Raw genomic sequence first — 58877 nt, 5'->3', positions numbered from 1 at the left:
AAAAAATAAATTAAAATGAGGATCCCATCTCAGGAAAGGAGAGAGACAGAGAGGTACTGCCAAAAGGAGAGAAAAAAATAGTGGTAAAGCTTTCCATGCACTTATAATACAAACACCTGTTGCAGGAGGCTTTGCCCCAGATCTTGAAATGCCCTCAGAAGCAGATTAGCAATTGCTCTCCCTCCTACTCTGAGTTTTGGGAGAGAAAAGAACTCCTGGGCTACATTAGCACAGCAATACAAATTCCAGGCTTCTGTCTTCCCTATGCCACATGCACTAGGTTGTGCTGACAGGTCCAAGCCATCTCCACCTGTGTTTTGGCAGGAGTTCCCACCTTTACACCATGCACACACGGCCAGCAGGGCAGTAAATACATATATTGCCACTCTTCTCACCCAGTGCTGGTCCACAGCAAATGCTATCCCCTGCAAAACTGGAAATCTGCCTTTCCTGTTGTGATAAAATAAACCATTAACGTTGTTTTGAAAAAGAAGTGGAGCACAGCACAACAGGAGAGAGTGGCTTTGTGAGAGGACATGGGGCACGAGGGATTCTGGAGCTCTGAGCCAGTTTGCATATCTCTGCTGTTGAAGGTCAGGTGAGGCAGGGCTGACCTGTCCCAGGTGAGGGCCTTCGTTTTTCCTGGTTCCTGCCCAAGACTGCAGCAGGTTCTGCCAAGGAGTCACCTTCAGTACCACTCACAAACGGCACTGATGTGAAATTAGAAAATAAAATTACTTAACCTTCAAAAAGTAATTAGTGTTTCCCCATCCAACCATCATCCATCCATCTATCATCCATCCATCCATCCATCCATCCATCCATCATCCATCCATCCATCCATCATCCATCCATCCATCCATCATCCATCCATCCATCATCCATCCATCATCCATCCATCATCCATCCATCATCCATCCATCATCCATCCATCCATCCATCCATCATCCATCCATCATCCATCCATCCATCATCCATCATCCATCCATCATCCATCCATCATCCATCCATCCATCCATCCACCCATCATCCATCCATCATCCATCCATCCATCATCCATCCATCCATCTGTCCATCCATCCATCCATCATCCATCCATCCATCCATCCATCATCCATCCATCCATCCATCATCCATCCATCCATCCATCCATCCATCATCCATCCATCCATCATCCATCCATCATCCATCCATCCATCCATCCATCCATCATCCATCATCCATCCATCCATCCATCCATCCATCCATCCATCATCCATCCATCCATCCATCCATCATCCATCCATCCATCCATCCATCCATCCATCCATCCATCATCCATCCATCATCCATCATCCATCCCTTATCCATCCATCCATCCATCCATCATCCATCCATCATCCATCCATCCATCCATCCATCCATCCATCCATCATCCATCATCCATCCATCCATCCATCATCCATCATCCATCCATCCATCCATCCATCCATCCATCCATCATCCATCCATCCATCCATCATCCATCCATCCATCCATCCATCCATCCATCATCCATCATCCATCCCTTATCCATCCATCCATCCATCCATCCATCATCCATCCATCATCCATCCATCATCCATCCATCCATCCATCCATCCATGCATCATCCATCCATCATCCATCATCCATCCATCATCCATCCATCATCCATCCATCCATCCATCATCCATCCATCCATCATCCATCCATCATCCATCCATCCATCCATCCATCATCCATCATCCATCCATCCATCCATCCATCCATCCATCCATCCATCCATCCATCCATCCATCATCCATCATCCATCCCTTATCCATCCATCCATCCATCATCCATCCATCCATCCATCCATCCATCCATCCATCCATCCATCCATCATCCATCATCCATCCCTTATCCATCCATCCATCCATCATCCATCCATCATCCATCATCCATCCATCCATCCATCCATCCATCCATCCATCCATCATCCATCCATCCATCCATCATCCATCCATCCATCCATCCATCCATCCATCATCCATCATCCATCCCTTATCCATCCATCCATCCATCCATCCATCCATCCATCCATCATCCATCCATCATCCATCCATCATCCATCATCCATCCATCCATCCATCCATCCATCCATCCATCCATCCATCCATCCATCCATCATCCATCATCCATCCCTTATCCATCCATCCATCCATCATCCATGCATCATCCATCCATCATCCATCATCCATCCATCATCCATCCATCATCCATCCATCCATCCATCATCCATCCATCCATCCATCATCCATCATCCATCCATCCATCCATCCATCCATCCATCCATCCATCCATCCATCATCCATCATCCATCCATCTATCCTCCATCCATCCATCCATCCATCCATCCATCCATCCATCCATCCATCCATCATCCATCCATCCATCATCCATCATCCATCCATCCATCCATCCATCCATCCATCCATCATCCATCCATCATACATCCATCCATCATCCTCCACTGGGATGAAGAAACAAAGCCCTCAGCGTTGCATTGTCTCATCTCTTGCTCAGCAGACAGTAATTCCACAGCTTGTAATGCAGCAAATAATTTGGTTTGTGAAAACATGAGTTTCCAGAAGCTCAAGTCGTTCTACCCAAGATACGAATTAAGACAACAATATAATAATGAGAGCATAACATACACCACATAAACCAAATTCTAGTCCATAGGCTAGATAGTTATGAAAGGGGAAAGACTCCTGAACTGGAAAGGAGACAGCAGATTTGCTATGGGTTGAATCAGAGTGGGGAAAAATTTAAATGATAGATACTGCAAGTGGTAAAAGAGCAAGAGTAGCTCTTTCGTCAACAAAGAATTTGCAAGACCAAAGCAGACTGCCAGGAACACTCCAAATGTATTTCTCAGTCATTTGAAGTGCCACATTTAATAGTTTCTTATCAACAGAGGCTGAACCCCAGGAAAGACCAGATCAGCACGTGGATGTTAGAGCTGACTCAGGAGGTGATCCACTCTGAAAAGAGCCATTGTGCTGTGACTGAGCACAGAGACCTCGCTGCTGTCGAAGGAGACAGAAAAACCTGTCACCAAGGAAGAGCTGCACGTGCTGTGGAGAAAACATGATGCTAAACATACATTTTTGTATCGTACTCAAAGTCACCAAAGAACCCATTAGGACAGCCCTGCAGTCACTGACAAATTGCTTGAGCTGATTATTTATGTAGACCTGTATCCCCTAACTACTCCAGTAACAGGGTTCATGATTGCAGTGCCTGAAACTGAGGAAATACTGTCTGGGTATGGGAAATGTCAAAATATTTTCAACATCTCATGCCACAGGTAAAAGCTGCACAGCAAAGTTACAAGTTGCATAAGGTAGATCAAGTCACTTTGGATCCAGCTGCCCAGCCAAGATGAGTGATGATGCATTTTGTAACCAAACTCACAGCAGAATTGTTTCAGTGCCACCAGAGGAGATGTCACAGAGTTGTCACAGCCCACGGTGACTGAGATGGGGCAGTGGGGTAACTCAGCTTGCAGCAACTAAAACCTCACCCCAGCCTGCCTGCAGGACACAGGGCAGCAAGAAATGAAACACAAACAAGTCCATGTCACAAAACGTTGGTGGTGTAAAGGTAATCCAGCTTTGCTGCTCTGAGGAGGAGCACTCAGTTTTAGGTGTACCCTGCAGCTTTGGAAAAACAGGATAATAAAACCCACAAAATTTCCACACACAAGTGAGTGCAGCTGCCTGAGAAATGTGCTCTTTTCACCCTCAGAATAAGAGAAAGACATTCTTCTCTAGCTCTGAGGCTTCTTTCCCTTAAGTTCTGCTTCCTACTTCAGTGCAGGAATTTGCTTTACTCTTTTTTGGAGTGTTTCTTTATCCTAATGCCTGCAGGGAACCTCCAGCACACATGGGGACGTCCCCAGCTTCATGAATACAGCTGACAGTGAGCACCTAAAGGAACAGGAGGTGGTGAATATAAAAACTATTGTGCAGAAAAGCTTACTTTTAAGTGAATTGTTCCTGTTTCGCAAAAGAGAGTGACAATTCTCTCTTTCTTGGTAAATGGAGTGGAGAGGCTACTGAGAAAAAGCTCAAGATTAATTCAAAGTTTTGTCTTGAAAGCTAAAGCTGGAGTCTCAAACAAAATACATAACAAGATAAATATAAATGAATAGAGGGATGATTTCTTTTTTTTTTTTTCCTCCCTGCGGAAAAAAACCCCAAAAACCAAAACAACCCAAACAACAATAGCATCTCTTAATTAAACACTGATGTTTTTCCTCCCTTTTTATTTACTGTGGTTTCTTGAGATCCTGGGGTATTTTGACTGCAGACAAATCTCTGGTTTATAGCACAAGCTACATATCAGGGCTGCCATCGAAACACACCTACAGCCACTCTGTGCCCTGGATGTCTGCTGAAGGCCAGGTGTGTGGGGAGCAGCAGAGGAGCATCCCCCAAGGAATAAAATGCAGATGTGGGGATGTTTCCTGCAAGGCACGAGCTGATGAGACACAGCAAAGCCCCTCCAAACCCCAAATGCTCGGGGTTTTTTGGCTGCTGTGCAGGAGGCAGGTTTTCCCAGGTAGGGATCAGAGCAGACCTGCTTTGAGGAGTGTCCCCTGAGCCATGGTTTGACTGCTCCAGGGCTGGAGCTCTGCCACCCACCCCAGAGCACAAGGGTGGCAAGGGACGTGTGACACAGCCAGAGCCACCCACGGGCCCTCCTGCCCCAGCAGCTGACACAAACCACCCTGGCAAAACCCCAGCTCACAGCCACTCCCGTGGTTTTAGTCCCTTGGGGCTGACAGCTTGACACGAGGAGCCAAAACAAAGCAAGAAAAAAGCTTTTTTTTGGGGGGAAAGGCAGCATTAACTGTGCCACAGCCACTGAAGGAGCAGGGGGGAAGAAGAAAAGCAGAGAAATGAAGAGAGCAAGGTGGTTTCGCTGCCTCTGGTTCTGGCTGTGCTGCCAGTCCTGCCCATGGGCTCTGTCCAGGGCAAAAGTCACAAAGTCACAAAAAAAAAGCCATTTGAGATTGTTTTTACAAGGAAAAAAAACTCCATCCAACTGAACACGTGAAGAAATAAAAGAGTGACTCTCCCAACCTCTAATTCAAAACTCCAACCTCCATTATTAAAATTTCCATTATTAAAGAGGAAGCTCCTGCCCATCCAGGTGCTGGCAGGTGCAGGCTGAGCTGCTGCTGGTGACCTGTCCCCAGGCACAGCTCTGCTCTGACACCTGTCCATCAGTCTGGGACACCCCCAGACTGACTCAGCAGAGACAATTCCACCGTGCCTGCCAGCTCTGGCAATGGGGGATTTTATATGGATAGCTATTCATTAAAATCTGGACTAGGACCAGGCAGATACAGATGGAAATACCCTTTATTTTTTTCCTTTTTTCTTTCTTTTTTTTTTTTTTTTTTTTTCCTTTCCCCCTCATGGACTTGTTCCAAACCTGAGCCCTAGGTCCCAGTACACACCCTCTTACCAGCAGGTTCCCAAAGAGAAAGAATGGCTTACAACAGTTTTATAAATCCCAGCTGTTTAGAAAACTCAGATCACTCACCCCGCCCCCCAAAACCCATGGATAACAGCCCAAATAACATATGTTTTTTCACTAGTGACAATGCACAATAGCCAGAGATCACCAAGAACACTACACTGGGTAGCGGTTTATTAGTGAGTGAACTTTTAAACCCAATTCCCTGCTTTGTTGCACAAGCTAAACACAGCTATTACACTCCAGAATTACCTGATATCAAGTTATCCCGATGAGAATTGGCACAGAACAGCCAACAGACAGATGCTCTTCCCTGTGAAAGGCCTGACATGAAGCAAGAGTAAATGTTAACTCCTTGCTTGAATGCTGAACTTCTGTTTCCAGCTGTTGTAAGCAGAAATAGCAGCAACTGGAAACCAGGGGAAAAGTCATAATTTTATTTTTTTATTTCTTTCTTCTTTATTTTGGAGACCTTGTCTGCTTCTTTGGTTGGCTTCATGCGCTAGTTTAGGATTCGTAGTCCCTGCAGGATAATAAATACGTTCAAGGCAATAAATATCCAGAAAAGAGAAGGAGACACATGTTTTATAAGGAAACTTCACGCTTAATTGAGGTTTTTCTGTGTCAGTAGAAATCAGGATTGAGACTTTTACACGGCCCACCAAATAATGATCAGATTTAGGCAAGAAGGCAAGAAAATGATAGATTTGCCAGTCCCTGGAACAGTCAGGCATGAGGCTAAAAGGCTCATTAAACACATTTCTCCAGAGAAAGGTGCGAGTGCTTTAAAATCACCAGGGTTTCAAGATAATTAATGTGTCTTTTTTATGGTGGGGAAAAAAAAAAAATTAAAACAAAATCTCAGAACTATATTTAAATGCAGGAGGAACCCTCACCACAGTGTGCTGCCCTGGATCCTCATGCAGGGATGGGGAGCACCAGCCCTTAGCCAGCTGCTCTGAAAGGCTTTAATGAGCCTCAAAGTGTGTTTTGCTCTCTTCATGGATCACGGGAGCAGAAGTCCTGGGGGCAAAAACCGGCTTTTGTTGTTTCTGCCGCTGTGAACTCGGCCCTCAGGGGTACATTTTCACCGCAGCTCCCGTGGGTTTGGCTGCTTGAGTCCCACTGATGCTGATGGCACTCGTGCAGCTAAAACCCCACCAAGCGCTGGCCAACGTGTCCCTCGCTGTCTGTAAAGCATCCTTGTCTCTTCACATCAAATCCTCTGACCCAGCCTGGTGGTGGTTCCCATCCCCAGCCAGGTCTGAGGGTTAGAGGAGTGCACAGGAATTTGAGGAGTGCATTTGGGAATTCCTGCTGCTCCTCCCTGGCCCTGGTCTTCTGGGTCAAGGCAGCAATAAATGCTGTAAGAGATTATAAAAGATGATGCCAACTTTCTTCAAACAGGCCCAGTTCTAGTCTGGAAGTGTCACTCGTCCTGGCTTGCAGCACGAGTGCAATTCTGGAGGCCCACAGAAAATACAGAGACACGATGATGTCCCTACCCTCTCCTCCATGTCGTGGTGGGAAAAGGGAGAAGTTTGATATAATCTGTCTTTTTGCAGTGGATTGGCACATTGAAATGTCAGTGAGCAGCCTGAACTGGAGCAGTCCCATCCAGGCTTGCAAAAATCTTTTTTAAATCGTTATTGACATTGAACCAGGAATTAAAGCCCAGCTATTTGTCTGCTCTCCAGTTTGTCCTCATAGCCCATAATCAGGATATGAGACGGGTTAATAATGCTTCCAGTGCTGATTGTGGGCTACTCAAAAAGTCCATCTCAGGGCACAAACACTTGTGAACTGCTTCACATGGTCTCAGGTCTGCGAGTCCATCCTGTATTTTAGAGCAATTTAAGGTTCTCCTGCAGTGCTGAGACCTGAAATTGCTTGAAAACACACGAGTTCTCAGGAACAAAAAAAAAAAAAAAAAAAAAAAAAACCAAAACACATTTGAGGGAATACCGAGCAGGGCAGGGAAGGAAGAAAGACAGCAATGGGATACTAATACTAGGATAGTGGGGGTTTTTTTAATTGCCCATTTGTCAAAGTAATATGCATAGAAATGCCCACATGGGGTACACACAGTATGGAAATGTCTGCTTAAGCCTGCAGTGGAACAGCTCATTAGCACATGGTGAGTATCAGTCACTGCAACAAGGGGAGAATAATTGGATATTACAGCTGGAAGAGCACAGGCAAGGTCCTTTTCAAGGGGAAGGAGAGCACCCTAAAGGATCTTGAGCTGATGACAAGGAGCAGAAGAGGGGGACCCCAGTCCCCAGTGATGCTGGGATGGAGAGGCAGATGGGCTGAACCCCTGAGGGTCTCAGTTCAGCTGCACAGACTGCTCATGGGCATTTCCTACACCTCTATCCTCCCTTTTCCTTTTTGCTGTCTGTTTGAGCTTCCTTTCGTATCACACAAGAAGAGAGGTCAGGAGCTGAGGCCATGGTCAAGCTCAGAGCTGATGTGAGAGTCACCCAGGCTGAGTTTAAATGTATGGGTAAAGGAAAACCCACGACTTTCCCAGACAGCAAAGCAGGTTTGAGTCTTAGGATAATTTTGTTCACTTAAACAGGTGAACTGTATTTTAATTTGGTAATTGGAAGCAGGTCCCCAGTGTCTTTCCTCCTCTATAAGCACAGAAAATATAGTGGAACAGGAGATGCACTTCTAAACTCCAGACATTTCTGACAAGGAATTCCCAATTATCTGATAGATGCTTAATTAATTTGATATAAATTAATATTTATCCTTCAAACAGAGGATCTTTTTTTTTCAAATCTGGCAGTGGCTATAATAATCCTTTAGACATTTTCTGAAGAAAATTTGCCACTGTTGACCCTTTGTTGCAAACCTGAAGCCCAGAGCAGAGGGGCCAAAGGCTGGCTACGGGTCAAAAACCTTTGGAGGGCACTTGGGACAAATGTCTGGCTTATGTGGAGCCTGGATAAGTCAAATGATCTAGTGTGGCTTTTTTGACAGAAATTTGAAATATATTGAAAAATATAAAAAAATGAAATATATTTCTGCGTGAAATTTCCAACATTCTAAGTACTTTTTTTTTATTATTATTTTTTCATTTCCTTGAATCTTTTAGTGAAAAGAGTAAGGTTTGCTTTTGAAAAATGCCAAACAAAACCAACTTTTCAAAGACCCAGTGGGGATAGGTTGGGTCAGGAGCAGCAGTTCTGCTGCAGACAAGCTCGTGGCAGCTGGGTGGATGAAGATCCTGCTGTGCCAGTGAGGAAATTCCACTCTTCCTAAACTGGGGGATATCTCACCTGGGATGAACAGTGTAAGTTTTCCTCCCTTTCCCATGGAACCTGCACAGGGATGGTGCAGGAGGGACAACACATCCTCACATCCTCCCCAGAGTAACAACACCTGGTCTTCTCAAAGCCCTCACTTTTATTTTATTTTTTTTGCCTAATCTAGCCCCAAATAAATGCTGCAGCCACAAGGCCTGTGGTGTGCCATCTGCTTTGTAAACAGATCCTTTATTTGTGCTATACCCACCCACCACTGTGGCCAGAGAAGGGTTTCACCAAGCTGGCTTTCCTGGCTTGTTTTCCTCTTTCCCTCTGGCTCTTCCCAAGCTTTACAAGCTCTTGCAGAATGACCAAAGCACTTAGAAACTTTGTGAGACTCCTCTGGAAGAGGTAAAAGAGCATTATTGTTCTTGGGCTGGCACAATAGTCCTGAGGTTTGTTCTTCCTCCCCCAGAGTGATAGAATTAGTTTTGCATCCCAAAAAACTTACCTTATTTCCTGTTCCAGCCCAACCTGAGAATGCTGGAGATGGCAGATGCTGCAGCAATCTCACTCTCAGTATTTCCAGACAAAAAAAGACAGATGGGTCCTCCCAGTGCAGGTGAAGCATGGTCTGCTGTGTGATCTTTGCTGGAGGCAGAATGGCAAAAAATAAAATTTTTTTGGAAAATGTGGTTGAAGCAGATTTTCGGATCAAGATCATGAGCTGTTTGAGCATTTTTGTCTTCTTGTGAAAAGATATAAAACCCCTCACCTCCTATTAAAACATGATTGTCTTTTGGGAGAGAGAAACATTGTGTTTGTCAGCTTTCTTTATCATGGTGTTTATAAATCTAATCCTATCTTTTTCTTCATTAGTATTTTAAAAATTACTTAATGCTACTGAATAACTATTTCCTTCTATTCACTGCCATTTGTTTGCCCAGCTGCAGATGGTCATAGGAGTTCTCTCTGACCTTTCAAATCAGTCTCTGCTCCCCATTCAATCCAGATTTGTCAGAAAAAAACAGTAAATTTGAAAGTCTTGTCTCATGTTCTGTGTGTTTAACTAAATGAATAAACAGATAAACTCCACCCTGTGAGGGGTTTGATTAAACCTTCCGCATTTCCTGTCAAAAGTGGCCATCCAGGGATGGGTGAACAGGTTCTTCCAAGGCCCTGGTTATATTTATATTTATATTTATATTTATATTTATATTTATATTTATATTTATATTTATATTTATATTTATATTTATATTTATATTTATATTTATATTTATATTTATATTTATATTTATATTTATATTTTTTATATTTACATTATCCCTGTGCTCAGGAGCCTCACTGACAGAGCAGTCTGTGGTTGAATGCATAATTTCTCAATTCCTTTAAAAAACAGCAAAGACACATCTGAAAGGGATGACATCCAGAAGGTCATGATCACAAGTGAAGGAAAATAGTCATGGATCTCCTGCTGAAATGCCTTCAACAAGCTCTGTGCCACCACAAAAATATATGTGGTAAAGAGGGAGCCAAAATTTCCCCCTTCTTCCCACCCAATTCAAATAAAGAGCAAAAAAATTCAGAACCAGAAATTCATATATTCATCCAAAGGTCAAGAGGTAGAAATAAAAGTGTTCCTTCCTAATCATTGAGACTGAAATGTACATTGAAAATGGATTGTAATAAAATTATTAATTATATATATATATATATAATATATAATATATAATATATAATGTATAATATATAATGTATAATATATTATATATAATATATAATATATTATATATAATATATAATATATAATGTATAATATATAATGTATAATATATAATATATAATATATAATATATAATATATAATATATAATATATAATATATAATATATAATATATAATATATAATATATAATATATAATATATAATATATAATGTATAATATATAATATATAATGTATAATATATAATATATGATATATTATATATTATATAATATATATTATATATTATATATTATATGTTATGTATTATGTATTATGTATTATATATTATATATTATATATTATATATTATATATTATTATGTATTATATATCATATATTATGTATTATGTATTATGTATTATGTATTATGTATTATATATATAATGTAAATATAGTTGTGATAGGACACTTCTTGCCAGCTCTTCAGAATCTTTTTCAGTGAATAGTAAATTTATAAGAGGAAACTTTTTTCCTGAAGAATGTAATGAAAACAAGAAAGAGTGACAATGCTACAGTCTCTTCCAGATGTGTCACTGGAAATGATAAGTTTTTGGATCGCTTAATTGTTGTTTTCTAATTAGCTCCTTTCCTATTCTCACACTTCAGTGCCCAAAGCACCCAAGAGAACAGAACACCTGCACCTGGCTCACCCCTGGCATTATTCCCATGCTGAAATTCCTGGGTATGGATGAAAGGAACTGTGCAGCTCTGGAAGTGCCCAGGCTCCAGCTCTGCCTCTCCTCTTTGTTCTGACAAACCCATTGTGGTGCAGCTGGAGCTCTGGGCACTCCGCTCTCCAGCACATTGTGTGGCTCTGTCTGCACAAATCCCATGTGCTCCAAACACGAGGGGCAAAATTACGGTTGCAGGCTTTGTGGGGACGTGGAATGTGATCCATGAAAGCCTGATCAAGGATGCTCGAGGAGAGATGAGGGAGGCTTTTGTGTATGATAGGCTTTTTTGGTGGTGGTGTTTGATTTTGTGAATTGTTCCAAATCTGTGAAGGAAGGAGGCTGTAACGTGGCCAAATCCTACTGGATTCAGTGTCTGACATCCACAGGGACTTCTGGAGCAAGACAGAAGAAATGCTGGAGCTGATGCAGGTGTGTCAGTCAGGAAATACAGATAGCTGCATGTTAATACATAAAAAAGGCACAGCAGAAGCTTCACTTCCTTTCTGGCCTGAGGGGGGAGGAAAAAGTTCAGCAGGGATTACACGGGTCACTTCACACAGTCCATCAAACTTTCAGAGCAACTCCCTCTGAAACCCAAAACCCCCTGGGTTTGTTCAGTGTGGACAGCCCTCAGAGCCCATGCAGTGGGACAGTTCTCACTTCCCCTTCTGCAGAAAAACAACACCACCACCCAGCACAGCTTCACTGAATTTGGTGAATTTTAGTCCCTCCCAACCCTGGCTGGAGCAGCCAGGCTCACTGTGTGCTCCTCAGCCCACCCCGAGCCCTGGCCCTGTGCAGACAGGAAAAGGAGGCTCACAGGTGAGTTTATCACTCCCTGAAAGGAGGTTTCAGTCAGGTGGGGTCGGTCTCTTTCTCCAGGCAGCACTGACAGAATGAGAGGACACAGCCTGAAGCTGTGCCATGGAAATACAGGTTGGATGCCAGGAAAAAGCTTTTTTCCTAAAAAAAAAGGGTGATAAAGACCTGGGATGTTCTGCCTGGGGAGGTGGTGGAGTCCCCATCCCTGGGTGTGTTAAAAAAACATTGGATGTGGCAGTGGTCTGGTTGAGGTGTTAGGGCATGGGGTGGACTCGATGATCCTGCAGTTCTCTTCCAACCCAGTGATTCTGTTCTGCTCTAGACTCAGCTGCAGCTTCCCCTCCACTCCCCACCTCTGCACTCAGGTCTGGCCACGCTTTGATTCCTGCTAAACTGTCAGAAATGTCCAGAAATGGCACCTCTGGATCTGAGGGCAGTCATCCCTCTGGAGCTGCAGGACCAGGATTTAACCTTCACCAGGAGATTCCTCTGAGAGCATCCCCTGCTCTCAGCCCTGCTGAGGGGAAGGAGGAGCTCAGCACTCCTGGGACAGGGAAGGATTCAGGGAGAAATCTCCCACCAGTCCCTGTGGAGGGGGATGCAAGTTCAGCCTCCACCCTTGCAGGGAATCCAGCAGGGTGATGCCAAAATGTGCAGTCTCAGGATGTAAAAATGACCACTTCACACCAATGCTGGAAGCCAAAGTCCTCAAAGTCCTCACACCTGCCTAAAAATCTTTTTGGTTTTTGTTTTTTCTTTTGGTAGGTGAATCTTGGTCTCCTTGAGAGCACAAATACTGGTTATGGTGTCTCCATTCAAAAATTCTCACTCCTTATTTCCCTCCTTTCCTTCCCTTCAATGATTTATGTAAAAAGACAGAAAATATCAGCTGAGTCCCCTCTGTTGTTTCTTGGCTTTTTTGTCCCATCAATTTAAATTGTCTTGAGCAATGCCTCCTGTGAATGATTATTTTTCAGCCTATTTTACCTCATTAGGAAGCTTTTTTTTTCCCTTGACAAACATCCCAACCCCTCCATTTCTTATTTCCACCCCATTATGTCCACTTATCCCCTTACACAAACACTTCTTTGTTCCCCAACTGCATCTCAAATACCCATGATTCAGATACCAGTTTCATACAGAATATGACATATTCAATTAGCTCTTTTCTTGTTTTTCCCCTTCTTCTGTAAAAAACTTTTTAACCCCTTGACTCTGGTTGTATAACAGGAATAAGGGGATATAAAAATGTCCTCATCTCTAACCAAGCAAAAGGCCTGCAGCAGCAACTGCAAACAGAAGCAAGGTGAAAATAAGAACTCCTGGAGTGTGCAGTCACATGAATTTTGTGAGTAATTTACTTGGCAACTACTTGCAGTAGGTTTAATTCAGTTACTGATTTATTCAAGTGAGCAGCAATTTCTGAGAGCTGCAGCATTGTTACTCTGTCAAATTTCACACACAAGAGCATTTGCATGAGAAAAGGAAAATAGGTTTCCTCACCTCTGCTGCTGGCACAAATTCAATCAACAAACCCCAGCATTCCCTACATAAAACAAGGAAGTTTTCATCAGCTGATCTGTCCACACAGCTTTCAGCCTGGGCTCCCTCAAACACTTTTTGTTTGTGTCTCAGCTTCTCACTCACCTGTGACAGAAGGCATCACTAAAACTTCTCAAAGTGGCAGCTTTGATTCCAAAGTGGCACATGAGACCAAAATATCGACTTGTAAACCAAATTCACAACCCAGAATTTATAAACCAGGTGCTAAGCCTGAATGATTGTGGTCTGTAAGTGCATTGTCAAAAGGGTGATTCCCATTATTTTATCACTCTAATTTATAGATCTGATCTCAGTTCTGAACTCTTTAAATCTGCCCTTTCAAAATTAACTGTTTTAGAAAACAGGTTTTAAAAAACTGGTTTAGATAAACATGTTTTAGCAAAAGACCTCCAGAAAAATTGTCATACACTTTCTGTCACTTGAAGTAAACTATAAAGAAACCTTTTCATCTGTTCTGATGTTATTATTTAGTGTGTTGGCTCATCACTAATTATTTCCTTAGCATTAATCAAGATTATTCTTCATTTTCTTTAAAATAGCTCACCCAAACCTTAGGAGCAGTGAGCTTCTCTTCAGAGTTGCTTTTGGAAAGAATGAAAGCACTTGACACTTTGGAACTTTGACTCATTCAAAGGTTTGGTACAACACAATTTCACATTGATTCTTTTTTTCCCCCTCAAAAAAGCAAACTGACACTGATGTCACCTGTAATAACTCATCAGTTGACTTAAGACACAGTGTCCTCGAATTTGTAAATATTTTCAGCTGTGTCAGACAAGTGGCTTTTAGAGCAAGTGGAAAACACCCAGTGCTGCCCATCAGCGAGGTCCTGTCAGGGTAAAACACAGACAGGGGAGAAAGGAGACCTGATACCCTGTCCTTATGATTCAGGAGCTTGAGGGAGCTCAAAACACTTCATCTTCAAAACATCACCTGTCTCCCTACAGCTTTCCTGGCTTCTGAAAACCCTTTTACAGTCTGTCAGCTTCCCAGTCAGCAGAGCCAACACCACAATTAAGAAATTTAAGGGAAAAAAAATATTTTAAGCTTTTTTTTGTTTTGTTTTTTGGTGGGTTTTGGTTGTTTGTTTTTTTTTTTCCAGGGGTCTTTTCTTCTGTGGTTGCATGTGTCTTTAGCAAGGACAGCTCTGGATGCTGGGTGGACCCTGCTTGGATTAATGACAGATGGAGCAGCTGAGGTTGCAGTGTACACTCCCAATGAAGCACATCCACACTTCTCCTCCTTCCCTCCCTCCCAGCTTCACCCTCCTCTGTAAATCAAGCAAGAGACAAACCAGATCCCCTCTGCCTTTTGTTATCAGTGCCGTGGATAATCCCCCCCTGGTAACAATCCATGTGGCCAATAATCAATCCAAGGGAGGGGATTAGCAGCAGTGAGAAAATGCACCGTGACCAAACACTTCTCCTTGCACCCTTGCTGCTGCTCAGAAAATCGTCGGGACAAGCACCTTCTCAGGCTAATTGCTGACAAATGTGAGATAAACAGCCTGCTATCACAACCAGCTCCCCTCCCTCTTTAAGGGAAGGGGTGCAATTAAAGCCTTCAGCATTACACAGATCGTGACATCCGTTTATTGTTCTTGCTCCGCACAAATGGAGCTTTATCTCCATTTTTCATACACCAGATGCTATTACGAAACACTCACATTTGGGGAAGAGAGGCAGGCCTGGGAAATTCTGGGCCAAGAAGTTGCAGGAAGGGAAAGAAATGCCTCGATTCATCTGCAGGCTGGCAGGTTCTGTGGCAGAAGGTGTGGGACGAGTCCGGGTTGCTGGGCTTGGAGACACAACAACCCAAAGAACAAATACCCCTGTATTTCTCTCCATAACTTGCTGGAAGAGCTGTGCTGTGCTTGGAAATAAAACATGTGAGGAGAGAGAAAAAACCGTATTGAGTGCAACCAGAAGCTCGCTCAGACTCTCATCAGAGAATTTTTCTTCAGTGGGCATTGCCCATTGTGGTAAGAGGTGAATTCTCCAAGTTAGTAAGGATGAGTCAAAGGTGAAATCCTGATGTAAACGGTTTGAACAAAGACCAGGGGTATTCTCCCTGCCATCCAGCTGCTCCTGTGGCTGGCAGCCCTGGATTTGTCACTGTTTATTCTGCACTGAGAGGGTCTCAGCCCTTGGCCAAGCTCCCCTCAGCAGCCCTGGGCTGTGCAGAAACCCCTCCAGTGCCAGGATATCTCACAGATGGACCAGAACTCCAATCTTTAAGGTTCCTCCCAGCCCAAAGCTTTCTGTGATTCTGTGTCTCCTGTGGACAAGCCACCAGGCTGTGAAGAAGAGTGAAAAGTGGGATTCACCACTTCTTGGCTATGCTAGCAACAATTAAACCAAGCAGTTAATTCTTGCATCTCTGAACTACTCCATCAGGAATTATACCCTTATTTCACACAGCCTGACTCATCATTGCACTTAATTTCATGTGTTACTAATCATTTCATGTACTACTAATCTAAATTACTAATTTAGAAACCTGGTACCTCTAATTTCCCTCTATTTCCATAATTTCCGCTTTGTGATAGCAAGAAGAAAAGTGGATAAATATTATTGAGCAGACCCATGACAAAGGAAACAGAAACCTTGTAATGCCTTTTGCAGACTTCATGTTCTGCCTCCTGCCTTGCCTCCTCCACTCCCAGCACAGAGGAGCCCTCAGCAAAGCAGATGGGTTCATCATTTCTAAGTCTGGCAACCCATTTCAACCCCTTCTACATCAGTTTATTAAAATAATGCAACATATTTAGTATCTGAGTGTACTTTTTAATGTGCATATGCTCTGCTCATGCACCAAAAAATGCTGCCTTGTATCTGTACTTTACACCAACCCAGCAGGCTTATGTTTGCTAAGAGAAGGGCATTTAAAATTTAACCCTCGTTTGACTTCAGATGGGGATAAATCTCCTATTTTATAGCAACACTTGGAATACCCTTACAGTAAATTCTTACAACTAAAACCCTTATGATGCTGTGACTGATGGAGCCCAGAGCACAGACTCCCAAAATCAATTAAAAACACTTCTGAGGGGGTCGTAGGCAAAGAGGAGGTGTCCCCAAGAGATGCTTTAAGGTTCCCATGCCCTCTGAACACAACCATGATGCAGGGCTCACGATGGAAGATCCCACACGTGTCTCATGCCGCCCTTGTATCCAGTCAGGTCATGTATTTTCTATTGATCAACCCCAAAAACATGGTAGAAAGTCAGAGAGGTCTCTGGGAGGGACTTTTCTGCCTGTTCCAGTCAGAAGTCTTGCGATGAACAGTTCGGTTCTACTTAATTCCCCTTCTCAAAGTGACTCTGGCATGACTGATGGGAGAAAAACGGAGATTTTAGTAAAAACATCATCTTACCCCATCCCTGGCAGTGTCCAAGGCTGGTTTAGTGTAAGGTGTCCATGCCCAAGGCAGGGCTGGAATGGGATGTGTTTTAATGTTTCTCCCAACCTAAACCTTTCCATGCCTGTGATCTTCTCTAGGAAGAGGCAGACCATTAAAACACCTCTGTGTCTTCCAGCTGTCTGTGATTCCCTGGAGAATATTGTCTCTGGTTTGCCTTAAACACTCAGAGTGAAGACAAATCCACCATCTCTTGGGTAGTTGTTTCACATGTTTCAGTTGATTCAGTGAATTTTTTCTTTTGACTACCCCAAGATATGCTCAGGCCCTGTTTGGGGACAAGCCTAATTATGCTTTAGGGTTTTGCACAGCATCTATATTGCTCAGGGAATTTGCTTTTTTGGGGAATTACATCAAGCTTCACATCTCAGAGCACCAAGCACTCACTGGAGTTGACCAGGAATTAACCTACAGGCAGGTGGTTTGAACTCCTAATGAATTTTTCCTTCCTTTTCAAGCAGTGTGAACATCTGTCATGGTGGGAGTTGTCATCCCTCTCATCTCCTGGGCTCCTTTCCATGCACAAATTTCCTACAGCACCAGAGTTTTTCCTCCTGTTCAGGAGGAACTTTGGTGCCATGAGGTGCAGGGGGCCGTGGTAGCAGAACACAGCTGGACACCTGCAGATGTGGATCAAACCTGCAGCAAAACACTCCACTTTTATAAATGCAAATGGTTTTAAAGCTTTAACTTCTCGAGAGCCTTTCCCTATTCGCCTCAGCAGGTGCCACAGGATTATACACACCCTGAATTTAAAATCTCTCAGATCAGTGGGGTCATTTTTCTTCCACCGTTGTTTGCAACAGGGATTTTCATACCCATTCATGGATCATCTGACCCTGCCAATGCCAGACAGGAGCTGCTGTGCTGGAAAAGGCTTTATCTCACCCAGAAACAGCTCCATCTCTGTGGGCACAGCCAGCAGTGATTATCCTGGTGCTCACAGATCACTCTGTGTTTGGCAGGTGGGGTTCCTTCCTGCGGGCTGATCTCCCAGCAAAGAGTGGCTTGTGGTGATTAATGCTGTGGGATGATATTATGGATTAGGATTTGTCCTTCCTTCCCCCTCACCCTTGTCCAAGGCTTTCCTAAATGACAATCCCTCACCTGTTCGTGCTCAGGGCAAGAATCAGACTTGTGCTGATGTCCCTTGCCCGGGACCCAAAATGTAAGAAATTGTATTTAAGGGATAAGTGGTTTAATTAACGCTGCAAACTCCTTGGATGATGCTGTTTTCAATGTAAGGATAAAATTTCTTCCAGCTTTCAATTTTTTTTAGACAAAGACAATACTCCTCTTTGCACCTCCTGCTGCCAGCCTGTAGTTCCAGCTGTCCCAGACCATCCTGCTTTCTCATGTGCCATGTTCTTCATAAAACAGGCAGAGATGTCCCTCCACACATGTCTTTCTTTGGGAAAGAATGAAAAAAAAAGGGTCATTTGCTTCTTTAGGGGCAAAGGCTTTGGAAGCAAAATAATCTGAGCCAAGCTTTAGAAGGTTATTAAAAAAAAAAAAAATATAAAATAAAACAAACAAACAATCAAGCCAAGCTTGCTGCAGATGGCTGGGAGCAGCACCTCATTTTTCATTATGGGGGGTGGCTGGTGACTTTATTTTTCTTGGCCCTGAGAAAGACCAAGCATTCCTTGAGCCATGTAAATATCCAGCTACGCCTCACTCAGTGCAGGATGAGCACACACATCAGTGGCTTTTCATCAGACACATGCTGCCTGCTCTGGGGCCGAGCTCTCAGGGGGGTGGGCAGAGGAAGGGCCAGCAAAGTTCATGGGAACGTCTCCAGTCCCCTCCATTCCCAAAGCAGCCCCTGCAAAACCTTGTCAGCAAGGTATCTGTGATGCTTCCAGGGCAGAAACCTCGGGGGGGGGACCTGGGGAGCTGCGGTCTCGTGGGACACCTGGCCACCAAAGGTGGCCACTTCAAAGAGAGGTGTCCACTCCTCCAGGCCACCCATGGAGAAAGCTTATCCCCAGCTCTTGCTGGCCAGGGATGGGTCCAAGGTTTTGGGAATTCTCTCTGGGGGGGACACAAAGCCATTCACCTCGGTGGTGTCAGAGGAACCACCACGGGGAGGGCGGGATGTGGCTTTAAATGATGATCTGGTGGAGCGGCTGCACATCGGGCATTGGAAACACATGCTGCACCAGAGAGCTGTCATTGTTAAGTGATATCACAGCTGGCCAGGAGGAATTCTCCTCTGGTGGGCAGAAATGCCTCTCCTGACTGGTTTTGTGGATGCATTCCTCCTCCCCGTTGTTCATTGTCTGAGCCGAATGAAGCTGCCTCTCCAGCCTGTGCTGCCTCTTCCTTGTACCAAACACATAAAACAAATGAAGGAAACAAAATTAGCAGCACCAGACTCTTCCCTGATACTTTGAATATAGAAAAAGATGTTATTTTTGAATGGAGTGAAAACATTTTATCTGGTAATTCCAAGTTAATGGTCGCTTTTCTTGAAAAGAAGCATCTGGATCCACTAGGCACCTCTGCAAAAACCAGCCTCAGTCTAAACGTGGCTGTAAAAATCAGATTTGAGCGCTTGGCAGCCCTTTCTTCCTGGAATCCCAAGAAAAACTCTTATCTGAGTATGAGGGCAGGAGTCACAAGGCAGTAACAGAGCAACTGACTGAACATTTACAGCTAAATTTTGCAAAGTAGGGAAACTTCAATATTCTCCTCAACAACTTTCAGGATCTGTATCAAAATATCTCCCTAACATTTTTATTTTTATTTTTTTTCCTAAGCATTAGAAAGTTTAGCCCAACAAAGCAGCTGTTTTGCAATGGGTTCTCTTTTTAGTCTCTTGGCTTTGTGTTCAGGAAGATGTGAGACAAAGACAGCTTTTAGTGTGGATGAGAGCACAGGAGATCCTAATTACACCTGGGGAAAAACAATTCTTGTCTTTCCATGAACAGCTTTTTTTAAAAGAGGAAGAAGACATGCTTAGGTTGAAAAGACAGGTCTCCAGGCATTTTCTGTTTTTTAAAGATCACTCCAAAAACTTTACATTTTGAGACAAGACACCTCTTTCATTTAGCTCAGATCTTTTCATCTTCTGAACTTATACAATTAGGGAAAAAAAAAAAAAAAAGAGTAAAAAACCAAGACAAAACAGAAAAAAAAACCCCAAAGGCTTTATTTTTAAAGGACAATATGCTTTGAAACTTTTAAAAAATTTGCTTAATGTATTTCGAAGTTTAAGAAAACATTCCTTTTCTTAGCTAATTTATCAGCTGGATTTGCCTGCAAGTCCATCCCGTGAAAACCAGCTTTTGGCACTTGTATGATGACATGGTTCTATTCCCACGAGTAGAAGAACCAGAGATTCCCCAACAGAACTCTAAACTATGACTAAGCTTGGTGATTAATTAACAGCATTCACATTAATTGATCCAGAGCCTCCTTGATGCTACTGTGGGAGGAGGGCACAGAGCTGATGTCCTGATGGGACACTTGTGGTTGGGTTCTTTTCCCCCTTGGACTGGGATTGATGAGAGAGAGGCAGTTTTCTCCTGTTCAGACTTGGCTGTTTATTCTCCTTTTATCTGCATTTCATGGGCACAGGGTACAAGGAGCTGAGTGCACTAAGATAGAAAAGGTGCAAAATGGCCAACAAAGATCTTCTGCAAGGTCTTTTATATCTCCATTTACCCAATTAACAGATTCCAGGTAATTTATTCTTCTTAGTGACCCAATGATCCTTCACCTGTGAGCTGCACTGCAGCATTCTCTGCCCAATCACTCACTGCCACCCAAAAACCTCGAGAAGAAGATGAAGAAGGAAGAAGAAGGATAAGAGACAACTCCCCAATTCCTCCATCTTGCCTCTTATTTCTTAAACAAATTTAAACTTTTACTTTCTCATCCAGTGACTTAGGAAAACTCTCTAATTTACACACTTACATTTTCAGTTTTCTCTACTTAACTCTAACAGTTGCTAAACATGGTGCTGTGTAAAACTCGGTGCTTTCTTGGGGGTCAGAGTTAGGCATCACAGATAAAGGTATATATCTTGCATCTCTGACCCCAACATGCTGAATCACAAACAACCCCTTTTTTATCTCACTTTTTCATTTCACTCCACCTCTGTATCAGCAGCTGGACATCTCCTCTCCAGAACTGGGTGGGTGAAACGAGAACTTTTTACCAAAACTGGCCGAGGCAAAGCCAGCTGAGCAGGGAAGGCAAGAGCCAGGCACACGAGCAAAGCCAGACAAGGAATTCTTTCCCTGCCTCCCCTCCAGCACCTCCCGGAGGGCAGGGCCCCCTCACCTGTGCCTTGGGGAGACAAACACCAGCCCTGCCCTCATCCCCTTCCTCCCCGCTCCCCTTCCCACTCCCAAACCGTGTGATCAGTAATTAGCAATGGGTGATTAGTGCCGAACGCTGTGGAGCAGGGCTGTGCTCCGTTCCGGTGGCCTGTCCTGGCTGTGTCCCCCCGAGCTCCCCCAGCCCCTCCCGGCACGGCCACACCGGGGGCAGGAGAAGGCTCTGGGTGAGCTCAGCAATAAAAAAACGTCCAGAACTTACACTCACAGGTAGTGAAAACTGGTATTTTTCCTCTAAATGAGTAGACATAACAATTCCCCAGCATGGTGGACAGGAAAGGAAAATAACGCAGGTGTGTATCCTTGTTCCTCAAGATCACAGTGATGTTGGACCTTCCACTGAGAGGTTTGCAGTCGTGCCCTAGAAGTTCCTCTATTAATAATTAGATTTCAGGATGCCCCCTGATCTGGATTCAGCAGTGTTTGAAAGGAAAGATCTCACAATCAAGGCAGGGCACAGCCCAAGAACTTCTGTTATTAACACCTTTTTTGTCTTTTCGTACAGTAACTTCTCTTGTCTGCCCAAAGAGCCAAACAAATCACATTTTAAAGAGGATGGATATTGGGATGACAGGAGGAAAATCTCACCTAAGGGACAGAGAAAAGGACACAGACCATAACCAGGAGCAGGAAGCAAGGGGGAGGTGAAATTACTGTAATGGCACCAAGAGCAGGAGTCATGTAACAACACTGACAACATATCATCAATAGTAATAAAATAAAAATTAGTGCTGCATCCTCACTTCCCTTTTCCCCACAATATAACTCTTCTTCTGGCTGAGTTGTTTCATTAGTAATCAGGAGAACGGTGAGAACTTAAACAAACCTGTTTGGTGAGGAAACTCCCTTGAAAAATACTAAAAAGAAAGCAAATTCTCAAAACAGAGACAAAAAGAGAGAGGAGAAGAAGAATAAAAGTCAACTGAGAAGTCTCCAAGGGAAAAAAAAAAAAAAAGAAAAGAAAAAAAAAAAAGGAAGACTTAATTATGCACTAGTTTCTTTTCCTAGCATGTTCCTTGACTTGGCACAGCTGGAAAATAGAAAGCTCGCTGCCAAAATATCAAATGTCGCTGGTGTGGGCTCAGTGCTCGTAAAGTTATGTGTGTGTCTTTCTCCCCCTCCTCGTCTGATTGCACAGAAAGATGAAATGAGGGGCTCAGTGAGATAAACACTGGCAGCTGTCTGGAAGCTGGCTGCAGTGGGCAGGGTCCCTTGCAAGGAGCCACAAGGGGCTTTTTCAACTTTTTCTTTTGGCGGGGGAAAGAGCGATTTGCGAAACCGGGTCTGTGCAGAGGACACTGCTGTCGAGTCCCCAGGTCCACTTGCCATTTCTCGGTGATGAATTGCCACGCTGTGGACATGCTGCTGCTGAGGGATGTGCCACAGAGCTAAAAGCTGTTTTGTTTCGTGAAGGAGTGGGCTTCTCTTTGCAGCTTGCGAACAATGAGCTTTCTGTACAGGCAGTCCTAGGACAGGACTGTAAAAGGATATGAAGTTTAGCACAGAAATAGGCCCCAAGCTCTGTAGGGCAATTCACCCATGGAAATGCTGACCTCGTCCATTCAGATATTACACAGAATTTATATATCTAAATCGGGATTACATACCATTTCTGAAAGAAGATGGAGTTCTATGCATGATAGATTTTCCAGATTTCTAGTCACTGGGACCAGGAACAGCATTTTTCTGCCCAATTAGTCTATATTTCTTCAAAGAGATCTTCCCCAGATCTGATTTCATATGCCTTACAATCTTTTGTGACTTCACTTCCTTTTTCACCACTTTACAGCAGGGAATATTCCAGACTGTTACAGCTAAAAATAAAAACAAGAAATATTCTGATTTATCTTGAGACTTGCAAGGATGGTGATATATCCTTGTGACACTATGACAGATATAAAAATACATTTTCTGTCTGGTAACAACTAGCTTAGCCCTGACCATATCACCACGGGTTTTTTAAGGTGATGGAATGGTGCAGGGATTTGCAAAATGGATGTAGGGAGTGCTTTTTGTCAGGCAGGTTTCAGGATGGGATGGGACGGAATAGAAATAGAAAAAAAGAGAAATGGAAATGGAAATGGAAATGGAAATGGAAATAGGATGGGGTGGGATGGGGTGGGATGGGGTGGGATGGGGTGGGATGGGATGGGATGGGATGGAATGGAATGGAATGGAATGGAATGGAATGGAATGGAATGGAATGGAATGGAATGGAATAGAATAGAATAGAATAGAATAGAATAGAATAGAATAGAATAGAATAGAATAGAATAGAATAGAATAGAATAGAATAGAATAGAATAGAATAGAATAGAATAGAATAGAATAGAATAGAATAGAATAGAATAGAATAGAATAGAATAGAATAGAATAGAGAATGGGTTGGAGAGAGAGAGACCCCAAATCTGCTCTTGTTCCACCCCCTACCACCTTCCACCAGACCACATGGATGATGATGCTGGGAACAGGGAGGAAACACCAGCTGGACCCACGGCACTGAGGAGAGGCAGCTTCAGACACAACAGAGGGGTTTTTTTACAGGTATATTTTATATACATGTGTCAATAACCGGCAGCACAGCCTGGCAAGGTCACATCACACATTGCTCCAGGCACAAGATGAATCAGGCTTGGGTGAATTAGGAGGGTCGTTCAGCACCACCGAAATGCCCTTGGAGGCACACAGAGAGGCTTCTCCCTCCCTCCCTCCCTCCCTCCCTCCCTCCCTCCCTCCCTCCCTCCCTCCCTCCCTCCCTCCCTCCCTCTGCTGACACTTTTAAAGCCTTTGGTTCCCACTGGCTTGATGAGTTGCACCATTGGTAAACATTCTAAACCATAGGAAAGGCTGGTCAAAGTGCTTTTCCCCGCAATTAACAACTCCTTTGGTAATTACATTTGTTCTTGAAGTTCTTTGCAGAAGGCTTTCCCACCATTATTTGTGACTCCTCTTTATCCTCTATCATGTGATTGTTTTATTGCAGGAACGTGGGCTTACCCCATTATGCATGGCACCTCCCACCAACACTTGGCTTGGGATGATTATTTTGCTCATATTTTCCTTTCATGTTTCTCAGCCATCCCTGGCTTTTTTCCACTTGAGCTCTGGGAACAATGATGGAACTGAAATGTGCAGAAGCAGACTGAAATAGGCAGTCTGCTGACAGAATAAGATGTGATTAAAAAACAGTTTGAAGAGTTTCAATAACCCATTCTTCTAGAACTTCACAATACCACAAATGGGACACAGCACAAACGGTCTGAAGGAGATGAGTCAAAGGATCAGCTGGATTGCTTTTGGAACCCTGCAAATGGATCAGTGCCTCACCTGTTTACATTCTGCATGGACCAAACACTTTGAAATGTGGAGTTTGCCAGTTCTTCATTGCCTCTCAAAGAAATCCCCGAGGAATTCCATGTGCAGGCATAGATAGGATACAGTGAATGTGCTTTAACTGGTGGGTGTGCTGCCCTTGGGTTATAACTGAGACAACATTTGCAGAGAAGAGCCAATAAAATAGCTGGGGTAGCCAGTTAACTTACACAACCAAGATCTTTTCCCCTTTTTTCTCACTGAAACAGCTAATATTAACTTTTCACATAAACCTGCTGCAGATGTAAATTCATCTCGGGCAACAAAAGATCTTGCCAGGAGAAGAGAGGGACAGGCTGGGTTAACATGATTTATTTGTATTTCCTATTGGGAAAAGCTCGTTCAGGTGGAAACTGCCACATTAAACCCATAAATGCAGCAGAGTCATTCTGCTGCCCCTGAAATGTCAGGAGGCACTTTTGAAAGGAAAATAGATAAATACTCTGTTTCTGTCACTTTTTTTCCCCCTCCACTTTCAGAAGCCCCTCATCTCCAGCATAAAAGAAACACAGCATATTCCCACCTGTGACTTTTCTCATTCAGCAGAATTATCCAGGCTTAAAACATGGATAATTCTGAAATTAATTATATTAATTAATAAAAAAGCCCATGCTGAAAACCACTGGGCTTGGGAGTTTCCTACTGTGAAGGTGTTTCCAAAAGAGGAGATAAAAGATGCAGGGAGTTCCAGTCTGAGGCTATTAATAAATGCATAAATAAATAAATTAGATGAAAACCAAAACACCACAAACAAACAATAAGCAGCAGGGAGGGGAGGTGTCCAACACTAAATGAAGTTGAGTTCTCACCTCGGGTAAGCCCTGCAGCAAGGAAATCAACAAAAACTCACCCATTTCACCAGAAGTGTCCCCCAGTCCTGAGTTCAAGACTTAAATGCTTAAAATTTAAGAAATGGAATCACTACAAAACCAGTGAAATGTTAGAAATTTAGGCAGGATTTCTTCTGATTTTTTATATGTAACATTTTGAGAAGCAGAGGTCCTTCCAGGCACAGTCCTAAAGCACTGCAGAAATAACTAAGAATTAAAAGATGCTACAGTTTGCTTATGGCAATGGTTGATTTTATGGTTGATTTTTCTGCCCAGGGACAACAATACACCAAAAAAGCCAGACCTTAGGGATAATATTTCCCAGTATTTGTGGCAATATGTGTGGAAGGGCAGGTTTGTATTTGCTTTTTTCTTAATGAAAAAAATTAAAATAATTTATTTTTTTTGCAGCAGAACTTACCCTTCTGCTGCAAAGCATTGGCCTTTTGAAATTTTTTTCACATTTCTGCTGAAACTTAAATTATAAATTGTGATTCAGTATTAAAAATTACATTCTAATCCCTTTTAATTTCCACACATTATGGCAAAAATTATCAATGCTCCCTTGCAGTAGGTCACTATAAATGAAACTTAACTTTTTATTAGGAATAAAAATTATTTTGAACTCTGAAAACAGTATTGTTTTCATGAAAGAGCATTTTTTTATTGAAGAGCGCAGGCCAGGTGCCTCCAGCACACTAAGGATTTTATTTTTTTTTTATTAACACTAACCTCTTTTTAACACTGAAAGTGCGCCTTGTGAAGATTAAATCTGAATTTTTCTCCAAGATAATTGCATTTCTGCTCCTCTCTGATGCCACCATGGTGAGATCTGGGGCACTGCTGTGGTGTTAAGCAGAAAAGGAGCAAATTGTGTTGGTATTGACCAAGTGGTGGGTGGAAAAGTTTCCAGTTCATTCTTGCCCAAATCACTCCCCTGTTGGTTCCCAGCAGTTTTTCGGAGTGTACCCAGGGTGCAGAGCATCCCCAGGCAGGTTTTTTGGGTGATTTAACCCAAAAAAAGGCTCCACCTGGAGCATGAGGTCTCCGTGCTCTTCCCTCCGCCCTGAGGAGCCCCAGCGAGCTCCAAGCAAGGACAAGCACTACAAATCCACCCAAAAAAAACCCTTCAGGCACAGTTCCCCCCTCAGCAATCCCCCTCTGTGACATCTCATCAGGGATTAGACCTTGCTGTGGGGTTCCCTTCTCTGTGTATTTCACCAAGAGCGAGTAATCCCATATTTTATTTTATTTCTTTTTTTCCCCTAACGTCAACACCGTCACTTTCCAGAGCAGCTCCTGAATCAATCAACATTTCAGCAGTGCTGGGGGACAGGAAAACTCAGCTGCTCTGGCCTGGCTCTGAATTAACTCCTGCCCTCAGAGGCTCTGCTCCCCCCCAGGGAATCGCCCTTATGGAACAGGGGCGACTTTTAAAAACTTTTAAAATATTTGTACAGGATTAGATTCCGTCCGCCCCGCGTGCCACCGAGTCACGGAGCTCGTGGTGGCTTCTGAGAACAAGGATCAAACTCACAATTAAACAGCAGGAACATCACCCCCTCTTTCCTGCATGGAAAAGTACAGAAACAGGAATGGGCTGTGGAACGTGGATGTCGTGTAATTTTTAAGGGATGGGATTGAAAGGCCCCCAGAATCACTCCAAGATTATTTTTTGCTTCAGACACATCAAACAAATAATCTTGACTTCGTTCATGGAGAAATTAGGCTCCCTATAGGAAGATGGGTTACTGAGAGTGCAATTCACATGTAATTTGTGCACATTATTTTTAATTTCATGGATTAGAGCTGCTTCTCCATCCTGAAGAAATTGTCCTTCAGATCGACCAAACCAAAAATAAAAAACAAAAACAAAAACTCATAAAGAAACCAAGAAAACCACAGGAAATTAAATAACTGTACAGTGACTACGGCCCAGCAGAGTTATTCACCACAACCTCATTCACACTTTTATTCCCTCCTACACTCACATTGTTCCCACACCTCCTTCCTGCAAGAGGAAGAATTTGGGATCAACGTTCTAAAAGTGCAAAAGCTGGGATTTAACAAAACCTCTGTAAGCACTTAACTGGATAATATTTGGAAAACTAACCTGAAGGAACAAAGTCAAAAAAGAAGTTCAAAATGTCAAACGTGGGTGTAAAAGGCAGGTAACATCATTTATATTGCATTGCTATACATCATATATATGCCATATAAATTATATACTATGATATATATATATATATGATGTATTTTATGCTGAATATTACCTACTACTCTGTATAAAATTGTACATTACAAATTACATGTAAAAGAAAATTAATATCGAAATATGACAGCTATAAATATTGCACATGCTATAGAAATGCATAATATTATGCTGTAATATTAGTTATATATTACTAATTAATATGTAATAATAAGAAAAAGGCAATATATAATATAAAAACACATCTATTGCATTGTAATAAATGGAATCCTATTTATGACACTGTATATCATACATTATGCAATATCATTATTAATCATATATATTTTATATTTTATATTTATATATTATAATAAGTTATGTATTACTTATTTTGTGTTTTGCAGGATACATTATGTATTATATAAGTTATATAATATATAAGAGATCTATATTACTGCTATATAATGCTATGGTTTATTATACTTAACATATAATGCATAATAAATAATATATAATTTATGATAATGGGCTTGTTTAATATAGCACTGATATATATATAATACAATTCTCAAATTATAAATTATAATAAAGAAATTCTCTAATGGCCCAAGGAACAGGTGGTGTGTTAAAAACAGTCTAAGCTTCAACTCAGCAGCACAAGGAATGAAGTGAAACCTCACAAAGATGCTCATTCCACAATGAAATGTTTTGCTGAAACTTGTTATTTACAAGGAATAATGCCCTTAAATTTGAGTGTGGGGCTCTGCAGAAGGATTTCAGAAGGGCTGGACAGTAACACAGGGAAGCACCACCACGTACCCTGTAAAAATCTCACAATTAGCTGTGTTCATACAGGATTTCAGGATGAGATGGTAGGGATCCCTGAAGAGCCAGGAGGCAGCTGGCCTGCAAAAACCCTCCCTGGTGCTCCACGGAGCCGTGCAGGACGGGAAATGAAGGCACTCTGGTCATGTTCAGCTCCTAAATTCATCCTCAGCCAGGTCTGAGTGAGTGGGGGTCCTGCTCTTGGCCCTCGAGGCTGGCTTCAGACAATCACCGAGTTATTTCAGGCTGGAGAGGCCTTTGAGATCATCAGGCCCAACCACTCCTCCAGCACTGACCTGTGTCCCAGGTGCCACATCCACACACTTTCTGAGCTCTTCCAGGGACAGGGATTCCATCACTTCCTCAGGCAGCCCATTTCAATGGTTCACAGCCCTTTTATCCCCTCCTGCTGTCCCCCCTGAGCCTCCCCTGGCCCAGCCTGAGGCCGTTCCCTCTCCTCCTGTCCCTGTTCCTGGGAGCAGAGCCCAGACCCCCCCCGGCTGTCCCCTCCTGGCAGGGACTTGTGAAGAGCCAGAAATTCCCCCTGAACCTCCTTTTCTCCAGGCTGAGCCCCTTTCCCAGCTCTCTCAGGAATTCTCCAGCCCCTTCCCAGCTCCGTTCCCTGCCCTGGGCACACTCCAGCCCCTCAAAGGCCATGAGGGATCCCTCCACCACCTCCAACCTGAGTGTGTGCTCTCCGTTTTCCACCAGCTGTTGCACTCTCACTCCCACCCCCAGCACCTCGTGGGGCACACACAGCAGGCAGCTGCTGGGAGGAGGCAAATTTTACAGGGAAAAGTGGAACTTTCTTGATGCTTTTGATCTCTGCTCCTCAAGAAAGCCTCCTTCACTGTGCTCCAGCCATCCCTCTGAGGGCACGGCTCAGCTCAGGATGTAAAAAGCTGTAAAAGTAAAAAATGTGGTGTAAAAAGCCTTGCTGTGCTGCCCTGAGAAATCAGCAGCAGAGCACACCCACTCCCCAAAAAACCGATATCAAACCTGCTCCAGATTCCCTGGCAGGAGGTCAGGAGAAGGCAGAGAGCTTCAGAAAACCCCCTCCAGGATGTTTGTTCAGTCAGGCCACAATCCGAAGGTGATAAGGGAGGTTTTGTTTGGCTGGTGCTCACCTGTTTATCCTGGGAACTCAGGGTTTGTTCCACTCGCAAAGAAAAGTCTTGAGAAAGAAGCTAAAACAGGAGCAGACACTGATAATTCATCTGGTTCTGCCCATCACTGCTGTGTCAGGAAAGTGCAATGTTCTCCTCAAATTATGTGTCACTGGTAGCCCCGTGGAAACTTGTTAATTCTGTTTTCTCTCCAGTTATTATTCCAGTTTGGTATTAGAAGGTAAAAGAGGAGATGATAGCCTAGCTAGGCTGAGCAGCAGTGGGAAAATCTGGGAAGGACCTAATAAGAAACCAGGAAATACACCTTGAACCCATAATCTTAATGCAGATCTTTTACTCTGAGCAGGGATCAGGCAGTTTCAATGATTTGTGTAACAGCAGGGACAAAGTTGGCCTCAAAAACGCTGGAATAAACTCTTAAAGGCACCTGCAAGCTGGACAGAGTGGTAAGAAACACATTATAAAGAAAAAATGTATCTTGACTGAGGAGTGGATAAAAACACATCTCCTCCACCATTAGGATATGATTTTAAAAGTACACTTCAAGTATATTACTCCCCAGGCCTAATGTTTCCTTTACAGTTTGGGATGGTTGGTTAATCTGAACAGAGACTGATAAGGGGTGAAAACAAAATGCAAGGGAGAGAACAAAAAAACCCAAAAAAAACCAAAAAACCCCATGTATCTGCTTCCATTCCAACTCTGTGGCTCCTGTGTGGGGTAATTTATTCACACCAGTATTTTTCTCTCAGGCCAGGCTGCTTCCCTCTGCTCAGAGAAATGAAATGAAATGAAATAAAATATAAAATATAAAATATAAAATATAAAATATAAAATATAAAATATAAAATATAAAATATAAAATATAAAATATAAAATATAAAATATAAAATATAAAATACAATATATAAAATATAATATATAAAATAAAATATAAAATATAGAATATAATAAAATAAAAATATAAAATATAAAATATAAAATATGAAATAGAAAATATAAATATAAAAAATAAAAAAATAAAATAAAATAAAATAAAATAAAATAAAATAAAATAAAATAAAATAAAATAAAATAAAATAAAATAAAATAAAATAAAATAAAATAAAATAAAATAAAATAAAATAAAATAAAATAAAATAAAATAAAATAAAATAAAATCGGCTGCTTGTTCTAAGAGCTAGCTAACCATGGTTCAGGACAGGCCCAGGGAGTTGAAGGAGGAGGATGGAGGAGCACAGGCTCTCAGCATCCCCTTGGCTGGGCAGGGAAGAGCAAACCCACCATGGTTGTTCCACCGACCTGCAACCTCCCTTGCAGAGCCACTTGTCATTCTGCTCTGAAACAAAACGCCCCAATGAGAGCAAAATAATCCTTTTGAAGTGGCTTGATTCCCCTTGAAGGCTTCCAGCAAGATGCAAGGCTTTCATTCTGGTTCCAGCTGTATTTTGGAGTGGAATTGTGCACTCGAATCCTTTTATTGCTGTTTTGGGGGGGTAACTCTAGCCTAGCCTGCCCTCTAGTGCTGTCTGGATCTGGCTCCAGGAGTGAAAACCATCGGAAATCCTGGAATCAGAGGGTTCAGGGTGCATGTTTGGATATATTCGGATCTTGTACCAGCAGCAGTCTGCCACACACTCCCTAATCAACGCCTTGCCACATCGTTTCATCATTTAAATACAATTTAAATGTACCTGGAATGGTACAAAGGCAGCCTGTAAATACAGGTTTGTGATCAGGAGGAACTGGCCTCTCCTTTTTTATTCAGTCACAGTTTTGCAAGCCAGCTCTATACAGAAATCACAGATTTGGCCACTGCTGGCACATCACAAACAGGTGATTTTTTCCCCCCCTACCCTTACGAAGAGGATGCCCCAAGCATTTTGTGCACATCGCACACAAAATACGACACTGCTAACAACCTCATGTATAATTCATCTGGAACACGTATGGACGTAAAGAGGATTTTGATTCACAGTATCTGGAGGTTTTGGTGCCAAGGCTGTGGGTGTAGCAGCAGAGATCTGCAGATATGGCACTAAGAAGAGTGATAATGAAAGCAGATAGCTGGAGCAGCAAATTTCTGGTGTCGAGCAGACGCAAACAAACACTCTCCTAAATTAATCAGTAAAATTTTCAGGTGGGCAGCTCAGGTGGGAAATACTCCTCTCCAAAAAAAGGCCCTGGTTTGTGAAAGCATTTACACTGAGTTGTGCACATTCTTGGTTTTATTCTTTCCTAATCTGTGGTAGAGGGAATAATTTAAATAAATAAGTTGCTGCCGATTTCTGACTGTTGGTCTTCTTAGTATAATGAAAAATGTTATTTTCAATAAACTAATGAATTCTGTGAACAGTTCAGAGGTGGTTTCCACAGTTTTCATTATTTTTATATAACATTGAATATAAAGATATATATATGTAGGCATCAAATTCTTTTGAAAATATAAAACGGATCCACCGCAAATAATTTGAGCTAAACCCAACCCCAATGTTTGATTTTTTTTTAAGTAGGTTTTTGGACCATCTAAAGAAGGACAGATTGTTTCCAGTTTTTGCCAGGGAAGCAAACTAGCACACGTAGTCACTCATTCAGGGGACTCTGCCTGCTCCAGATCCTCTGCTCCTGTTTCAGGATCCAGGACAACTATTTCTCCTTCTCCACCAGCCAGACGAGTGAAACCCACACCAGAAGCCTCCATCTGACCTTGTTTTCATTGAAAAAATGAAATCATTGGGAAGGGAGACGATGGATTTCAGCCCGTCCCCGTGCCGGTGGCAGATGGTGGCCCTTGGGCAAGGACCTGAGCCAGCAGGAGCCCGCCACCCCAGGCCACCCCCAGCACCCCAGCACTGTCCCCTTGGCAGCTCCCAGCTCCCACCTGTGCAAACCAGCTCACACACACCCTAAAACGCCCTTTTTTGGGGGGCAGGAGTTTTATTTTTGCAGGCTGGTTTTGACTGGAGCGGGTTTAGGGGTGCGAGAAGGAGGGGGGAGAGCAGCCTTCACTCAGCACCGCCCAAAAAAACCAATAAATCTACCTCTGACCCCTCCACCTCAACTCTCTCCCTTGTCCAAGGGGAGAAATGATTCCTTGTAGTGTTTGTTTGTCTCCCCAGGATTGGGGAGGTGGATCTCCCTACCTGGATTGGCACGGGGATGCTCTCCTCCTACACCAGGAGCAGGGAGCTCTGTGCTGCCCCGAGTGCCAGAGCACATAGATTTGTCTTGTTTTCCACCAGCAAGCCTCCAGTAGATGGGATGTAGATTTCCCGAGTTTCCTCAGCTTGTTGCAGCTCTTCCACAGGGAACATTAATTTTCCCAGTCGCTTTTCCACGTGCAGCAGCTGGAGACTGAAGATGTACTCGGCACAATTTGGTGTTCCCACCGTGCCTGAGCAGCAAAAAGAATGGTGTTCCTCGTCATCCTCCCTGTGAAACATCTCCTCGAGTGTAAGGAGCAGCCAGAGCTTGGTCCCTTTTGGGGAAGGGTTGTACAAACACGGAGCACACGTACACGCGTGAGAGCAGATTTCACTCCCTCAGAACCGGCACTCACAGCCCATTAATTCCTCTTCTTCCCTCAGGTGTTTCTCCACCCCGTGTCTTCACTTTTGTCTCCACAGAAACTCCTGTCATCCTCATTTCAAAACCTGCACACAAGTGTCAATGAGCTCCTGAGCTCTGGAGGTATCCAAGGCACTTGCAGGACACCAGCACCTTCCTAACGCTGAAAATCCCCAACAGCTGAAAATCCCAAATGGCTGGAAATCCAATCAGCTAGCAGAACAAGTTGGTTCCAGCTATCATTTACCACCAATTCTGACAAAAATAAGGCAAAAAAATCATAATTTCCCCAGCACCAACAGCAGTCATCTAAAGATCTCTATTTGGGGCCTCAGAGCATTGGCAGGAGCTCCATGAGACTTTTAAAAATAGTGGGGTTTTTTTTTGGCATAGCTTTGGACAGAGACAACTTCTTGTACACAGGTTTTTGAGGGCCAGCAATGTTCCCTTCCCTTTCCCTTCCCTTAAGGGCAAAATGTGGTTTTAACCTCAGTGTAAAATTTGGGAGCTGAGTCTTTAATCCTAAAACTGGTAAAAGCTTTGAAAGCACTGACAAAACTGCTGTCTTTTTCTGCCTTTTTGCAGTTCACACATCCCATGGAGGCCACTGACATGAGAGATGCTCTGGAAAATTTTCAGAGCGTGTTGCTGACTGGTTCTCTCATCCTGAAAGTGAGTAAAACACGTCTCTGTGCCTCCTTGTCACCATCCTTCTACGCCTCCTTTCCAGCAGGCATTTTCAAATCCGGCTTTCCTACTTCTCTGCCCATTTGTTTTCCTGACTCTTAGATCATTATTTGCATTCTCCTGCTTTCCTCGGGCGACAGACGGATCTGAAGTCAGATTTTAAATAGTGGAGAATAACATCAAGATCAGATTCCACATCTATGCTGCACGCTGTGTTGAAATAACCATGGGCTAATGGGAGCCTTACAAACGAGCTAATGAAAATCAGCCAAAAGACGGGAGAGAAAATGAATCTATTAGCATTATCTGGAAACTTAATCTTGAATTTTGGCTGCCCTTTTGTCAGGTTAATATAATCAGATAGGGCTGTGAAAATACAGATAGTAATTAGCATCTTTAACTTGGAATAAATGAACTAGTAATTCAATACTGGAAATATATTCGGTTTTGTCTCTATTTGTGCAGAATATGACAAAAGATTAGCTATCTCCAAGGCTTCCCAGTTGCAGCTGAGAGCTATTCATAATAATGGGAAGACTGTGGTATTTTATTTCTCACAAAACAGTAATGTGACTTCTCCTGTGCTGAGGTATGGTGGTTTTTGATGTACAAGGAGTCCCTGTTTGATAGATCACAGAGCACAGCTGGCTGCAAAATTCCTTCATATTTCCATCCTGGCAACTAGTGACACTCTACTCATTTGGGAAAAGAGAGGACCTTATATATATATATAGATATATAGATATATAGATATATAGATATATAGATATACAGATATATAGATATATAGATATATAGATATATAGATATATAGATATAGATATTTATTTATTTATTTATTTATTTATTTATAAATACGTATTTCTATATTACATAATTATATATTTATATATTTTACATGTATATTTTTATATAGTATATATATCATATAGTTATATATTTTACAAATATATATATTTTTATATTTTATCTATTTATATATGCATATATTTTACAAATATATATATATTTATATATATTTATATATATATATTCATATATTTTACAAATATATATACATTTTTTTCTTTTTTTTTTTTTTTTTTTTTCTTTACTCATTTCCTTCATTAAAAATCCTCACTTGCAGCTCAGGTGCCCCTCTTGAAGATCTGTCATTCCCATTAATTCCACTGGCATCACCTTGCTGGCTCCTTGCAGACATTCTCTGCTCTGGTATTTCTCATTTTGCCTCATTTGATGTCCCTAAACTGTTTTGTCTCCTCTCAGGCCACCTCTGTGGCACGTTTTTGTGAAATGCCAGCTGCCACCTCCGAGGAACTGGAGCAGAGTTCTGCCTCCTGCCTCACCTGGGATCTCCTGGTCACCCCTGACTTTCACTGGGGCCAGGTCAGGCATCCTAAATCCCTTTGTGCTTGTCATTTCTGGCAAATGTAAATCTGAATTTGTTTCCCTGTTAATCTGAGTTTGTTCCTCTGTTAATCTGAATTTTTTTCACTGTTAACCTGAATTTATTTCCTCTGTTAATCTGAATTTGTTCCTCTGTTAATCTGATTTTTTTTCTCTATTAACCTGATTTTTTTTCTCTGATAATCTGATTTTTTTTCTCTGTTAATCTGAATTTTTTTCTCTGTTAACCTGCACTTGTTTTCTCTCACTCCTGGCAGTGGCAGCACGTTGTTTCCCAGCACATGGGAGCCCTGTGGTCCCTGTCAGCCGTGTTCCTGCAGGAACCATCCCTGATCCTGTGTCTTTCCCAGACTTCACAAGATGGTTTTCCCTCTCTTCTGCCACTAGATTCATGCTTTGAAGCTGGTTGGGGGCATTGGCTCTCCTCCCCTCTTGTCCACATGTGTTGCTGAAGACCCCTGCACTTATGTCTGATGCTGTTACATGAGAATAAAAGCCATTAATGCCTCAACTGAGGCTCCAATTAACACCCACATTTAATTATTGTGCGCAGACAAAGTACAGAAAGGAGACTTTTTTAGTTGCCAGTGACAAAATGGACTGACTCCTTCATTTATGAGGCTGTTGCTTGGGTTTCTTTGTCCTCAGATCCTCTTTCTGAATTTAGAGGTTAAAAGAAAACATTTGTTGAAGCAATTGGAAAGGAGGTTCCCTGTTTTTTTCAGCAAACACAGCTTCAAAATCAGAAGTTGTCACTGATGAACCCTGCATCAGGTTTGGCTCTGTTCCACTGTGCTTTCCTGACAGAACAGGGAGCAGGGTGGGGATTCTATTTCAATTTCTGAAATGTTTATTTTTAGGTAAACCTCTTGATTCAGCAGAAAGCACAGGAGTAGAAACCTCACACCAAAAAAGAGAGCTCACACCTAGAGGAGATGTTCATCTTGTTCTGCTTAACTCCTCTCTGAGCTACCTGAAAGTTCCCAGCTTCACCTGCACCTGAAGGAAAAGCGCTGCACGTGTGGAGGTGTGACCCATGGGGCAAATCAAGGGGATAATCAAGAGATGCTAAAATCAAACTGCAGAACCTAGAGAGGTGTGCTAAGCAGGACTGCCAGGATGGTGGGCACAGAGCTGGCGGGTCTCTGGTGGGCGGCAAGCAGCACACACAGCCCAGCAGCTCCAGCAGGCACTGCCCTGCCACCTGCCAGAGGCTCTGATGCCTGGCAGGAGCCAGAGACCCTGGCACAGGATGGGGCCCAGGTGATGCCTTGGGATTCTAGCTTTTATTCGGGTTATTTTATTAATTATTGATTATTTTATTCAGATTGCTCAGCTCCTGCAGTGCACTGGTGCACAGCTCTGAGCTGCATGCAGAGTGTCAGCCACTGTCCTCACACTTTGGTCACACACAACAATCCCTCTGGGCCCGGAGCTCAAGCACACCCCACAGCCTCAGGCCCCAAAAGCACAAACAAAAGTGACTTGGGGACAGCAAACTGGGGCTAAATGACTTCATTAGCTGAAGCTGTAATTGCAGGGTTAACCCTGAGATGTGAATGGACCCAAGTTAGAACTGTCTGAAAACCTCTCATCCATTTTGGGTGTTGCTCCTGGGAGGCTTCATCTGCCCTAAACGTACCTTTTGAAGGCTCTTCAATAAATATATCCATTTCTACTATCCATCTGGCCTGTTTTTAGGTAAGCCCAGAAAAGGCAGCACACCTGCCCTGGCACAGGAGCGGTGTCACCCTTGCCCAAGCCAACAACTTCACTTTTTGACATTCACACAAAAGAATCAGAGAATCATGTTGGAAGATACCTTTAAGATCCCCAAGTCCAGCAATTAACCTAACCATGTGTCCCTTAAGCAACCAAACCCCTTTCAGGCAGCATCAAAAAGTGACAAGAAAACACACAGCGTGCAGTGCTCGGGTTTCAGTGCACCCACCTGTTGAAGTCAAAATCTGAGTTAAAAACCTCAAGGGTAAGAAGTAAAATGTGTAAGTAGATAGTAAAAGTAGATTTTTAGTGTGCCATCCAAGGAACTGAGCAACCTGGTAGCAAGTGGGATGAACTGAGTCTCACAAATGAGATTTTGTGCAGGTACAAGGAGAAATTTTGCCTTGTCCTTAGCTCCAGTACCCACAGCCCTCTCCCAGAAAACTTCAAAGCGAAGACGGTTTTGATACGGCTTTCCCACAGCACAAAATAAAACTCAGGAAGCAATCCCTCTGAAGATTCCAGGGGCTTGCAGAAGGAAAACTCTTCGTGTGTGCTCACAAAGCCTCCTTGTAACACGAGGCAGAGGAAGCTGGCCGATGCGAAACACAGAGAGCATTTTCTCGTGGCCCCCTTTCAAAGAGATGAAAAGCATGAGTAGATTAACACCTGTGCATCCCTTTCCAAGGGGGAGCAGTTATGTGGAGGTGACATTAAAACCAGTGAAGGGTTCAGCCTCGCCTTCCAGCTTCCAGAAGTGACTGCTGGAAGACAGGAAACAATAATGTTTTAAAGAGGCCTGTGAAAGGGTGATTGTTGCTGGCGTTTCTCCACATTAAATCACACATTTGTCAGTGTGTCTGTAGACCACAAACCACCCCCAAACTCAGAGCTGCAACCTGGAGTCCGTATGGCAAAAAACTCAGGTCCCCAGGAGCCCACTTCACAGGATACCTTTCTTTGTCAAAACAAATATACTATTACATATTTTCCCTCGGCAAAACAAAAGCCATTGTTGTCTCCACGAGGCCTCAGGCTCCATGAGGTGGACAAGAGCCCCTCACTACAGCTGCACCCCTCCAGCTGCAGACTCCAGCTGTTTTCAGCTTGCCCCACCGTCAGTTTTGCTTCAAAATTCAGCCTATGAAAGTGTTGGTTTGTTTTTCTCCTAGGGGGAGCTGAGTGCTGAAAACCCAACCTGCTTAAAATAGTGAACTGGAAGTAAAAGTAATCATTGGAAGGCCAAGCTGCCCAGTGAATTGGTTTTCTGTACAGCAGATCAGCGTACAATGCCTCGTTATTTGCTCGCCTGTTAAGTTCAGAGGCAAGAGAAAGGAAAAGAATCATCTCTCCTCAAGTCCAGTGGCTTGGCACTGAAATTGCAGGAATGAAATAAACTGCAAGTAGCTGCATTCTCCCCCAGAGGCATCACTGCACCCCCCCATGCCTTAAATACAGATGTCAAGGAGGCCATGCAGACCTAACCCCTTTCTCTCTCCTCCCCTTAAAACACCTTCTGGTTTACTGACCATATTTACACCCTTTGGCAGTCTATAAAAAGTGCTACATGATCTTAGCTGCACTAAAACCAGTCAGAGTTATCCCCTATTTCACACTTATGGTGAAAAAACCCTCATTTCCTATGGAGGGATTGTCAGAGGTGCCTGAGGGCTGGACCTACAAAGTGATTTTAAGATGCTAAGCCAAATTTCCAAGCACAGCTGGCATCTCCAAAAGGGTTGGATTCACAAAGGGGATTTAGGTTCAGCTTCTCGGCAGCTCGCTCCTGCCAGGACCCATGGAGGGTCCTCACAGAGCAGAGCAGGAGCTCCACAACAAGGAGGAGCTCCTGGATGAGCTTGAGAAGAGTTCAGAGCATCATCCTCTTCCCAGTGCCTTGAGCATTCCAGGCCAACAAGCCCATGGGTGTTGACAAAAGAGTGACAGAGCCCTGTGCCACACAGCAGGGGCTGCCATAAACACACAGACAACTCCCCCACGGCAACAGTGGCAGGGAAAAGCAGAAAAACGCATTTTAATCAGCGTTTGTCGGTTTTTTTCTTTTCACCAGAGATGCCAAAAGAAGAATTCCATGCTCTTTCAAAAGTGAAATGCTCTTCAGAGCTGGTGTCAAACTTGGAGCTAGGCACTCGAACTTCCAGCTGATGGAAGTGCAGGTTATGATTATCAATACCTCCAATTTCATGGTCAGCTGCCAATCTTTCCAAACCTGATGAACGAGGTTTGAAAACTGAAAAAAAAAAAAAACCCAAACTTTGGCCAGGGTAAAACTAAACAGGCCGTGTGGAAAGGAAGGATTTATTTCCGTGCATTAATGAGAAGGGTAAAGGAAAGATAAAATTTACTTATCTCAATAGGATTAAACAATTAAATGCAAATAGCGTGCAACACTTACTCTCTTAACATCTGCCAAGAATTATCTGCTTTAAAAAGATTTAGCATAGCTCAACAGAGTTAATTGTGCCACAGAGGAGCCATTTTGAGGAAAAAAAAACAGGTTCTATTTGCCAAGATTCCTCTAAAAAACTATCAGTATTTTACTGGCTTCAGAAGCCAGTCGCTCCAGGATGGGATTCCTCAGAAAACTGGGGACCCCAGGTAGAGCCAGATGCCTCCGTTCACCTCAGATCCATTTCCCTCTGCAGTCCCACTGTCCCCTGGGAGCACCAGGGAGGGATTTACCTTCAGCCATGAGATGAAACAAAACCTTAAAGCACCTTTTTTTTTTTGCCTTCCTTCCCTGTGGAGGATACCCAAGGTGATTAGACCAGACAGAGGAGTCCCTAAAAAAGCCACGAAATGTTGATGTGTCCTGTGCCCTGGAGCCTTCCAGGATAACTAACTCTGCATCTAGATGGTGGCAGCTTGAATAACCCTCTCCATGGAATTTCCTCCACACCAGGGGGCAAAGAGACAAAGCTCTGAGAGATTGTTTTGGCTGAGGTTAGGGTGAGCTGAATTATGAGCCTGCTGCTGTGTGAGGGTGTGCAAAGAGGAGCTGGAAAAGCAGGAGCAAAGAGGCAAGGAAAGAGGCCAGGGGAGAACACCCAGGGCTGGCAGTGTTGGGTGGCTTGGGCAGACACAGAAGATGCTTTTTTGGAAACATGGACAATGCTCACAGCCCCAGTGCCCTGCTAGGGCAGAAGAGAGGCAGATGGCACCCCAAAAAGGGCACCCCAAACGCTGCAGGTTTGGTGGGAGGCAGGGCTGTGGAGAGGCACAGATTTCTGTCAGAATGGTTACATTTCACACTCTAATCCTGTGCAAACAGGAGATTGGGTTTTACTCAAATCTGCTGAGCCAGCCCTACTCCAAGGCATTTCCAAGAGCCACTGAGCAATCTCTTCAGGAAGGGTTATTGCTTTTATGTGGCTCAAAGCCACAAAGAGAGGGGCAGTTTGGAAGTGTGAGAGCTCCTCAGATAGGCTTCCCTCCCCCCAAGGGATGAGTAATCAGGGTTCACATGACACCAAATTTAAAGGGTCACGAATTCAAGGTGCCAGATTACAACTGCACTGAAAACACACAGCTGTTTTCACCCCAAAGCTAGCTTATGCTTTTTTGCCTATTTTCCCAGACCTGCCATTGACTGGAAGTGGCTCTAAAAGAACAGTGCTGCTCCGAGGCAAACCAACCATGTAGCTGAGAAAGTTCTCCTATCTGATCATCTGAGGGGTTTTTTATCAGTCAGCCAGAAAGATGTCAGCCCTGCAGGGGATGAAATGTGTGCGTTAATTTCTTTCATTTCGTTTCATTTCAATTTCTGCTTTGTCCTTTGCTGCATCAGGAGACGGGAGCAGCAATCGTGTCCGTGTCGGTGGATGGGCAATTCAGCTCGTGTCGCATCCTGCACCTACCAAAAGTTTAATAAGTTGAACCCTGAGCTGTCTCCTGACTGGGCAGCTCCAGAGCTGTCAGACACACTAACATTTCCCTACCTTGGTGTGGAGTTTAAAGATGTTTTTTAAGGAGTTGCTGCATACAGGGATGGCGTCAGCGGCACAGAATTAGTTGGCAGAAGGAAATCCACGTGCCAGAGCAACCTTTGTTGTTCCATCTTGTGTACCAGTCAACAACAAACCACAGACAGAGTGGAATAGAAAAAATATAATAAACCTGAGACAAAGCCACAGGAGGCATGAGGGATTGTGTGCAGTCACTGGAGAGAACCCCCGAGCTCCAAAAATGCCCCCTGCTTCACCTTTATCGTATTGAATTCCCAACCGGCCCCGGTTTGATTCTCGGCTGCAGATTTCCTTGACCTCTCAGTCACTTTGTCTCAGGCACTTTGTTTCCATTTGATGATGATGGAATTAATTTGGCCTGTGTGCTGGGATGCTTACTTACAGGCTGGAGCTCCAATGGCTTGAGAAAAATCCCACACAGCCTTCAACTTGAGCTCTTTTTTCGTGAGGCGCACAACAGAAGAGCTGGGAAAAAAATATGTGTAAGAAAACCAAAGGGTTTGTGACAACTGCAGCTCTGCCCGGCAGAGAGAAGGTATAAATGCTCCTGTAACTCAGCTCATCATCTGTTTATAGTGTGCAGGTCACTGTGAAACAATCCAGTGAAGGGATTTAATAATTTCTGTGGAAGGATCTGTTCCAAAGTCATTTTCTACCACAGCTGCTGCAGGACTGCTTTTACATCCAGCTCTTTCCTTTTGGGTTTTGCCTTCCTTCAGCAGGCTGGGCAGTCCAACCGTGCAGAAAACCTGGCGTGTTTGGGTCTGAGTGGCAGAGATCAGAGGAAGTTTAGGTCCTTGTATTTAGTATTTAGAAAATACTAAATTTAGAGAATACTAAATTTAGAAAATTCTAAATACTTACATATTTAGAAAATACCCAAACCTGCTGCGCCCAGCTTGAATTTCTCAGTTTCCTTTCACTGCTCCCTTCAAATGCTGAGCCCTGCTGACTGCAGAGCAGCAGAGACGAAGTGTGAATTGCCCAAATTATTGCCCAAATTGGCTGCCCCTGCATCCCTGGAGGTGCCCAAAGACCAGGTTGGACAAGGCTTTGGAGCAGCCTGGGGTAGAGGAAGGTGTTCCTGCCCATCAGGACTACCCCAACACACTAAATGTAGGCTGGTGCTGGGAACTGAGAACGAATTTGTCCTGGATTTTGCTAGTAGAAAAAATTAAATTAAATTAAATTAAATTAAATTAAATTAAATTAAATTAAATTAAATGAAGTGAAATGAAATAAAATGAAATTAAATGAAGTGAAATGAAATAAAATAAAATAAAATAAAATAATTTATTTTTATTTATTTATTATATAAAGTAAAATAAAATAAAGTAAAATAAAAAAATAAAATAAAATAAAATAAAATAAAATAAAATAAAATAAAATAAAATAAAATAAAATAAAATAAAATAAAATAAAATAATTTATTTATTTTTATTTATTTTATAAAGTAAAATAAAATAAAGTAAAATAAAAAATAAAATAAAATAAAATAAAATAAAATAAAATAAAATAAAATAAAATAAAATAAAATAAGAAATACCAGTCACTCTGTGGTCGGTGAGAAATGAAAATTTGTGTTCAAAGTTTGCTGGGTGTAGCAGCAGCTACAGGAGAAAGGCACAGAATCACAGAACCATGAAGGCTGGAAAAAACCTTGAGGCCACCAAGTCCAGCTGCCAGCCCAGCCCCATCCCTGTATCCAGCATTAACCACAAATCCACACGTTCCTGAACACTTCCAGAGAATCTACCTCTCTCCATGAAGAAATTTTTCCTGCTGTCTAATCCAAGCCCAAAGCTGGGAGTTCTGGTGAAATCGTTGTTCTGCAAACCACAGACAACTTGCTGCTTGGCAGGGGCTGAAGTGAATCAATCTCACCAGAGCAAGGTGAGATTTGCACCTAAAATCCCATAAATTGGTTCTGCCCCGCCGCGGACGACGGAGCAAGGACTTCGTGCAGACATCTCCTGTCTGCCTCAGGTTCTGGATTTGTGTGAAGGTAAAAAAATAAACTGCAGCTGAATCAAAACTGCTGGGCTTCACAGGGCTTCTAGGAAAGCTCTGGGGACCACGGCTTCCTGACTATTTTGACACAGAACTTTACCTCTGAGCTGCTTCTTTAAAAAATTAGTCCAAAGTTTGCTCAAGAAGTAACAAATGTTTTGATTAAACCAGTCTGAGGTTGAAACCTAAGTACAAACTCGAGAAGTATATGTAGTTTCAGATCTCCCATAAACATTTCAGATGGATTTTTAATTGAGCTCTCTTTATTTCCCCTCACTTCATTGAGAAACAGACTATTTAATTTTTAAGAAAGACAACTTGCAAGAAAACAAAGCACTCGAGGTGCCCACAAGCCACAGTTTCAAAGCTTGATAGGACAAATGCGTGTTTCTGCCACACCTGATTTACTTGTAGCAAGGATTTTCACACACAGAACTGCACATTACTTGAATGCAGTGAGACTTTCTTAATCCTGAAAGGTCTGGTGAGTTTCACTTCTGCTTTCTTTTCTGTTCCCTGGGACAACGAATAGCATGACAATTATTTCTTCACCACCACCACCTTCTGTAAAACAAAAAACAAAACAAAAAAAACAACAACAAAAAAAAAAAACCAAAAAAAAGAAAACAAGAGAAAAAAAAAGAAAAAAAAGAGAAAAAAAAAGAGATTGTATTTCAGTGCCTGGTACATGGGGGCCCTGGAGGGTTCTGCTGTGATGGTGTGTGAGCCGAGTTCAATTTGGTCATATATTACTCTCACTTGATATTTACGTGCTGCTGTACTGTGGGAGAAATTAATCACACTGCATTTATCAGAGATAAGCTAATCCAGGCAAAGCCCTTGGTTTAGCAGGCACAGAGCTTCAGAGGACAGCAGTAAATTATAACTGGATTTGATTAAGAGGTAATTAGCTAAACCTGTTTACCTTAACCTTTGCTGCAACTGTTGTTTTTACTAGGAGGAGAGTGTCATTAGATTGTGCCTGGGATACAAGTCCTGGAGCCTACAGCACTTCTCACTGTCCAATTTTCATCTGTTATTCAAGGAAGAGGTAGAAAGGTCAGGATCAGATTGCTATTGTACAATCCTCCTGAGATGAGAGCAGAAACTTTCCTTGACAGAGACAAAATAAGCCATGAAGAACAGTAGTTTATTTTTCAGTAGGATGGAGGGGGGAGTCAAAAGAACACATGTCTACAGCCCTAGACAGACTTTTGCAATAATTCAACCGTCTCAGTGGATTTGAGAGCCATTTGAACTCTGAGCATTCTGCAGAACCAGGGGAGAGTAATGCCAATTTGCTGCAGACTGCAAAACAGCGCAGCTGAGAAAAAAACTGGGTGAATATATTTTCCAGTGCACTGCATTTTCATAAATTATTCCTAAATGTATTCACCCAAGAGAGTTAGAAGAACCATAGGAAACTAGGCCTTAAGTTGCTTTATAGTCATTTAATTGACCAGTTTAGATAGCTTGGTTAAAATAAGGGCTTAGATCAGCCTGAACTCTTGGCTTATTCATGGCATTCACCTAATTTGTAATCACATTTGAGAAGGGTGCAGATTTCTGTTCTTTGCCTGAGGGAACATCAGCTTCATAAGAGAAGGCAGAGGGAGCAAACGTGGCTGCTGAAGGGACAAGAGATAAGTCTGGTTTGCGGTGCTTTTGGTCAAGCACGTGCAGATTTAATTCCCCGGTTTTGATTCCTAGAACCATTCTGAAAGAGCACTCACCTCCACACAAGCACACAAATAATGTTTTTTACCCAGCCTGGAACAGGTCTCATCTCCAGTCACAGGATTTCCTCCCATCCCAGAAAAACAGAGGAGCTTTTTGAGCCCACGGGGCCTCACCTCGCCCAAGCTGTTTCTGGGAGAGGAGTTTTAAAGCTTTAAAGCATCAACAACCCAAAAAAACCTTTTTTTTTCTGCTTACCCCAACAGGGCTCAACCTCAAAGACCCACAGCTTGTATTGCTATAAAAGAAACAAAAGGCAATTTCACACACAGTTCAGGCATTTAAGAGAGAAAAAGGATGCACCAGTTGCACACATGCTCATGTAAGCTCTGCCATAAAGCTGATAGTTTAATTGCATTTTCCTACCCAAGAGCAGTTCTTATTGCTTGACATTTTTTTTTGTAACTTTTCTGTTTTTGCAACTTTTTTTTTTGCCCAGCTGAGGAGAGAGAACTGCACAGGGTAGCCTTGATCTTTTCTCAAAGGGGTGCCACTTATTCCTTCAGCAGAAAAGTGTTACAGGTCTCCCACCTGCTTTCCTGGAATCTTAGTGGCACCAAAGGGGAGAAAGGCTTGAAATATGGTAGATTCTTGAAAAAAAAAACCAAAAAAACCCAAAAAAAAACCCAAAAAAACCCCAACCAAACAACCATAAAAACAAAAAAAAAAAGCACCAACCCCAAATAAATAAAAAACCAAAAAACAACAGCAAAAATATTTAAAAAAAAAAAAAAAAAAAAAAAAAGAAGGAAAAAAAAGGAAAAAAGGGAAAGGGGAATTGACTTGCTGGTCCATGAGTTTCCTGTGTTGTTCAGCTTTTTTTGTGGGCTGGGGGAAGCACTCCAGACCTCCCATCAGGGGTTTGGGCTGCTCCTTGTCCCGAGGAGCAGAGTTTTACATCCCCTGGCATCGTGGGCATCCCAGCCCAAACCTGCACTGAGCTGGCTAAAGCTGATCTTCTCTGTGGGTACTGGGAATGTCAGTGTTTCGAGCCACAGGAAGGCGTTTATAGGCTAAAAATGATCAATTAATGGCATATTGTCACCATTTCTTTGGAGCAGGGAAAAAGGGGCTCTGTCTTTTTCCATCTGCAGGGGTTTTGTCATTCCGGTCAGGCTTGCTCTTCGGTGGAGCCTCTGGTCAGAGAGGACAGAAAAGACTGGAGATGGCACGTTTTTTATTTATTTGTTGTGTGTTTTTTTTTCCTTTAAGTCAAAATATGAGACTAAAAGCCAGAGGGAAATTGTCTGTGTGTGTGCAGAGGCACAAGTGAGTCTTCTATGCAGGCAGTAACTTGGTTTCCTCTCCAGATGAAACTGAACTAGAGTTCACAAGAATAGTTTGGAAATCAGGTGATTATCAGAGGAATTTCAAAATCCTTGGGTGCTTTTATTAGACCCCTTTTTTAATTTATTTTTTAATTTTTTAATTATTTTTTTTCAGCATTGTAAAGAGCCCCAAATTCATCTTACAATTTTTTTATTTTTTTTTTTTTAATTTTTATTTTTTTGGTGAAGGCATGAATTTCACTCAACCCTAGGAATTATTTTAAGCGTCAAAATTCAAAATGACTTGTTCTGAGCTTTCTGGGAGAATTAGGAATGCTCATAAGTCTCAAGGGTGTCAGGTAAATTGCTGATATGTCACAGGCACTCTCTTCTCCTCAGGAAGTGGCATAAAAGTCACTTGATACAAACTCAGTTGCTGAAACTCTGTGATTACAGTGATTCCTGCCAAATTATACAGGCTTATTTTTCACTTGATGTGAGATTCTGGAGGGAGGGAATCATCTTTTCATTCTCAGAAGTGTTCTTGCTTCTTGGCCACTTCAGTTGTGCGACTGAAAACAATAAATTAGTTTTTAAACAATAAACAAAAATAGTAAAACAAATATAATACATTTTAAAATATTTCAGAATTCCATAATAAAAATGCAATGAGACTATCCCTTTGATGTGCATTTTGCTATGACCAGATACAAGCAACAAATAGGTATCAGCATAAAATTAATACTAATGTCTTCCAACCCACAAAATTAAACAAGATGTTAGCACCAATTTTGATTTTTTTTTTAATTTTGGGGTTTTTATTTTTGCAAAGCAAAGCAATTAATTTTGAAATCAGTTGTGTTTGGATAAAACTCTGTGTTCTTAGAAAGCATTTCCTAAGTCCTGGCACCTTTAGTGGAACAGAAATCCATGCCAGTATGACAATATTAATAAAGTCCACTAAGTACAGCCAAAACTTGTTATTCATCATAAACATAAATGTTTAGAGGCAGAAGGGTAGATCTCAATTAGGAAAAAAGAAAAGTTTAAATGCTTTTTTACACAAAATTTTATCATTTATGTTAAGAATTTAGAACTAGTGTATTCACGCTGGATTTGATTCCTGGCTCCTGGTTCTTTAGGCTCTGTGGCTCAAATAAGGAGCTTTTCACTCATTTAAAAAGAAAAAAAAAAAAAATCCTACTAGTTTCAATATGACAAATATTTTAAAAATCCAGTAAAACTGACAGAGGTGAGAAATAGATGTTGTGAGTCCAAATTTCTGTGTGTCTCTTCTTTTCATCCTCTGTGCAGCCAACTGACCATTCAGAGCACCAAAGATTGCCTTTTGTGCCAAAAAAGAATTGTGAAGGGACATATTTTGGCTGCTCATGAGAGAGGTTTTATTGGAAGCAGTAGGACATTTCATGCCTGTTCCCCCTCTTTTTATGTGTGCTCAGCTTCCATTTTTTCACTTAATATTGTTAATTATTCCTCAGGCTGGATGTGTGAACTGCATTTGCAGTTGCTCAGGTCCTTTGAGCGTGTGACTTTACAGACCCACACCGGAATTATTTCACATTTTCCTTTGCATCAGCAATTTTGTGCTGGGTTTCGAAATCCTTGGGTGCTTTTATTAGACCCCTTTTTTTTTTTTTAATTTTTTTATTTATTTTTTTTTTCCCTTTGTAAGCCAGATCCTTTAAACAAGCTTAGTCAAGGCTGAGCCTGCACCACTGGCTCCCAGTGCCAGCTCATGGGGATGTCTGGGTGGCAGAATCAGCTTTCATGTACATTCCCACTGCTGATTTCCACCCAGGAGTACGAATTTGTGAGACTTGCATTTTTTCTCATGTCTCCACTTTTTATGTTTCGCTGTTTCATATGTTTCACTATACTGTTTTAAAGTACTATTTATGGGACAACATCAAGAAACTCCTTCTTACATCAGGATAATCACCAAATGCACAGTTTCTCTGACTTTTAGATCAGTGACTTTCACAGAACAACCAATGCTCAGAACAAGACAGTTCGATTTTAAAGCACCCCTAATACATCTGGCAAGAGGTGTTGGATATTTTACACCCAGAAACTCTGATTCATTTCAAATTTCAACTTCAAATTTATGAAATTTTCCCACAGAAACATGAGAAAGCATCACATGGGATGGGAAGACCTCTCTCCTTGAGGTGTTCAAGGGTTCTCTAATTGAGGAAAATCAGAAAAATGGAAGTAGGAGTTTCTTGAAGCTTTCCCAGGCCACAGGCGTGGCAGACAAGGTGAATTATTGATTGCAGTCTCCACTTTGGTGTATCTGGTACCTGAGGTCCAGTGCACCTGACTGTGCTGGTGCTGGCTCCAGGGGGAGGAGGATGCCTGCTGAATTTAGGAAAAACCCAAAAAAATGCCTGCTGAATTTGGACAAAGCCTGGAAGCACCTTTTGCTCCGGTGAAATCTCTGCCCAGGTCACAGAGGAACAGACACAGAGACTCTTGTGCATGCTGTGGGAGAACAAGTGTGAGCTGCAGGAGGAATTGCACCCCAAAAACAACAGCTGCTTTGGGCATCATTAAGTGTGAAGGGAAACCTGGTGGCCTCCTGGCTCCCAGGACAGTGACACCACTGCCACAGCAAGTGTCACGCTAAGCTGCACCTCCACACCCATCTCCTGCAGGCAAGCCTCATCCCACCCAATTCCATTCACTGGAAACCCACAGCCTTGCCCACACCAGCAGCCTCTTCTTCCTCTGAGGTCAGGGGGCAGAGACATCCCCTTCTGAGGGCTGATTCATCCAGGACAGGAGTGAAAAATCCCCTCTGGAGGTGTGTCTGCCTCTCTTCCCCCAGCTCCCAGCCACTGCAGCTCAGCCCTGCCATGCCAGGAGGGTCAGATGGGAACCACAGGATTATTGAGGGTGGAAAAGTCCTCTGAGGCCATCGATTCCAACCATTCCCCCAGTGCCACCACAAACCCACGCACCCAGGTGTCACATCCACGAGCCTTTTGACCACTTCCAGGGCTGGTGACCCCACCACTGCCCTGGCCAGCCCATTCCAGTGTTTGTCAGCCCTTTCAGTGAAGAAAACATCCAGTCTCAACCTCCCCTGGTGGGAAAGGCCCTTCCCTCCTGTCCTTGATAAGAGGAAACTTTATCTATTGCTTGATACTTTGGAGGAAAGACTGACTGGAAACTACGAGGAGAGATGAACCACATGGTAAAATCACCCCCAGAAACATCCCTGGAGATGTCACAGTGACCAAGGTACCTGCCCTGGGTTCCAGCTGCAAGGAAGGCTAGGACAAACTCAGTTTCTTTTGTGGTATCAAAACCAGACTGGCTGTCTCAGCACGTCCCTGTGTGTCCCCTCCACATCCTTCTGCCACCGTGGGGCACGTGGAAGGTGCTGAGAGCCCTAACCCCACAGCAGAGCTCACCACAGATAAACTGGGTGTTGCAAACAGCACCAAAAATTCATTTACCTTCAGCAAACTGGGAGCAGCCAGCCCTGGCTGATGCCAATTATCCCAAACCTGAACAACCGCTAATTACATCACGAAAATCACAGTATTCTGCAGCAGAACCAGAACTTCAGAAAGCTTTAAAGGATGTTTAAAATCCTCCCATTTGCTAGCAAGGAGAGGGTGCAATTAATCCAAAGGCTTGTCAGACTGCAGGCTAGCTTCAGGCTTAGTCTGAAGACAGCTTGCTCACAGGCAGGGCTTTTTGGACTGGTTTACACAAGTATGTTTTGCTTCCCACTGGCTTTCCTAGATGGAGAATTCAGAAATAAATAATATTAATCTTTATAATATAATATAATATAATATAATATAATATAATATAATATAATACAATACAATACAATACAATACAATACAATACAATACAATACAATATAATATAATATAATATAATATAATATAATATAATATAATATAATATAATATAATATAATATAATATAATATAATATAATATAATATAATATAATATAATATAATATAATATAATATAATATAATATAATATAATATAATATAATCATCACGATAATAATAATGTAATAGTAATAATAGTAATAATAGTAGTAGTAGTAGTAGTAGTAGAAGACACATTTTAAGCAGTCTGGCATGCTGAGATGGGACCCACACTAAAACATTTCTCAGTATTTTCACTCAAGCACATTGCGTAAGTGGAGTGAAGTTAGAGGTATTTCAGGCCCTGAGTTTCAGAGGTGTTAGTCAAACTCACTCTCTTAATTTAATTAAATTGCCATAAGAAACTTCAGGGAGGGTCTTGGGAACTGATATTTAAGGAGCTGTTTTAATCTGTGTTTCCAAAGCATTCTCTACCCTAGCCTGGTCTCATGCAGAGATAAAACCACTGAATTGCTAAACACAAATATTTGTGGGCTTTCAAGATTCTTTGCTTTTTGCTCCAAACCTATTAGAAGAGGAATCTGAGCTATGAGTTTGCCAGATTTTAGTTTTCCTGTGGCAGGTTCAGGCTGAAGTTTGGGCCACACTCAGTTTCCTTCCCATGAACAGATACTGACAGGACACGGAGAAAGGCAGTTAAAGAGAAGAGATTCAGGCTGGATGGTAGGATTAAATTCTTCACTCAGAGGTTGGTGAGGCCCTGGCACAGGGTGCCCAGAGCAGCTGGGGCTGCCCCTGGATCCCTGGCAGTGCCCAAGGCCAGGCTGGATGGGGCTTGGAGCAGCCTGGGATGGTGGAAGGTGTCCCTGCCCACGACTGGGGGCAGAATGAGACAGACCTAAAGGTCCCTCCCAACCCAAATCAGTCTGGAATTCTCTGATTCTTGCAGTATTTCTCTGCTAAGAACGATTTGGTGAGACCACGCGGCCTGCTGGGGCCCTGGCACGGAGGGCGCTGTGGCCAGTGGAATTTCTGGACACACACAATGCACAGAAAAAGTGAAAAAGGGAAATCCAGCAGGTTTCTTGAGTGTCAGCACTGTGGTTCCCCAGACCCCTCTGAGAACAGCTCCACGATGTCTGTTCTGAGCGGCTCCACAGGCCCATCCTTGACAAGGATCCTTGGCCCACTTCATGCCACGCTGTTGTGGCTCTCCCAGCACACACTGCCCAACTTAAACTTCTCAAAAACAAGCTCTGGTCTTTTGCTCCCCATCTCCTCCTCCTTCTCAGCCTGATTTCCAGCATCACCCCGGGTGATTCCTGCACCTTCCCATCAGAAGTTCATAACCTGAGCTCTGCTGTCGTTCCACACTCTGCAGGCCCTTCACCTGCCACCCCCAGTTTCAGAACAGCTGAAGATTCAATCCTCCCTGCCTACACCTTGTTTAGGACTGCATCATCCCTGGGAATGTCTACAGTGCTGTCAGGCAAGCGCTGAATTTCCAAGGTAGATGGGCAAAAAACCCTCAAAACCCTCCAGAGGCATTTAAGGAGTGCTGTGCCCACGCTGACGTGGCCTTCTCTGCTTCCCAGACACCAATTGCAGATTTTCCTGTGCTCGTGACACCAGCTGTGCCACTCTCACACTTCTCACCTCCACCCAAAATACTGCTGGTCGTGGTCCTCCAGGTCCTCCATCCTCTTCATCCTCCTCCTCCTTGTTGGAGTCTGAGATACAGAGTGTGTGCCTTGTTTCTGATACTTAGTTATAAGATCCAGAAAAACACTGAATTTCATATGACATGAAATTCATGAGCATGTTTCCATGGTGATACATGAGAACAAATGCTAAAGTTAGATAGGAAAAGTGTAAGTGTGTAGATTAGAAAGTTTTTTAAATCACTGGGTGATAAAGTAGTTTAGAGAACAGGAGACAAGGTGGAGGATTTAGGGTGTTGTCTCTTGTCCTTCTTCTTTCTTCTTCATTTTCTTCTCCTAGAGGTTTTTGGGTGGTAGTAAGTGATTGGACAGGAAATGCCACAGTGCAGCACAGAGGTGATGGGTCATTAGGTCATTAAGAAAAATAATATACATGTCTATTGTTAATTGGGTAAAAATAGGTATGAAGATAAAAGAACTGTGTATTTCAGTGCCATTTTGTGCATCAGACACGAAGTGTGCCACAAGGCCTTGTTTGTACCATCAGAAGAAAGAAATGTGCCAAATTGCAAAGATTAACCTTGTGCAGCCAGCCTGGAGACACCTGTTAAGTTTTGTGATCACCTGTTAATAAACACGAGAAACAAGATTCTAACGAGCTCAAGAGTTTTCTTCAAATCATAAGAACTGAGATAAGCAGGGCTCCCCATGAGGGAGGATCCCAAAAGAATTCAGTCCAAAGGGGGCTGAGAAATCAAAGAATAAAAAGAAAAATACAGAAGAGATGTAGCAGAAACAAAGAAACAGAAATCGGACTTTTTAGAGAAAAGTTACACTCCTCCTCCTCCTCATCCTACAGGAATGCCTTCTTGCAGCATCATGCCTGACCCCTCGTCACACAGAAAGCAGGAAGGCTGTCAAAGTTGTAAGCCAGACCCACAACACTCAGAAAAACAAAACAAAACAGCTGACTGTCTTGGAAAGAATGAAATCAACCATGTTTCACAGCCACCTTCTCACTGGTTTTCCACGACCTGGCACTCATGAAGAACTCAGGTTAAATTCTTTAAACTGTGCCTTACGGGGCACGGTGCAGCAGCTGGATTTTTCAAGGTTTTGCTACTCAAAACTCACACTTTGATTAATTTAGAAAGCTTTTTCCAAATTTTACTTTTCTGTTATTAACCACAAGAAAGTCTGTGTAACATAAAAGCAAGCAGCCTGACACACTAAGAACTTGTTAAACTGCAGATTTTGAATATTTTTACTTTTAAATAGTTTGCTAGAGCAGAGAATCACAGGTTCAGAGTCATGAAATGGTTTGAGCTGGGAGGGACCTTAAAGTCTATCCCATTCCCACCCCAGGCAGGGCAGGGCCAGCTCGCAGTGTCCCAGGAGCTGCCAGCCCCAATGTCCAGCCTGGCCTTGGGCACTGCCAGGGATCCAGGGGCAGCCCCAGCTGCTCTGGGCACCCTGTGCCAGGGCCTGCCCACCCTGCCAGGGAACAATTGCTGCCCAAGATCCCATCCAGCCCTGCCCTCTGCCACTGGCAGCCATTCCCTGGCTCCTGGCCCCGCAGCCCTTGTCCCCAGTCCCTCTCCAGCTCTCCTGGAGCCCCTTTAGGCCCTGGAAGGGGCTCTGAGGTTTCCCCAGAGCCTTCTCCTCCCCAGGCTGCACATTCCCAGCTCTCCCAGCCTTTCCTCACCAGGGCCAACAACACGAAAATTAAAACCATTGGGTGCCAATGGGATTTATTAATTTAATTAATAAATCAGCATTTCCTTCATTTTCCTTTTGAAGGATTAGCAGCAGCTGCTTTGTTTGCTCACGAGGAGCTCCCAGGTCTCTCAGAAGGTTTGAGAGGAGTTTCTTCTCCTTGCTCCTGGCTGCCTTTCCCCCCGAGCACGCAGGGTTTGCAGCCTTGGCTGGGTGTCCAAGCTGGAGCCAGCTGAGTTAATTCACCACGGCTTCTCATGACATCTCGGTAATTAATGCCCCAGATCTCCCCTCTGAGGAGTGCAGCTCTGATTTAATTGCCTCATAATGTACACCCAAAATGAGTACTTGACTAATTGTGCCTAGGCAGATCCTTGGATGAAAGTCTGTGAGAAGGCATATAGGCCGCAACACCGAGGAAGAGCCCAAAAAGCACAATAAAGCACAACCTTGTAACTCTTTGTTACTCTCCAATATCGTCAAAACAATGGATTTATTTTTAAAGATATTCAAGAAACAAATTAAGGATAAAATCTTGCTACGTCCTCTGCTTCCTCACCCCCTCAGCTATACAGAATAAGGCCTTGAGGCAGATTATATATAAATATATAATTTTTATATATATATTTATATATATATATTTATATATAGTATAATATAATATACATATATAATATATATTATATATAATTATATAATTATAATTAATATATATAATATATAAATAATAAATATATAAAAATACGTTTCTTTCGTGTGACAGCTTCCCCAGGAAGGGATAAAGTTTCAAAGCACAGTGTGATGCTTGAGCTGTGCTACTGCGGTTTGTGTGGCAGAATTGTCATTCAGAGGTTTCTAATAAGCCTTTTAAAGGGCTGAAGTCCCGAGTGAGGGCAGAGATTACCAGAGATTCGATGGCTGCAGCAGCAGGGGTGTTCTGCCAACACCCTCCAGCCGTGGTGCCAAGGCTGCAGGTGAGGAACGCACCCACGGGAATCACACTGCAAATTAAAACCCCACTGTCGGTGTAGGACACGAAATTATTCAACACACAGTGTATGATAGGGGAAAAAGAATGATTTTTATTTCCATGACTGCAGTATTTATAGATTTTTGACAATGACCTGGGATTGGGTAGTCAGGTTACCACCTTCCCAACCACACTGGTCGTGAGAAATGTCCATCAAAAGACATTTCTTTAAAAGATCGTATAAACATCTGTGTTTATAGTTACTTTCCTGGGAAAGTGGCTAGAAACTACGAAAACAAGATCAGAAGGTTTAATTCTCAGGGTGACATCTCACGAACGCCACAGACTGCAGTCAACAAATTCAATATCCAGCAGGATTCAGAATTATTCCAAATGCACTTGGCACCCCTGGTTCTGAGCATCACCGCAGCCCAAAGATTCCAGGCCTTTCTCTCTCCAACCAGTGGGTGCAGGAGGGTTATAAAACCACTTATTTCCAGCTGTCTCAGATGGCTCAAACAAGTAATGCTGCCTCCATAATTTCTGTGCTACAAAGAGCTCCCTATGGACTGGCTTCTCTCTCTGCCTTCAGTTCTGTGCTAGATACAGACCCAAGCCTGCCCCTGGACTATTTTACTACTTATTAATTAAAAAAATAGTTAAATAAATAAATAAATAAAATAATTTTTATATCATTAAATGAATTTATTAAATAAATAAATAAATAAGTTACATCATCATTACTATAAATTAAAATTAAAATAAAAATAAATGTAAATGTAAATATAATATAAATATTATATAAGGGATATATAAATATATAAGTATATACTTAAATCTAAATCTAAATCTAAATCTAAATCTAAATCTAAATATATATAAATCTAAATCTAAATATAAATCTAAATATAAATATACAAATATATAGATATAGATATTAATGTAAATATAACTATATGTATCTAATAAATATTAATATATAGATGCAAATACAAATATAAATATACATATGAATGTGAATATACATATACAAATAAATATTACTATATTTACTATTTTGCAACTATTTTAGTGTGGGCAGAAACCTACATTAAAACCCCTAACCTACACCTCAAGACTTAAGATCATGATCAACTGCTTACAAAGGATTTTAACCAAGTAAAAGAAAGAAAAATTCACATTTTCATTTCAATTTTTTTTTTTTTTTTTTCCCAACAGCGCACATGAATGTTTCACTCTTAAATGCTTTTCTGTCTGGTTGCTTTTTTTGGGGTGAGAGTGGGTTAAATTAAATACTAATTAAACTGCTGTTTAAGCTAAAACAAATTTTGATTTTTATTTTTTCCATTTCACTTGAAAAATTCAAATATATGCAGGCCAAATGTATCCCCATTATACTCCCCACCCCCAAAAAATTGTGTTTTCAGCTTCTCAGCCCATCAGTAGAGATGGAACAAGCAGCAAAAATCCAGCCCTGGTTGTAATCCCACCTCACAGCCAAGGTTTATAGTGACACTTCAGTAGACACTCAGAAATATCAGATTGCCCAGCTGATCTCCTCAAACCCTGACATGGATGAGATAGCTCGTACCACAGATGCTGAATCACAGAAATGCACAAAGTTTGGTTGTGCTGCTCCAAACCCACAGCTGTGAACTCCTGCAGGCGACAGGAAAACCCTCTATTAAAACCAAACCTTCTGGAACTGCATTAATTGCAAATGTCTCGTGATAGTCTGCATCCTAACAGGTTTGTCGTAGGGTTTTGGTTTGGTTTTTTTTCCTTCTCAAACTGCTTGAAAATGTCTTCCCTCCCCATATCATACATTTGAAATAAATCTGCTACAGGGTAAGCTTTTATTAACATGACCTTGGTAACTTTTCAAGGAACTCTGTGCATAATATTTAACAAGAAAACAAAACCACTTGGCCAAGCACTCCTTTAAACACGGGCTAAAACTCATGAATTAGATTTGTTGGTAATTCAAACGGCAGAAATATTATCCTGTCTGCAGTCTGTTGTGAGACATTACATATGCTCTGCTGGGAGTCAGATGGATTTAAGGAACAGGGCTTGTAACTTCATTTACTTCAAAATGCAGTTCATGCAGAGTACACATGTAATGTGCACTTACTGAGACGTTAAGTGCTAGAAATGAGCTGCTGCTGTGACTTGGAGGGGCACAAGGGGGTCCTGCCCCCACCCAAAATGAGGATTTTGGCAGACTTTTCCTCTGCAGTTGTTTCTACATGTGCTGGGAGCTCACGAGAAAACCCCAGTGAGGAATTCAAAACAATCTTGCAAACACCAGAACTTTGCTCCCTAAATATTAACAGCTTGAGCAAAAAGATGCTGAGCAACGTGGGCAGAGGAAAACAGATGTTTTTATTTCTGAATATTGTATTTATTTTATTTTTGAGGATACATCTGACTTTGGCTCCATAATAGCCTGTCTCTGTACTACCTTTATCCCCAGTATCAGATCAACACCTCATCCAAAAATTGCAGCTGGGAGGGGATTTTTTTTTAAAGAAAATGGCATGACCCCAGAAGAGTGCCCTCCAAATAAAACCAGTGTGGACAGCTTTTATTCTTTTCCTTTTGGAGCTTTCTCTGGTAGGTCAATTCCCTGTAAGAATTTTCCATAGAAACAAATTATTTTGTGTTGTAAAGTGACTGGAACAATGTGGATTGAGAAAAATCTCAGATTCCTATACTGAAAATTTGTTAATGAAGATATTCCTAGCAACTACCACACAATTTTAAAAGACAAAAAATTAAGAAGTCATGATGAAATCTTTGTTCTTCTGAGGCAGAAAAAATTATGGTTTTGCTTTTGATTTAATTCAAATTTAGAAGGAAAATTTAATTTTATTCAAGAGAAAAAAGAGATGCAAGTATTTAATCTAAAGTCAGATCTCAACCTTTCATGGAAGAAAGAAAATTGAATTTTTGATTTCTTAGCACTGTAAAGTTGTGTACATTGGAAAAATACTGCTGCACAGTATATTGCCACCAGCACACTAACCTGGAAAATTAGGAAAGCTCTCCCTTAGGAAAGAGAAGAGAGATTTTACAAAACTATTGTCTTTTTGTCTACATTTGGAACCACATTTTTTGGCCTTCTGTGCTACTATTCTTACCATAGATGGAGGGGTTGTGGGGCACAGTGTTATCCTTTTTAACTAGCTACCTGGATTATTTAGATAATTTAATTTATGTACAATGGCTTTAATTCAGATCTGTCCATTCTGAACTTATCTAAAATTAAGATAGTTTTTTATTTAGAAAAATTCACCAGGGAACTCCTGCAGTCTTCCCTTGCTTTGTTCTCCACCCAGCTCAATCATTACCCTGCTAAGAATTAAGAATTTAAAGTTATTTAAGAATTAAATTACCAGAAACAGGCACAGTTGTCAGTCTACAGAAGACAGGTAAAATCATACCTCTCAGGACACGATGCAGAAAGTTAATATTTCATCTGGAGAGCAACCTGTCCTCTTGTCCCCTGGAAAATGTTTGTGGTGCAGCACAAACCACGGCTCTGTGACAAATATCACTGGCATAAAACAAAGAAACGAATACCCTGAGGAAAAAAATTGTTACCCTCATTTTTACATGTAATATATAAATAAATATAAATATAAATATAAATATAAATATAAATATAAATATAAATATATAAATATATAAATATATAAATATATAAATATATAAATATATAAATATATAAATATATAAATATATAAATATATATATATTTCAGGTTTCAATGGATTACTTTTCATAGGAAATGGCAGACAAGGAGAAGGAATAATTAGGAGAGAAATAGATGCTTTTCTGCAAAGGCACTGTACTTGGCAGTAGAGAGCTTTTCAAGAACATCTCTAAAGAAGGAATTCAGGTATGGTAGAAAGAGCCACCAGAAGAGAAAAAAAAACATTTCTGAATAGAGGCAAAATTATTCCAATTTGCTGAGATGAGAGAAGACTCAATTTGGAAATATTTGAAAATACACCAGCTCGGCAGGTGAAAAAGACAAAGAACTGTAGGTACTGTAAGAAATAATGTCTTATGCAGCAGGAAAACAATTAATTTAATTTAAAAAATTAAATCTGGTGACACCATGGAGAGATCTGTACAAATATCTTTTGAAATGTGCAGGGACAGATGTGGGGTTTTAAGGACATTTATATACAAAGCACAAGTACATAAAATTATACAATTTTATAACATTTATAACAAGGGGTTATGGAGTCACTCAGTAGATCAGCAGAGAACTCGTCCCAAACACTGCCTACTGCAAAAAACAGAAGGGTCTCAACAGAATGGCATAAAAACATGGAAAGGGCTCCATAAGAAGAGAAACTGACAATATCTGGCACATTTATTGCAGAGTAAATTACTGATTGACACATTTCAAGCGTGCATTGGCTGAAAGAGTGGTCGCCTCGTGTTTTCTCAAAATAATTCTAAAACTAATTATAAAAGTAATGAATAAAAATATAAAAATAATTATATAATTAATAGAAATGTAAA

At 42.1% G+C, this 58877-nt stretch overlaps 3 long non-coding RNA genes across 4 annotated transcripts; 1 reads left to right on the top strand and 2 right to left on the bottom strand.

Moving 5' to 3' along the window:
- The first annotated feature begins 11933 nt into the window (after positions 1–11933).
- Positions 11934–18300, top strand: LOC111942703 (uncharacterized). 2 transcript variants are annotated; one of them, XR_002870683.2, is made up of 4 exons: positions 11934–12051; positions 13282–13399; positions 14154–14248; positions 14717–18300. It is a non-coding gene; the product is annotated as an uncharacterized LOC111942703 (long non-coding RNA). The 2 variants fall into 2 exon arrangements; XR_015280594.1 differs by having other exon boundaries at positions 14154–18300.
- A 7959-nt stretch (positions 18301–26259) lies between these two features.
- LOC111941696 (uncharacterized) lies at positions 26260–29062 on the bottom strand. The gene is made up of 3 exons (XR_002870213.2): positions 28596–29062; positions 27535–27593; positions 26260–26425 (listed from the first exon to the last, which is right to left on the bottom strand). It is a non-coding gene; the product is annotated as an uncharacterized LOC111941696 (long non-coding RNA).
- A 16942-nt stretch (positions 29063–46004) lies between these two features.
- On the bottom strand, positions 46005–51590 carry LOC111941688 (uncharacterized). Its single transcript, XR_015280223.1, has 3 exons — positions 51434–51590; positions 48434–49882; positions 46005–46684 (listed from the first exon to the last, which is right to left on the bottom strand). It is a non-coding gene; the product is annotated as an uncharacterized LOC111941688 (long non-coding RNA).
- Positions 51591–58877: the final 7287 nt, after the last annotated feature.

The sequence above is a fragment of the Cyanistes caeruleus genome, chromosome Z, assembly GCF_971803275.1.
Source record: "Cyanistes caeruleus chromosome Z, bCyaCae1.hap1.1, whole genome shotgun sequence".
Taxonomy (NCBI): Eukaryota; Metazoa; Chordata; class Aves; order Passeriformes; family Paridae; genus Cyanistes; species Cyanistes caeruleus.
This window is presented reverse-complemented; position numbering and strand designations above follow the sequence as displayed.